Source organism: Narcine bancroftii, chromosome 2 (genome assembly GCF_036971445.1).
Source record: "Narcine bancroftii isolate sNarBan1 chromosome 2, sNarBan1.hap1, whole genome shotgun sequence".
Lineage (NCBI taxonomy): Eukaryota > Metazoa > Chordata > Chondrichthyes > Torpediniformes > Narcinidae > Narcine > Narcine bancroftii.
The window spans coordinates 138,264,629-138,336,717 of NC_091470.1; the positions used below are offsets into that span (position 1 = coordinate 138,264,629).

The following is a 72,089-nucleotide window of genomic DNA, read 5'->3' on the forward strand; positions in this document are numbered from 1 at the left end:
CATTTGAAATAGAGGAAATACAGGATATATTAAAGAAAACTACCGAAAAATAAAACGCCGGGAGAGGATGGACTCCCAATAGAATTCTATCAAACATTTAAAGACTTATTAATTCCTCCTCACCTGGAAGTAATGAACCAGATTGAAGAAACGCAAAACATGCCAGATTCATGCAAAACAGCAATAATTACAGTAATACCAAAGACGGGGATAGATCCACTAACACCAGTATCATATAGACCAATATCTGAAGATAATAGCTAAACTATTAGCAAACAGATTAAGAGATATAGACAAGATAAAGATGATGAGCACAACACAATACACAAACATCAGGCATATTAAATATGTAGAAGCATTAATGAGTAATGATCAATATAAAGTTTGATCTGGTTGTTTGAGAAAATCCCAATATCCTGTGGTTATTGGGTCCTTGAAAATGTTCTCCTCCTCTTCCCAAAGCAGGCCAGAGAGATATCGGCATTTACGATAATTTTAAAGAATCGTCTTCACAGGCTGTTTATCTCCTTGACACCAAGACAATATCGAAATTAACCAAGGCCTCAGCGAATCTAAGATCAACAGAAATAAATCTAAATTTTATTGTGGATGAGTCATTCTCTCATTTTGAAATCACAGGTCATCCAGGAAGAAATTTCTGAACATGAAGATGCTGTCGAAAAGTTACAAGAAGCAGCAAAGTGCCTGCTGTCCTTGAGCAATGACACTGTTCCAAATGTACTTCAGCTTCGAAAGACCACAGGTACCATTTGAACATTTGCTGCTTAGATCAATAGGTGGTTCTCTAATTGCAGCAAATAAAAGTGATGCTTCCTTCTGGTAATTTAGACATTTTCAATATATGCAAATTACCAGTGGGGATACACCCACCTCTTTGAACCATTCTACTATATTTCTTGAAATTGATTGGATTTCAAATATTGAATCAACTTTACCTCGCACGTCATAAATAGGCTATCATTACATAAACTGCTCTGAAAACTCTAAAATAAATGGAATGATCATTGACAAAAGAACTCTGTACACTCGAAAAATGTTTGAATTAAATACAGTATTGAAGAAAGTTCAATAGATTCAGACTCGTATGCCAGAATGGCAATAGTATTGCAAAATGTGTGTTTATTGAATGAAATATCTGCTCGAGTGGTGCATCTTAGAAGTGTTGGGTCTTATACAATTGTTGCATGAGAGATACTGAATTAAGAACCATATTTGGACCATTGGGAATGAAAATGGTGGCAAATGGGAATTCTTGCAGTGAATTCTTTGAAAGTGATGCACTGCCATTAATTTAATCAAGCAGTAAGGCTCCAGTCATGCAATACTTGTCCATTGCTCATCCAATAAAGAGGTGATTGATTGGAAATGAGACAACTTCCAATCATAGAAACAAGACTGGAAATGGGAAACAAATGTTAAAATATGCCAGCAGTACAGTGAAGTCACGAGCTGCATCGAAATGTTAATGATGCTTTTCATTTTTCCAGATGCTCTATCATATAATTTATTTTCTACATTTCTGTTTTCTTTCCTAAATTTCAGAATTTCTATGTTTTCTGATGAGTGCGTTTGCCTTGATGGTCAGTTATTAATAGAAATAGAGGGTATGTAGAAATGGTAGAGGGTTAAGCATCAGTCATTTACCAAGTGTGAACCTCTGGCAAACATGCAGCCAAGGAAGTGTTTAGGGCTGGGATGGCTCAAAGACCCCCAATGAGAGGGGATTTCTCATGCTATGCTGGGAGGGCCCTGAAGATCCATGCATCTGAGCACACGAAGGGCGGGATACGGTTCTGGTGAGAATGGAAGCAGCTCCTCTCAGGGTCTTCTCTGTTCAGCAGAGTTTGCTTTGTTGTTCCTGATCCTCCCCGGCCCCACTTCACCTGATCCTCCCGATGAGGAAAAGGCCTTGAAGTCAACATGTTTTCAACAAAGACTTGCACAACTGTCCCTCTCTTTCTCTCTCCATTTCTTTTTGCAAATGTCCCTTCCTTTTCACTGTTCCTCATTTCACTCATCTGCTACTTCACGCTGATTCCCTCCAAACATTATTTATTCCTTGCCCACACTTTTTCTCCAACTTTTCCTTCGTCATCTTCTGTTCTGCGTTGCTTTACATATTACTAAACCAACATTCGCCTTTCTCCAAAACAAAAAAATGTGTTTGTTTTGATGAAAACACTGGAACCTTGTGGTAAATCTTTGAAGACACTTTTAAATGTATGTATAATAGAATCGTGTGTTCCTTTGAGCTACCATTGAATAGAGACTCTGGCGTTTGCGTCAGGGAGCATCAGAGCAGGAGAGGAAGTTGGAATGGACAATTGTCCAAGAGGAAGATCTCGAAGGTTAACTTTTACCTGGCACATCTCACAACTGAGATTTTGGAAATGTTTTATTTCAGGATTGATGAAGCAGTGTCATTGATATCGTTGAGAAACATGGCTATTTTGCACACATAACAGGTCCCAAATAACAATGCAAGAATAAGCAGATGATGTTGATTGCAAGATACATATTGGCCGGGACAATTACAATCTGAATACAGGCTATATTGGCCCCTCTTGTCCGTACTGATTTAAGTGAGCTCCTCTAGTCCCACTTTCCCGCTCCCTGTCCATAACCCTCCAGTCCCTTCACATGCATGCACCTATCCAAACTGTTCTTAAAAGACACAGGAAATTACATCCCAGATGCTGGCACCAGGGAGGCAAACCACCATCCTGTTTCCTTAATGGTATCCACAGTATCCCAGATCTGTCCTCCTGGCCATCAAATCACCCTCCTCTTCCTTTCCCTACCCTTTTGGGCAACAGAGGCTGACCTTGTGCCAGAGGTACAGCCACTGCTTCTTTCCCCAGCCTGAATGCCCACCCCCCGCCAACAGTACTCAAGGAGGAGTGCCAATTTGTGAGGGCTTCAATCACAGGGGGCCCTCCTGTATCTGTCTCTTCCCTTTTGCCTCTCCTTACTGTAACCCACTGATCCTCCTCTTGTGGCCCTGCTGAGACCATCTGGCTCTAGCTGCTATCTCTGACGGCTGCACTCTCCCTGACCAGAGCGAGGTCATCGAGCTGCAGCTCCAGTTTCCTAACACGGTCCCTGAGACGCTGCAGCTCAGTATACCTCGTGTAATCATGGATGTCCAGGAGGCTTGAAGACTCCAGGACCTCCTACATCTGACACTGAGAAGAGCAAACTGCTCTCACACTCATCCCTTCGCTGTCCCAATCACCTTAGAAAGAGAAAATTTCAAAACTATTATATGTGGCAAACATACAGTCTTGCCTTAATCCAGAGATGCTCAACCTCATCCTCTTCTCAACATCAGCCTCTCAAACCAAAGCCTCGAAGCCCCTCTCTTTCACCACGCCATTCCCTCACTGGGTCACTCTCACTGGCCGCTCCTTTGCCTTAACATCCTTTCATTGGCCCTTGACAAATTAAACCTGTCACTCTCACCTCGCTCCTCCTCCGAACTCTGGTCATCACCCTTTCCGATTTGCTGCTTGAACTGACTAGGCCCGAGTCCTGGTAAAGAACAGAATTTATTGTACAATAGAATCTTGTATGTTCTTTAAGAAACCAGATAGAATGTTGCTTAAGGTCTTATCCAAAGCAATTGCATCCACTCGTGCAATTTGATTTCACTACTTCCCCAAGGTGCCATTTCGAAATGCACAGAATCATGTGGATTGTGGTTCACTTCACAAGCTGAAACAAGCAAATGGGTTATTACTATTTAAGCTTCTCCCTCGCATGTTAGAAGTTTGAAAAAGATAAAAGTTACTACATAGTTTTATGCATCCACAAGTGTATAAAAAATGTGTTGTGGCAAATAAACGGTAATTATCCATGTTTGCTCCATCCAGGCATAATCGAAGATTTGAGCATTTCTGCAACATCATGTCAACTGAGGCGGATTAACTACCACCCCAGGCTGAACTTTAGTAAAGCCCCCCCCCCACTAACATTGCCTCCCTGCCCTACTCTTTGCTGAATCGAATAAAGTGACATTAAGTTATGTTTAATAACATATTAGGGGTCTCCAAAGTGTTCGATATTGACCCCTGGTGGGGGTGTGGGTCTATGGGACGCTCCAAGTGGTTGGTAAATCCTTGGGGGTCGAAAAGGTGTTGATAAAAAGGCGTTTCAATTCACTTTTTGGGTGTGAAAGAATTTTGAGGTCTCTGCTCCTGCTTCTGCCAAGAGCCTGAAGTTTCTCCTCCTTCCTTGGCGGACGACATCCCATCTCCTGCCGGCTCCCCTTCCTTCCGGGCCCCTGGGCTTAAGACAACTCAGCCTAATGGCTCATTGGCCACTGTATATCAAGTTTGACTCTTTCACAAAATGCTTCATCTGTAAAATCATGCACTTGTGTGGGTCTTGTCATGTCTCCACGGGGCCCTGTGTATGTGCTGAGCATTTGTGCTTTCGATTGAATCATCCATGCCCTGTTCTGTCTCCCTTATGATTATTTTGATCCTGTGATGATGAATGGCGGACTGACGTCTGGTGGTGAGGGGAAAGGGGAAACAGAGAAATCTGTTTGTGACATAGTGGCCCATCAAATCAATGCCTGTTGACAAAATACTCCCTTCAGGCCCATAAACCTTCTCTCTCAGAGCATCCTGTGGCTGTATCCCTCAACAAATATTCTGTTTTTGATACTGTGGGGAATGGGGGGACTGAGGTAACGACCTGCCATGGACAAATTGAGGTGGCCATTTTTCCATCATAGTGGTTGGTCCCCCCGGCTCAGATGGGAGGAGTGGGGAGAGGAAGAGACCGATGGTGGGGATTTGTTGGTTAGACAAGTGGGTAGGAGGTTCTCTAAATAAGATAGAGGCTCCCAGATGGAAACTTATCTCCTAGGTGTCCAGGTCAGGGATGATTCGGATCAGGTTCATGGCATTCTGGAGGGGGAGGGCAAGCATCTAGATGTCGTGGTCCACATGGGGACTATTGACATCGATAAGAGTAGGGATGAGGTCCACAAGAGGGAACACAGGTTCAAAATCCTTTCTCCAGACATCCAAAATGCAGAAAGCTCCAAAATCCGGCATTTCCTTCCGGGGGGTGGGGGGGGGGGAAGGAGACAGAGAGAGACAGAGAGAGAGACAGAGAGAGAGACAGAGAGACAGAGAGAGAGACAGAGAGAGACAGAGAGTGGAGGGGCCACAGGGATCTGTTCTGGGACCCCTGCTGTTTGTGATTTTCATCAATAACCTGCATGAAAAGGTGGATGGATTGGTCAGTAAGTTTGCAGATGAGACAGAGGTTCAATTTGAGGAGTTGTGGATGGAGATTAAGGATGTAGAAAGTTACAAAATGATGAAGATGGGATGCAGAGTACGGCAGAAAAGTGGCAAATGGATTTCAATCCAGGTAAGTGAGAGTTGATGCATTTTTGAAGGACAAACTAGAAGGCTGAATCCTGAGTTAAAGGTTAGTTACTTAAGAGTGTGGATGAACAGAGGATCCTTGGGTTTCAAACCTACACATCTCTCAAGGTTGCTGCACAGTTTGATAGGAGAGTTAAGAAGGCCTATGGTGCGCTGAGATTCCTTAATAACGGGTTTGAATTGAGGAGTAGAGAGGTCATGTAACAACTCTACAAATCTTTGGTATGACTCACTTAGTGTATTAGGTTCAGTACTGGTCACCTCATTATAGGAAGGATGTGGAAGCAATGGAGAGGGGAAAGAGGAGAATGACCAGGCTGCTGCCTGTATTGGGAAACAAGTCTTATGAGGAAATGTTCGCAGAGCTGGGACTTTTCTCTTTGGAATGTAGAAGGATAAGAGGAGACGTGATAGAGGTCCAGAAGATTATGAAAGGCACAGATAGGGTGGACATCCAGCTGTTTCAAAGGTTAGCATCAGCAAACACCAGAGGTCATATGTATAATTTTAAGGGAGGGGAGTTTATGGGAGACATTTTTATACAAAGAGTTGTGGGTTTCCTGGACTTGCCAGGAATGGTGGTGGAAGCTGAAACATTGGGAACATTTAAATAGAGGGTGATGGGGTAGGGAGGGTTTTGTACTTTTTTTCGGAAGGAGTGTTTGGGTCGGCCCAACATCGAGGGCTGTAGGGCCTGAACTGTGCTGTAGTGATCTACGGTCTATGTATGTTCTAACTCACCCCAATCGCCAACCTGCCACCAACATCAGAGTAATATACGGTAATCTATTCCCCTTCCATCCAACGTGGGCATGTCTTTGAAGATGAGAGGGACTGGAGGATGGTATCGAATGTGGATCACTGAGACAGTGGCACACTACTGGTTGTGCCATTATGTCACCTGATAGGACTCTATCTCCCCTAGTAGCCGTAGTTTGGAATTACAAGACTGTTGTTCCCATTCATCACAGGAAGAACATTTGACTCACGGACTGAACGGTTTTGACCATGATTCGAAGTCACTGTTCTGGAAATTGAAATGAAATCGAATAGTGTAGCTATCACCAACACCATTATACTGCAGAATATCTCCACTAACCGAATCACAGAATAGACACAGCAGAGAAGAAGGCCATTTGGCCCATTATGCCATTCCAGCTCTGTACATGGAAGGCCATTTATTCTGCACTCTGACCATGTAAATATTTCCTCATTATATATTCATCAAATTTGGTCCTGAAAGTCAGTTCACAGGCATGAATTCAAACTTTGAACCTCAGAGTAAAAAAATCTTTCCCTTTGATCATTTTTAACTCTTTTCCCATTTGTGACTCAGGACTTACTGATCCCTCCACCAGCACGAAGAGGCCCTCATCCATTTTGGTGAAACCCACACTATTTGATGCAAATTTACACATTTTTGCGTCTACTTCCAAATCTCGATTCTATAAAAAAAATCAATGAGTCCAACACTGATTCCTCAAGGAATACAGTATTTCCCATCCTTTCATTCACAAACCCCCTATCTGAAGCCACCTCTCAAGCATGCATGTCGACAGTCATCCAAATATATTGTTTGCAATCTTCTATACTTTGGAAAAAAACAAATCAATTTAAACCTCTTCAATCTAGGCAACTTCCTGGTAACTTCTTCTGAACCCTCAAAAATGCTTCAACATTCTTCCTGAAATTCAGAGACCAGAGCACTATGTCATATTCTAAATGGAGCCGACCCAAAAATTTAGACAGCTGCAACTTAACTCACCAACTTTTACACTCAATGCCCCAAATCATGACATCCAGCAGGCTGGATGCTTTCTGTACTATCCTCTCCACCGTGTTGTCTCTTTCAAGGGGCTATAAATGTTCAGCTCAAAATCTTTCTCTCCATCAATGGGTGTATTGGATACTTTTCTCTTGCATTTGACCCCCAACATCCAGCACTTCACTCGGGGGAGGGGAGGGGAAGTGGGAGGGGGAGGGGGCAGGAGAGGATGAGGGGAAGGAGAGGGAAAGTGGAAGTTCGTGTGTCTTTTTCCTTCCAAAATTGGTTAATTTTCTTACACGACTAAACTAAATGTACAAAAGTACCTTTCTGCTCTCTACATCTAAAACATAAATCTGTTAAACTGAATCCATATCTGTTCAATTTTTCAGGGGTTAAATATAATTGATGCAAAAAATTAGAATTGACCATACGATACCTCACATTGATTAACTTTGTAACACTGTCAACAAACATATTGGACCGTTCCTCCCATGTCAAAATAATATTTAACTCTTTTCCCATTTCTCTTTAACTTTATACATATCTACTTTTTCCGTTTTCTCCTGCAACAACCTATACATATCAGAAATAAAGCCTTTTTCACTTTAATCTGCAATTAATAATTCAAATTTCATTTGACCTGACAAATTTATTTCCTTTCAATAATTCTTCTTTGAAAATCTCAACGTTGATAATAAACAAACAAAGAGTTTGATGCAATACCATTATCTTTCTTGTAATCTTTTAAATGAACAAAACTTCCCTGCTTCGAAATAATCTATAACATTAACAATTTCTTTAATTTCCCAGTCTTTTAAGTAAGGATTATATAATGAAAAGGGAATTAATTTATTCTGATATAATGAAGATCTTATCGAAACTCTCCCTTTAGAATCTAGAATTAAATTACAATTGTACCAAATGTTCATTATATGTCATAAAATGGATAATTTAAATTCTTGTAAAAATAAATGATTCCTTTTATAAATAAAATGATTAATATTATTTATCAAAATCTAATCCATCGCTATCTTTGCCCACCTAGGAGATTGTTCAATATCAAATAACCAATTAATAAACTTCATTTGTGCCGCCTCATAATAATTATAAAAAAAGGTAATTGCCAATCACCCAATTCATAATACGAAGTCAATTTCTGTAAAGAAACTCTCGATAATTTACCTTTCCATAAGAATATCTTGATAGTTATTTATTTCCAATTTTTTTAGAACTACGCAATGAATAGATTGAAAAACGTATTGAACTCGAGGATAAATGTTCATCTTTATGCAATTCACTCTTCCCATTAATGTCAATGGTAAATTTTTCCACTTTTCTAAATCAATTTTAACCTTATTTAATAAAGGTACATAATTCAAATTAAATAATTCATGATCATTTTTATTTACAAGTTCTCCTAAATATTTAATTTTATTTGACCATCTAAATTTTGTAATTTGTCTACAATCCATATAATCTTCTTCCACTATTGGGAACATTTCATTCTTTTCCCAATTAATCTTATATCCCGATAATTAACCATACTTATTCAACAACTCCTGTAATGACTTTAATGAAGTTTTTTGATTAGTTAAATATACCAAAACAACATCTGCAAATAAGCTAATTTTATTTTTATTTTCTCTCACTTTAATTCCCCTAATACGAAAAACTTGTCGACTAGCACCAAAGCAAATAAAGCAGGTGAAAGAGGACAACCCTGTTGTACAATTTTTTGCCGTAGGTCCCGCATGTAAAGCCCTAAACTAACCCCTAATAAAGGACTAAAATTAAACCTTTCCAATACTTTAAATAAAAACAACCACTAAACTTCATCAAAAGCCTTCTCAGCATCTGAAGATACAACCATTGTTTGATTATTTTGTTTTTTGCAGCATTAATTAATGAAATCAATTTAACTATATTATCTGGTGAATATCTATCTTTAGCAAAACCTACCTGATTTATATGTACCAATGTTGGTAAATAGTTCGCTAACCTATTAGCTAAAACTTTCGCCACCAATTTATAATCAACATTTAATTATGATATTGGTTTGTAAGGTTACACTTTTAAAGGGTCTCTATCTTTTTCAGGCATAACTGTAATCAATGGATTTGAGAAAGATTCTGCAAACACATCCATTTCAGATGCTTGTTTCAAAATATCTGTATATTATGGACATAATAAATCATTCAATTCTTTATAAAACTCCACCGTAAATCCATTCTCTCCAGGAGATTTCCTATTAGGCATCGATTGGAAAGCTTTCAATTCTAATTCAGTCAATAAAATATCTTTATCTCAACTTCATTCAACACTGGCCCATTTAAACTAGATAAAAATAAATCAATTTGATCCGTTTCTTGATCACCCTCTGACATATAAATTTTCATAAAATTAAAAAAAAATCATCTTAATATGTCTCATTTATGTAATTTCTCCATTTTTCCAAATAGCATTAATTGTCCTTGATACTTGCTCAGTTTTATGTTGCCATGCCAAAACCTTACGCACTTTCTCCCAATTCATAATAATGTTGTTTAGACAGCAAAATCATTTTCTCATATTTATATGTTTGCAAATTAATATCACTTAATTTCACTTTAAATAATTTTATCTTCTCATCCTCTGAACAATTTTTTTGTAATTTATTTCTCCAAGCCTTCAATTTCATTTTCCAAATTTAAACATTTTACTAAATACTGTTCTTTAATCTTTGTTGTAAAACTAATAATTTGTCCCCTCAAATATGCTTTAAAGTATCCAACAAAATAAATTTACTTTGAACTGAATTTTCATTCATTTGTAAATAAAAAATAATTTGATCTCTCATATACTTAATGAAATCTGGTCTCTTCACTAGCATTTCATGAAACCTCCATCGAGAAGCTGTCTCAGTTAATTCAGTACCTACACATTTAACAAATAATAACGAATGATATGACAAGAATCTACTTCTATATTCTGCAAAATTAAATCGACCTTTGAAAGGCGCAGAAATCAAAACAAAATTTATTCAAGAGAAGGATTTATGCCGAGCTGAATAAAATGAAGAACCTTTCTCAGTTGGGTTTAATTTTCTCCAGTTTTCCAGTAAATTTAAATCCTTCATCATCTCAAAGAATCTTTTTGCCATTTTGGTTCTTTGAACAATTCTTGGAAATTTGTCCAACATGGGATCCAAACAAGGGTGAAAATCTCCTCCGACTAATACATTCCCATTTGCTTCATTTAAAAATCCCTCTGAAATAAATGTCTGATCATCTTCATTTGGTGCATAAACATCCATTAAAGTCCAACTTTCAGAAAAAAAATCGACCAGTTTAAAATCAGCACTCTTCCACTCTTTCAGAAAAAAAATAATCTACAGCCACAGGTATTTTTGATGAACTCATATCCCCACCCCTTGAGCTTGAGAGTTCAATGAAGATGAAATTACATACTTAAACCACACACACACCAAGCCCCACGCACACAACCCCCCACACACAAACCCACACAAACTAACCCCCCACACACAAATCCCCCACGCACAAACCCACACACACACACAAATAACCCCCCACACAAAACCACCACAAACATACAACCACCACACACACAAAACGCCCCCGTACAAACCCACACACACAACCCCCCACACACATACTCACCATACACACAAACCCCCCCACACACAAACCCACACACACACAAAGCCCCCTCACACATAAACACCACCACCACACAAAGCCACACACACACACAAGACACCCCCACACAAACGCCCCCACACACAAACAACCCCACACATGCATACCCCACACACAAACCCTACACAAAAAACCCAAACACATACCCCACACACAAACCCCCACACACACACACCCAACACACAAACCCTACACACAAACACTAGACACAAACCCGACATAGAGACCCCACACAAAACCATCGCACACAAACCCTACACATATACCCAACACACATAAACCATACACATAGAAACCCTACACAAACAAACCCCACAGACAAACCCTACACACACATACCCTACACACAGAATCTCCACACACAACCCCCCCCCCCATATGGAACACACACCAACCCCACTCACACAAACCTCACTCACACAAACCCCACTCACACAAACCCCACTCACACAAACCCCTCTCACACAAACCCCACGCACAAACCACACATACGAATCGCACACACAAATCCCCCACACACAACTCCGACACACACAAAGCCCACATGCGCATCCCCACACACCAGGAGCTTATCTACCCAAAATAGTGCCAATGGGGTAAGTGAGGGAGTTGGGCCAGTTGCTCACCTGGGTGAAGGTGTGGGTGGTGCCATAGCTGATGGGGAAGGAGTGTTGGTGCTAACGCTGATGGAGGGAGGGAGTTGCTGTCATCGCTAATGGAGGGAGGGGAGTTGGTGTTTTTGCTGATGGGTCAATGAGCGCGGGATGGGGGATGGAAGCAGCGCTGACAAGAGGAGTGGGGACACAAGCAATGCCTGCATTGCCCTGGGTACGTTAATGCCCCACCCAGACACAGACACAAACACACATACACACACCACACAACAATCCCCCCAAACACACATCTGCCCACACACACACCCAACACATACCCCTCACACAGACACAGCTTGCACACACCACTCACACACACCCAACACACACAGACACACACCCACACACACTCCACTCCCACAAATCAAAACACTGAATCACACCTACAATGCACCCCCTGCATTCATCCTAACACACAACCATCCACACCCACTCTCACCCACCCACCCGCATATCTAAACACTCAGACACCCCCACACTTCCCCTGCACTCATCCTAACACATACCACACACACCCACACACACACCCCACACACACATCCCCAAAACACACACATCCCCAACACACACATATCCGCCCACACACACAACCTTCATACACCCACTCCACACCAACACACACAACCCCCCCACACACACGCACTCCACACACACCCCACAAACACACCCAACAAACACATCCCACCTACACACACATGCCACACACACCACAAACACACACCACAAACACACATATCCCTCCCACACACACCCCACACGCACACACTACAAACACACGCACACCTCCCACACACACACACACCACACACACATACCCCACACAGCCACACACCCACTCCGCCACACACACCCCACACACCCACCCCCACAAACAAACCAAACACACACACCCCCACACACCCACCCACAAACACTCCCCACACACACACCTCCCACACATGGAAACACTGCATCACGCCCTCACTGCCCCCCTGCACTTATCCTAACACACACACCACACACCCACCCATCTCACACCCACTCTCACCCACCCACCCACATATCTAAACACTCAGACACGCCCACACTGCCCCCCTGCATTCATCCTAACACACACCCCACACTTTCACCCACGCACATACACCCACATGCACAAAACACAACCCAACACACATCCACACCCCACCCCACACACACACACCTTACACACGAACCCCCCCCACACACACACCTCACACACGAACCCCCCCCCACACACACACACACCTCACACACGAACCCCCCCCACACACACACCTCACACACGAACCCCCCCCACACACACACACACACCTCACACATGAACCCCCCCCACACACACATCTCACACCTGAACCCCCCTCACACACACACACACACACACACACACACACACACACACACACACACACACACACACACACACACACACACACACAAAATCTTATGGGTCCCTCCAAGGGGGGCAAGACTGGCAGCTCATTGTTTTGGGTTCCATTGTTTCAGTGGGGAGGGTGGAGCACGAGGGTCGAGTACATTGCAAGTCAAGGAAAATGTCCCAGCTGTTCTCAGTCAGGATAGAGTCGTGGGTGGAGACGAGGAATGGGAACGGGGTGACCACATTCATGTGGTAGGAAGGGAAAACTGGAGGAGCAAATTTGCAGAGAGACAGAGGCATCTGAAGCAAAACAAATTCTGGAAATTGGTGGGTTACATTTTCCCCATATTGACTGTCCTCCCATACTGTAAAAGGACTGGATGAGTTAGTGTTTGTCAGATGAAAGTTTTATAAATCAATAGCGAGAAGTTGGAACTCGAGAAAGTGCAATATTATATCTCGTATGAAGGAATGAGACAGGCTGGCACTTTATAGCAGCCACTCTTTGCGAGGAGCTCTGCTGAGAATAATCAAATATTCCCATTCAGAGCTCCTAAAAATCAAACAAAAACCGAGAAACATAAAATCAGACTGACCCGACAGGACGGAGGGTCTAAGATCGCTTGGAATCAGCAGAAGTGATAGAATCGGCAATCTCCGTCAGATCGAGGGTCCTTGAAACAGTTCACGCAAGTACAACCAAGAGTGGATGAGACGGTCCTTGTGGAGAAATGGATTGGAGTCCATCCACAGGACCATCAGAGCAGCAGATAGGATCACTGGAGTCTCCCTCCTGCCCATGAGCGTGATCTAGCAGGATTCTTGTCTGAAGAGGGTATGTCAAATCCTGGAGACGCCCTTTGTCCCTGCCCACAGCATCTCTCAACTGCTCCTATCAGGGAGGAGAAAGGAGGGTCAGAGCCAGCAGCAGCAGGGTGAGGAACAGCTTCTTTGCAGGAGCTGTGAGAAGGTTGAACCACTAGAGGAACTGCTCCCACTCACCATCCGAGGCTCTCACTGGGACAAAACAAGACTTATTGATTTATTGTTATGGATGAAATCCTTGTCCTGCATATGGGTTGTCCATATGTGCCTTATGTCCAGTTGTGTGTCTGCGGTTATTGTTGTTTGGGTGGGTTACCCTTGTATATTCACATGCCAATCAACGTGACTTTTCTTGGTCATCCTCGGCAGCAGAATCACAGAGGTCTCTCCGATCGATGAGCTTTTCCTGGAGATGCACCTATCCAGAGGCAGACATCCAGAACAGCTGGACAAACCAGTATTTCCGTCTTTAGTCTGCCCGAAAATTGTTGCGTACTTCAGCACCACAAGATGTCAGTGAGGGATCGCTTCCGATTGGCTCATTCCAGGCTGCAGGGGCATGTGCTGAACAATGCACTGTGGCTTAGTTCAGCCAACGCGAGAGGGCCATGTGGAAGGACCGCGGTCACTGGGCATTGAGGGTCTGAGACCAAAGTAAAGTCCCACATAAAACAGAGAGGGAGGATCGACAAGGTGCCAAGGGTTCAAACAGAGACTGCATGTAAAATGTTCAATGATGGGAATATATGGACATGATACTGAGGGTTCAAAGAGACTTAGAATGGGGTTCTTTGTTGTCGATCGTCTATTGTGAATAAAGTCTTACACAAAAGGCCGAGAAGAAGCTAAGGTTCATCTTTCCACACAGATCTACTGTTAAAGTCCTATAATACTATGGGCACTGACGCAGTGTTGTTGGGATAGGGTAACACCAAGTGGTAGTTCCAGGTACTAATGAGGATGCCATCAGGTGGGTCCCACGCCTCCCACACCCCCTCCACCTCCATTATCAGTGCTTTCTCTCACAAATAAAGATGATGGCAACACAGAAGTCTGCAGAAGCTGTGTTTATAGTTAGAAACACACCGACATGCTGAAGGAACTCAGCTGGTCTTTCCAGAATCCAGAGGGGACGATTCAGGCCTGAGCCCTTCTTCAAGGAATAAGCCAGAAGCAGGAAATCTCAGAAAAGCTCAGAATTCTGGCTGGGGCAAGAATCCAGCACAACAAAAGGTATTAATTGAATGTGATAAAGGATAAGGTTTCTCATAGCAGGCCAAATGACCAAGTGGTCATGTGAGCCCAATCGCTGTCCCAATCAGTTGTTACAAGATAGCGCGGGAACCCTCCCTTCTCAGGAGAAGCCTGCGTTGGGTGACACGCATTCCCTGGGAGATGTCGACCCATCTTGTTTGCACGTCGCTGGGCAGGCAAAGACTCCGTAATGCACTGACGTCACTCCCATAGACCAGCACACCCCAGATAGGAATTGGGTTGTCCCTTAAAAGCAGCACAAGAGGTTGACCTAATGTCAGTTGCTGGTTCAGCTCATGTTGTGTGGAAGTGCTTCGTTTCAATAGCACCACCATTAGCAGCTACGACAAGACCATGAACAGGCTGTCAGCAAGAGAATGGGATGGGGAATTGAAGTGTGTGGCAACTGCGAGATCCCCGCTATTGCGGCGGACATGGAGAAGTTTGTGTTTCTAGGATAGCTATAAATCTCCATGAAAATGCAACCAGTACAGGTTTTACTCAATCACAGGCTTCCAGAGAACAGAATGGGAGAGACAATACAAGTCTTTCGGCCACCAAATCTTCCAGACAGGGATCAATGATCAATTCTGCCCAACAGAGTCCCAGGCTCCAGAATCCGTGATGTCTTCCTTGATATTCTTAACACAGTAGCGCTAACTGACATCTGATCTAGTCAATGAGCTGACAAAAGGCAGCCCATTCATAAATTGATTTCCCAGCCAAATGCAGCTGATTGAGTCTATTACCTATCAGATGTGAATTGTCAAAAGCTATAGTAAGCATTCAGTAACCTTAACAGCACCAGCCCAGTGCCAGTTTGACGTTGTTTCTGCCCAGGAGTTTCGCCCACCATTGTTCACTTTAATGACTTAAGATTAGTCGCAGACGAAGGAGAATGCTGCTTGTCAGTCAATTAGCTATGGTGACACATCGATCCGTCTCTCTGGAAGTTGAATCGATCCCAGTGCAATGAGTTTTGAAGTAACGACCTCACCAAATTTGATGATGCTGAGTGGAGGAGACACTTTTGTATGTCCCGTGGCACCATTCACTTCGTGCTAGATCTCTTAGAATCTCATCTGAAGCTGCATAGATCAGACACTGCGACTATTAGAGCTGGGACTTCGATTAGCTGTGGTCCTGGGCTGGTATGCCACCCCTTGTGAGCATCGATCCATCAGTACCATCTTTGGAATAGGCATAAGCAGTAGGTACAATGTGGTGCAGGAGGTGACTGCACCTTGAGGAAGTTCCTCCGTAATCATTTCATTTCCTACTAAGTGGAACACGTCTCAGGGAGACCATTGATGGCTTTGCGCAAAGTGGATACCCACTGTGTGCTGGTGCCATGGATGGGTCACATATTCCCATTATTGCCCCCAGCGTGCATGCTGAAGCCTATGAAAATCACGAAAGGTGGCATTCAGTGGTTCTCCAAGCGGTGCTCGACTACAGATTTTGGTGCGTTAAGCCTTTCTTGATCTTTATCACATTACATCTCAATGTCGATAACTTCACAGTGCTTTCTGTTCATGTTGCAGCTTCTCAGATGTGTTTGTAGGTTGCCAGAGCCGTACGCATGTTCCCAGAGTGCTTGCCAACATTCCTCTGTATAGAGAGGTGGAGGACCAGAGCGGATACGTCTTCCCACGTGACGTGAGTGTTCACTCTACAAAGCTGCGTGTGTCAATGTTATGCATGCTTATTGTGTCAACGTTCAGGTGTATGAGTTAACTACCTTCTGCTGTGTTGTCCCTGCAGGTGTCCAAGGATATTGATGGTGTGGAGGTTCCAGCGCATCTTGAGGGTGATGTGGCATACCCCCTATGAACCTGGCTGATGAAGGGGTTCACGCAGCACCGATGAATGAATCCACATCACTGAAGATTTAACAAAGCCCTTAATTCTGCAAGGATTGTGGTGGAACATGCGTTTGGTCGTCTAAAAGGCAGCTGGCGGTAACTGTCCAAGCGTCTGGATATCTCTACTGCCTTAGTCCCAGATGTTGTGTTTGCTTGCTGTGTACTGCACAATATATGTGTGATTAACAAAGAAGAATTCCCTTCAGAGTGGACATTGGTTGAAGCAGATGGTCCTGCACCCACTAGCGCAGATTGTCATGATCAGCAAGCCCATGGGCATCAGGCCATCCATTCTGCCATTAAGTCCATCCTGTAAGTCAGGAGTTCCCAACCTTTTTGTTCCTCTGTACCCTTTGTGTATTTTTATATGCTCTTCCATACCCGTAAAAATTAAGGATTAAAATAAACCACGACATTGTGCAATCTGACTGTAGATTACAACACCATGCATTGTACAGTGGTGGTTATTCTCTCAGACGCAATGTCCCCCCTGAAAAGTGCAAATGTACCACTGGTGGTACATGTACCCCAGGTTGGGAACCGCTGCTGTACGGGTATGTCACTGCCACCCAGCACCCCAATTTCCACAATTTGTTCGCCCCTCCACGCTCTCCAGCCAATGCAGCGACGTGAGCTGCTGCCTGGGATGTTATGTGTTCTCGTGAAGGGACGGTTGTAGATAAATGAAACATGAGACTTGTTTGCTTGTCAAAAATTTAATAAAAAGCCTTTTTGGAGTAATCGTATTGCTTCATAAATATCTGAGGTAGATAGCGCAACGTAAATATTTCACATTTTGCTTAAACAAGATGTAAACCATGAAATGGACAAATCACAGTACAAATCCACTCCACACTTGAACACCGAACGAACATTAAAACGGTACACACAACAAACTCCTCCACCCGGCACCATAGCATCTCATTGCTGAGAGTTTCCATCCTTAAAGTGTCGCACAGAACATTGCACTGACGGGGGGCTTTATGAACACCAAACGTGAACAGTGAGTTAGCAGCATTAAAGATGTTTAGTTGCACACACACCTCATTCCAGCATTGAGAGGAATGAGGTGGGTGGGTGGTTGAGGAACCTGTTCCGGACACCAGCATCTCAGTCATGCCAGAGTGTCCACTGCCGTGATGCACTGGGGTGGAATAAAATGGCATGCTCGCTGGAGGGGCCAGGGACATTTGATGAGGCTGACCATATGACTGTGGGAATAGGGATGGACAGGCCTCCATTCGCGTGACCAATCTGTTGAAGATGACAGACTGCCTGTCCATTGCGGCGCTCATTTTCCGCAGGGAATCTGACAACTCAGTCACCGACTGGGCCTGCTTTTCCACTTCGGAGCGGCGCTTTGCTTCCTCCTTCTCCCTCAGGTCGGCGAGCGTGGCTCTCTCCTCATCCAGCGCATCCTCTGCACGGTGGCGGCCTCCTCTCTGTCCACCCTGTTAAGTGCCATCATCATCGCCTGCAGCTCCTTCGCGAGAACCTGACCCTTAGTCAATCGCTGGCGCTTGCATCTGCGACGAGAGGCCATGGGTGGAAACAGGAAAAGTGCATCAGTATTGGACTTCGGTGCTGTTCCATAAACGCAACCTCAATGCTACTGTACCTGTGCTCTCTGTTGACACTCCGGCCTCGCCACTCCCAGGGAGAGTGAGCTCTGCACTGCTTCTCTCGGGGGCAACGAAATCCGTGGTTGTGGAGTCCTTGGCGGTGGCCTGCTCCTCCTGGACCGGCATGTCTCCTCAATAGGTAATTTAATTTTCAATGTTCTCATATTGAAAGGGCAGAGGCGATGTCAATGCAGAGAAATGAATGGAGTCCTCCTTGAGGACTCAGTCCTTCCAATTTCTGGGAGTTATCATGTTCAAGAATCTGCTCTAGTGCCTTCATGTCGATTCAATCCCGAAGAAGTCTGAGCAGCGGATAAACCTTGTTAAGTGGTTGAGATGGTTCTGTTTGTCATCAATGATTCGTAAACCGTCGACACGGATAATGTGTCTGGGATGGAGGCGCCAAACCGCAGGACAAGAATCAACTCCAGAGGTTTGTCTACTCGGCATGGACATCACGGGCATCAGACTGAACTCCAGTCAGGGAATTGCCGAAACCATACCACTCAAAAGCTGATAATAGATTTTATATAAACCTTTGCTTCATTGATGGTTTTGCGAGTAATTTTAATGAATTGGGAAGATTATGTTCCACCCAATCACTTTAACTGGTTATATGATGTCAGAAACACAAATTCTCACAAATGAGTCTCTTTAAGATCGGTGACACGACAAGCTTTATTCACAAGTCTGCAGAGTTGGACTCAACCGGCTTCTCGCCCCGATACATACAGTGCGTTGTTTTTTATACAATTTGCTTGTCCTTCGGCATCTCCACTACACTGCTTTAATTGGTTAGTTTTTGCAGAATCATCCTGATTACTGTTAGTCACGCACACCACGATCATTCATGTCCTCTGCTCACACCAAATTCTGTTTTTCACTCTTTATCAATCTTTGGCTCCTGCATGTCTCTCTGTAGTTAAATCTGTTGCAAGTCTGTTGTAACATTTTCCAGCTAAACTCTAGTGGTTAGCCCCCTTTTATGACTAATCATCACATTTTAACTTAAACCCTTTTTAACCCAAATTCTCTATCTATAACAATCCACCCCTTTCTTTCTTTAAAATGTGTGTACTATTGCTGATTGGGGATCTTAACCCAGGGATGAGAACCATCTTCTGATAGATCAATCTCGTGCTGGACTAAAATCCTAACCGAGTCTTCCGGGGCCCCTGGCTGCATGGTCTGCTGGACCATCGAAGTCACGAGGCTGCGCAGACAGGGAATGAGGCAGGGCAAAACAAGCAGGAGGAACAAAACACCCCCGATGACCCACAACAAGCTGCGCCACCAGGTTCCTCCAATCCAATTGTCCAGCCAAGTCAATTTTGTGAGAGGATGCCAGGTCTGGACTGGTACATGGGACAAAGTGCGAATATTATCAGCGATCCTGCGAACGGCCTGGCCATTATCATCAATCTTTAAGCAGCAGTTTGTCAAATTAAGCTTCCCACACACACCCCCTTCTGTGGCCAGCAAATAGTCCAGGGCCAGACGGTTCTGATAGATGGCAGAGCACATCTGACCCTGCTGGGATGCGAACAATTGCAGGGCCAAGGCCGTCTGGTTTGTAACAATCTCAAGGATCGCCTGCAAGCGAATAATGCGATTCAGCATATAAATAGGAGTACGGTAGCCCCAGGATCCATCTTGGGCCCATGTAGCGGGACCGTAATACTCAATTATCCGTTCCGGAGGCCAATCATCTCCCCACTGTCCCAAGTGCACCGTGCTGGTACGGGGCCGACGGTGCAGTGCATCAAAATCCTTCACCCCCAATCTATGACCGTGATCGTGGGGTAGAAGGAAAAACTCTGGGCGGATTATTCCCAGGAAACAAGTTCCACTCCACTGCTGGGGAAGGCGGGTATACGCCTTATCACCACACGTCCAGAATAACCCATTGGGGGAGACTCCATATCCTCGTTCCCAAACCCTTTTAAGGGTGGGGTTTGACTGGTATGGACCTGTGATGGTGGGGCTGCTGCAATTCCAAAGCTGAGAACTGCCATTGGACAGGGGCAGGCAATCGGTTTTAGAAACAGTCGATAGGAACCAGATCAGGGGTTTAGGAAACCAAGTGAAATTACTGGGCGAATGGCGGATCCGTACAGCCTTGCAGGGACTTTTTCCTACTGGGTACTTGCCAGCTCGTGAGAGGCAATAAAAACCAGAGGGGATGTTGGAAAGAGACCAACTCTCCCTTGGCCTTATTTGGTCAGTGGTCCAAATCCGGGAGATCATGGTCCATGAGTCGAGGGACTCACCCCACCAAGGTCATTGCTCGGACATCCGGGGCCCTCCACAGACCCAACAATTGGTTACATTAAAAGTTCCTGCAATTCTAGTTGCAAGATCTACAAAAAGGTTGTCTCCCCCAACTGCGTGGCCGGATATTTCATGGCCAGCTGGATGGACCCAAACCAAGTCCGGAGGCCCCAAACGGGCAGGCACTCCCGAGGGTGGGATGGTACTCTCTGCCGGAACAGTGCGCTGGTGTATGCAGAACCAGAGTCCATCAGGGCATGGTGAGCCGGACTCACCCTCCCAGGGCCAACTGTTAGGAGGGAAAGGAGTGCGATTAGGAATCTGTATATAATAACTCACACTACTTCCCTCGTGCTCCGTACAAGGGGTATATGGATGTTGGGTGGTGTTGTCTGCCCAGCATTTCTTAGAAACTGAGGTATGGGAAATGAAACTACCCTCCTGTCTTTCCCAAGTGCGGTCCTGAAAAAGGACTACTGTGTCTCTGCACCTCTTACACTTCAGACCTGACAAAGACAGAGGCAAACAAAGAAAAACCAAAGCATATAACAATAACATTGTCAATCAAGTCCTCCTGCAAAGTTGCAAAGTAAGAGGACTGTCCCCAGGAACACAAGTCCAATCTGAGTCCGTGTCAGGGACCTGAGGCGCCTCTACAGGTCCCTTAAATCTGGATGCGTGCGTCCACCCCCTCTCTCTTGTTTGCACTGCAGCCTCTGTAGTCAAGAGAACTTGGAATGGACCTTCCCACTGTGGCTGGAGTCTTTCGGTTTTCCAGGTCTTGATGAGGATCCAGTCTCCCGGTTCCACCTTGTGTAGAGAGAAGTCTAAGGGCGGTGTTTGTGTCAATAGTCCCCTCTTCCATAAATCTGTAGGAGAGCGTGACAGTGCCTGTAGATAGTTCCTAACAAAAATATCCCCTTCCCCCAAGGTGGGACACCCCTCAACTTTACTCCAGAAGGGAAGCCCAAACATCATCTCATAAGGGGACACCCCCACATCCCTGCGTGGGGCAGTACGAATTCTCAATAAGGCCAGGGGCGGACACTTTATCCAAGGCATTTTAGTCTCCACCATTAATTTTGTCAATTGCGTCTTTAGGGTTCCATTCATACGCTCAACCCTCCCTGAGCTTTGCAGATGCCAAGGGGTATGCAGTTTCCAAGAGACTTGCAGGGCATCACAAATCAATTGGTGTACTTTGGAGCAAAAGTGTGGACCCCTGTCCGAGTCTATAGAATCCATTATGCCATATCTGGGGATCACATGCTCTAGGAGGAGGCGAGCTACCGTGGAGGCAGTAGCATTCACTGTTGGGAAGACTTCCACCCATCGGGTAAAGTGATCTACCATCACCAACAGATACTTCCACCTTTGGACCTGAGGTAACTCCGTGAAATCGATCTGGATTCTTTGGAAGGGGCGTATTGCCAATGGTTGACCTCCCACGGTGCCCGTCCTCATTACCTTCTTATTAATTCTTGTGCAGATGTGGAAGTTCTGCACCTCCTGTTGGGCCAAAGTGTAGATCCCCTTACACACATAGTCTCGAAGCACTGTGTCGCACAAGGCCTGGGTGCCCCAGTGGCTCTGATGATGCAGGTGTTTTAAAATATTGCGAGTTATTTCCTTATTTAGAACCATTCTTCCATCTGGGGTCTTCCATGTTCCATCCGGCAGTCGGCATGCGCCCAGCTGAGCCATGTCCGTTTCTTCCTTAGCAGTGAAAATGGGAGCCTTTTCTATACCTGGTCTTACTGGGATTAAGGTCAGCAAGCGGACTTCCCGTTGCATGGCCGCCCTTTTGGCCTCTTCATCAGCCCGTCTGTTCCCAATCGCGGTAGGGGTATCTCCTCTTTGATGGCCTGGTATGTAGACCACTGCTATTTCCCGGGGAAATGTCAGGGCTTCCAGGGTCAGAGTAATCATCTGTTCGTGTGCCAACTCCTTCCCTCTTGATGTAATCAGACCGCGCTCCTTCCAGATCTTACCAAAGGTATGCACTACCCCGTATGCGTATTTGGAATCAGTGTAAATTGTCCCAGTTTTCTCTGCCAGTACTCTGAGGGCCATCTGCAAGGCATATAGTTCGCAGGACTGTGCCGACCAGCTTCCGGGTAGCCTCGCAGATTCCACCAATTCCCAAGCATCTCCTTCTATTATGGCATACCCGCTTCTCCTCATTCCGTCAACACATCTGGCAGAGCCGTCAATGTAGAATTCATATCCCTCTCCCAGGGGGGTATCGCGAAGATCCTCTCGGGTCTTGGTCTGGAGATCTGTCAACTCGACACAGTCGTACTCCACTTCTTCCCCTGTTTCACCGCCGTATAAAAACTGAGCTGGGTTGCAACTATTATTCTTAGCAAACTGTAGGTCTTCTCCGACTATTAAAATGGTCTCGTACTTTAATATGCGGGAATCAGTCAGCCATCAATGGGCGGTTTGTGCTAATAGAACACTCACAGAGTGGGGAGTGTACACAGTCATCCTTCCTCCAAAAGTGAGTTTGCGTGCCTCCTCCACCAACAGAGCAGCAGCTGCTACTCCCTGGATGCACATCGGCCATCCACGAGACACTGGGTCCATCATTTTGGACAGGAAGGCCACTGGGTGTCGCTGGCCGCCTTTTTCCTGCGTCAGAACCCCCCACAGCTGTTCCTTGATTATGGGTGACGAATAGCTGGAAGGGTTGCTTCAAAGTGGGCAGAGTGAGTACCGGGGTCCATCAGGCGACGCTTCAGGTCCTCAAACCATCCCTTCTCCTCCTTGGTCCATTTCAATGGATGTTCATCCTCATTTGTCAGCTTTTCATACATAAACTTCACCAACGCCGAGTAGTCCTCTATCCATAACCTGCAGTAACCTAAGATCCCCAGGAATTGTCTTATTTCCTTCTTATTACGGGGTAACGGCATTCTGGTGATTCCCGCAATCCTTTCAGGGGTAATCCGTTTCTGTCCTTTACTTATCTGGTGCCCCAGGTACACCACAGTCCTCTCAACGAACTGTAACTTGTTCCTGGACACTCGCAGACCCTTTTTCCCTAGATAGTTCAAGAGTCTAATTGTATCTCCCCTCATTTCTTGTTCCTTGGGCCCTGATAACAGCAGATCATCCACATACTGCATCAATTGGGAGTCATCAGACCGTGGATAGTCCGCCAAGATCTGTTCTAGCATTTGTCCAAACAGGTTGGGAGATTCAGTGAACCCTTCGGGCAATACGGTCCACCGAAGCTGCCTCCGTCTACCTGTCCATGGATTCTCCCATTCAAACGCGAACATATCTCTACTTCCCTCTTCTAGTGGGCATGTCCAGAAGGCATCCTTCAGGTCAATAACGCTAAACCACTCATGGTACAGGAGAATCCGACTCATGATGGTATAGGGATTGGGCACCACCGGGTGGCGGGTCTGAACAATAGCATTCAAACTTCTCAGAACCTGAACTAGACGATAGGATCCATCCGGTTTCTTCACTGGGAGTATGGGGGTGTTATAGGGTGACATACATTCCTCCAATAGTCCGTCCCATATCAGGGTCTCGATTACCGGCTGTAGCCCTTTCCTCCCTTCCAAAGAAATAGGATACTGACGTTTCCTTACCGGCTGATGACCTGGTATTAATGTGACATGTAAAGGTGGGATGTCCAGACCTCCTCGATTTCCCTCCTTATACCAGACTCTCTCGTCAATCTGCCGTTCGTCTTCCTCCTTCAGAACACAGAGGTGGACCCGCACTTCTCCGTCCACGGGGAGAGCACCCAGACCTAGGAGAGCCTGTATATCTCTTCCTAAGAGGTTAAATCTGGCCGACGGTAACAACAAGAGGTCCTGTACCCCTTCTCTCCCTTCCAGCCTTACTGTCACTTGGGGAATTATCGTTACCATCCTGGGAGCCCCTTCTATCCCAGAAATTTTCAAATTGCTTTTGACAGGCTCGGTCCCAGTTGGCACAGTTATTACACTACTTCGTTCTGCTCCCGTGTCCACCATAAACACCACCTCTTCTCCCTGGGGACCAATTTTCAGTTTTACCAAGGGTTCCCTCTTATACTTGGTCCCCAACACCCGGAACCCCTGAACCCCCTAATCTTCTTCCATGAGTTCGAGGGTCCGCACTTCCCTCCTATATCGGGGGCATTCCCTCTTGAAGTGTCCTTCCTCGTTACAGTAATAGAACTTAGCGGGTCTCCTGGGTCTCCCCTCTCTTGGATTTCTTGGGTTGCTTAAAGGGGGGTTTTGTCTCCTTTCCTCTCTGGACCCGGCATTTACCTGTCGGATAGTCTGTACCATAATCTTCGCTGCCCTCTTTTGACCTTCCTCTTCCCTCCGCACATATACCCTTTGTGCCTTTTTTAACAGGTCGCTCAAGGGTTTTTCATTCCAGTCCTCCTCCTTTTCTAGTTTCTTCGTAATGTCCTGCCATGATTTGGACACAAATTCGATTCGAATAAGCTGTTCACCCATTGGTGTACTAGGGTCCACACCCACATACTGTTGGACATTCTTTCTCACCCTCTCCAAGAAATCAGTAGGGGACTCATCTTTCCCCTGGTGGTTCCCAAATGCCTTGGCGAAATTGTGACCCTTTGGCACAGCCTCCCGTATCCCTTTAATCGTCCACTCTCTGTAGTGTCTCATATTTGTCAATCCCTCGGGTGTTCGTTTGTCCCACCTGGGTTCATTCAGGGGATATTTTTGTTCATGGGGTCTGGGGTCCCCAGGTTGTTCACGTTCCCACATATGGAGGGCAGCCTGTCGAATCATCTGCCTCTCCTGGGGTGAGAATAATGTTCCCATTATTGCGTGCATCTCTTCCCAGGTATATGTGTTTGGTCCCAGGAACTGGTTGAACTGTTCGGCCAGTCCCATGGGATCTTCCACCCCTCTCCTTTTCGTCTTGTCGTGTCACCTTGTCCGGATACCACTCGCTCAAGCCGCCTGAGGTGACGAGCAAGGGACTAGGAGCCGCTGATCTCAGCGGGGTGCACCACCTCCGACATCCCCCTTTTTCGCCTCCCCCCACGGCCAGAGTGTAGATCCCTGACGTGTCCCCAAATTGTCAGAAACACAAATTCTCACAAATGAGTCTCTTTAAGATCGGTGACACGACAAGCTTTATTCACAAGTCTGCAGAGTTGGACTCAACCGGCTTCTCGCCAAGTCAAGCCCCGATACATACAGTGCGTTGTTTTTTATACAATTTGCTTGTCCTTGGGCATCTCCACTACACTGCTTTAATTGGTTAGTTTTTGCAGAATCATCCTGATTACTGTTAGTCACGCACACCACGATCATTCATGACCTCTGCTCACACCAAATTCTGTTTTTCACTCTTTATCAATCTTTGACTCCTGCATGTCTCTCTGTCGTTAAATCTGTTGCAAGTCTGTTGTAACATTTTCCAGCTAAACTCTAGTGGTTAGCCCCCTTTTATGACTAATCATCACATTTTAACTTAAACCCTTTTTAACCCAAATTCTCTATCTATAACATATGATATCATGTTTTAACATTGCAAAATCGATATAATATTAAAGAATAAAGGTTTGAATTTTACTGCCTTCCATTTCATTCCCTCTGATGCTATAGAGAAGAACGAAATTTCATGACTAGTTCATGACCATAAATTCGGAATCCGATTCGGATTACCTGTGTGTGGCTGGGAGGAGATCATTTGCACCTCTCCCATCACGGTGGATATTCACTGAGCTGTTTTCAGCTCTGACAATCCAGTTTCAAATCTTACACTCATACCTAAACCGCGTATCTTTAGTGAATAATGAAGATCGTTTTCGTATTAATAAAAATAGAGACACTTTATATTGCTTTCTCCTGACCCTGACCTAGAGAGTGTGTAGAAATCATACATGCGAACCAGTTCCACCTGGCCATGAAAATGCAGCGATCAGTTCACATTGGGTTTAATACGATAAGCGGTAACGTGGCGCTGCATTGAAGATCGAACAATGGCGTTTCCTTGCCAGTCAACTTAATATTACCACGAGAAACAGGGTCACAGGGTATCCACGCGAAATCCTAACGTAGTTATAGGTCTCTTCAGGTGGATCGATGTGCAGGGTCGCCACCACTGATTATTGAGTCCGTCGACCCATCGGAATTAACCGAGTTGCAATGATAGGGTGAGTGTTATTTCTATATTTTTGCACCATGGCTCTCCTTTGGAATTCACCGTTCAGTGATGCGGAAAATATTGCGTTGTTTGTTTAGTTCAAAAATGATGCAAGGTGTTGTGAAATAAGGCATTCTCTTGTTCTATATAAAGAAGCAACTTGCGATCTGATCTCGACAACGAACTGCACCAGCAGGACGCAAAGAACCCGAAATTGGCAGAATCAGAGAGACGATCGATCAGTTAAACTTTCGATCTGTAGAGAATTCAACAAAACCTTTGATGTTATTTGTTCGTAATTTATTTCTGACATTAAGTTTACTTGTAACAGTCGAAATATTTTCATCTTCTGAATTTTATCCCGTGTGAATCCTCAAGTACGAGACTCAAAGAAAGAATCGTACAAAAGCAAATGGCAAGTGTCGACGACGTGGACATATCTTATACACTTCTCACAGCGATCGGCATCCCTGGTAATTATTTCACGCAACAGGGTCATTGAGAAAAGTCCGAGATCAGAATATCTTTTCGTCCGAGAGCGTCTGATCTCCTTCAGTGTTACATTATTTTAAAACAATCACAGCGCCTGCACTCTTCGTTTTTCGCGAGAATGTCGAATTGTTTCGCCGACATGTGGAATTGTCTCACAATGATCTTGCCCATTAGGCAGAGGTTGGAGCTGCAGTCGGCGTCGATACGGATCCTGATTTACCGGCACCGACTCACGTTCACGAATTGGAGCAGTTTAAGGAATTCGAAGGGCATTCCCACGTTTGCGGTGCGAAACGATGTGATCCACACTAATATCTATTTAAAGTTAAACGAAACCTTCCAGTGTTTTGGCAATGCGTCAAGTCAGCGCATCCCGTCCATATTCGCATCACCCTCCAAGACCTTTCCGCATCTTTGCAGAATTATTTCGTTGCTGGTAACGAAAACAGATAATTCGGTGCCACATGACAGTTACCGAATGCAAGCTTCGACTTCCTTTCTTTTCCCGATTTGTTGAAGCCAATCTCACTATCTCTCTATTGAGGATTCATTTACCCAGCAGTATCCTTATTACACTTCCCAGAATTTCATTAACACGGCGTCCCGATACGATCTTTATTCAAGACCATGGCTGCAATGAAGTCTCAGTGGTTTGGGATCTTGATTTGGACGTCAAGAGTTCAACAGGCCGACCCGTCTAATCTGTCACACTGAACGGTGTGCTCCCGTCACTTCCTCTCCATGAACTGTTTGCCAGCACACTCCGGATGAATCCACGATGATTTCCTTATCCTGCAATTGAGTACATTAAAGAATCGTAGATGCACCAAGTTGGGGAGATTTCAATGATGTATCAATGTATTAATAATCATTTATTTCATACGTTTGAATGCTGGATCCGCTAAGAAAGATCAATTCATAACACGTTTCCGTGTTTGCTTCGATGATTAACACAATCTTACTGTAATTTGTCTCCTCAGTGAACTTGGTGGCCATCGTCATTTTCATCCGAGGAAACTGTGGTCTCTCCAAATGTATCACTCGCTACCTGCTGGCCATGGCTGTCGCTGACTTAATGGTGGTGATTCTCGAGGTTCTGCTCTTTCACTTGGTCACAGGCTACCGATTCGCTTGGGAAACAAATGAATCAATTTTGTTCAACATGGCCATCTTCTTGAATAAAGTTCCGTTCTGCCTTGTTCACTATTTCCTGTGTCACGTCGCTGTTGATTGTTCCGTGTGGTTCACTGTCGCTTTCACTTTCGATCGCTTTGTGGCTATTTGTTGTCGGAAGATCAAAGAAAAATACTGCACTCCAAAATATGCGTTTAGTATAATTGGCACAATATCTATCGCATTCTGTTTAAAGAACATTCCCTTTTATCTCATGTATTTAGATTTAACAGATGGTAATGATAAGTGTGTACGGAGACGTGTTCTTCCATTTTTAAAATCCTTTGAGGAGTTTTACTGGGTCGACCGCCTGTTGAACCCGCTGCTTCCTTTCTTCCTCATTTTAACCCTCAATGCTCTGACCGTCAGACAGATACTGGCAGCGAGCCGTGTCCGCAGGAAACTGAGGGGGCAGCGAGATGCCGAGAAACAACGCGACCCGGAGATGGAGAGCCGGAGACAATCCATCATTCTGCTCTTCACACTGTCGGCGAGTTTTCTTCTCTGCTGGGCGACCACCACCATGGTCTTCATTCTCATGCGGTGCCTTCGGACAGACCTGGAGACTTCCATCCGCCTTTATTTTGCAAATATGGCGGGGTCAGTGATTCAGCTTTTTAGCTGTTGCACCAACACCTTCATTTACGGAGTGACCCAGAGAAAATTCAGAGAGCAGCTGATCGCTCCCGTTCAAAAACTTGTTGAAAAGTTCAGGCAGCGCGATACGCGTAGGTGAATGTATCTAATCATTTTCGCTTTTCACCCTGAATACGATACCAGTTCAGAATCACGGAAGGAAAACTGTCAGGAAACACTATTAGATTTATCCACAGATTCGAAGGTTTTCTTCTTTACTGAGAAGCAATTTTGTTCCATGTTCCTGATTTACTCATCAGCGATCAGCTGCGTTACTCTGCATGTGGCAATGGGTGGATGGTGTGTACTGAGCAGGAGAATGTTTGGATTGTAGGTAGAGATTTACAAGATAACACAGGTGTTCGACTACTTGAGTGAACACGATGACAATCACCGTTTCCTCTCCAACCTCTCATGAACAAACGTTGAGGGACCTATCCTGGACATGCATGTTATTTCATTGACCAGGACACAACTTATTTCGAAACACAGTCCATTAGAAGTAACGGCAGTGCAACAGGAATGTCATATTGTCAAGATATTTTGTTGGTCTTTCATGGAGTGAATGTCTTCGACCCCAACCCCCCACTTTGTTTCTCATCTAATCACTTTGCGTTGAACTCGGGAGACTTTAATCATTTAACACCAAGTCATTTTACAATATTTTCCTGTGTTCACATTAATAGGCTGGACGTCATTTATAGATAATGTTGATAAAACTTGTCTCCACGTTCCACATTCAATATCATTTGTCACGCGTGTCCTCCCTAACGGAGTAGTACAACTTCAATTGGAATGTGACGTTCTGAGTCAAAGCAGGTGGCTGTGAACTTCAGAGATGCTACTCACATTCCTATATACCAAGGACAAATCATCTTACAACTTTCCAAACCTCCAACGGAAATATTATTACTCGTTTAACATTTATCGCAACATTTATTCTCCAATGCAGCAACATTCTGTACTCTGTACTCATCATATCGTCCAAACCCGGATATCCATGCCAGATAAATTAACGCCAGGGTATGTTTAATTATCCTGCATAACAGAAGTGCCTTAACCCTTTTGGATGTTGGTCACATACAGCAAAATGAAAAGTAGTCACGGTAAAGCACTATTAAGGATGGCAGTTTTCTTCAAGTAGATCAGAAAAACCGACCTGAAATTTTAGCTGTTGATATTATGTTTGAGCTGTTGATCTTGTTCACAAATTTCGGACAGAATTTCTGTATTTCCTGCTCTTAAATGTAATTTAACTGAAAACAATAAAAATTTAAAATCTCATTTACAGTCTGTATACATTCGGAACCTCGCTGTTTGGATGAAATGTTGATACAAGAGTCGCCTTTTTGTTGTTTAAATTGCAGCACCGTCCAATATGAATCTCAGAAATGAAATGCACGAACTCCACAATTTATTGAGGGAGATTTATTCGGTTTCTGTTAGGCCTCTCCACTCTCTCTACAATACTTCTGCCAATTTGTCCAGTTCTGCACACTTCCCTTCTGTATTCAAAGCCTCGTTCGGGCAGCGCAATGGACGTTGGGAAGACGTGTGGCCTTAAGTGGCGTAAATTGAAATGCTTGGCCACGAGTTGATCTTGGCCATTACTACGAAGAGAGAGACAGTTCTAAGCAAAACACGATCACATTCACCCCGCTGTCAAGGAGGCAACGTCAGCAAGACTGGGTAGAGTGTCTGGCACCGGAGATTTACAGGTCAATGGCTACTCCACTTGGAAGGATGCTTTATGACATAGAATTGTCATTTTACAATATTTTCCAGTGTTCATATTAATAGCCTGGACATCATTTATAGATAATGGTGATAAAAATTGTCTCCACGTTCCACATTCAACATCATTTCTCACGCGTGTTCTCCCTAACGGAGTAGTACAACTTCAATTGGAATGTGATGTTCTGAGTCAACGCAGTTGGTTGTGAACTTCAGAGATGCTACTCACATTCCTATATATCAAGGACAAATCATCTTACAACTTTTCAAACTTCCAACGGAAATGTTATTACTTGTTTAACATTTATCGCAACATATATTCTCCAATGCAGCAACATTCTGTTAAATCGCCTCTGTTCTCATCACATCGTCCAAACCCGGATATCCATGCCCAGATAAATTAACGCAGGGTATGTTTAATTATCCTGCATACCAGAAGTGCCTAAACCCTTTTGGATGTTGGTCACATGTAGCAAAATGAAAAGGAGACACGGTAAAGCACTATTCTTTTCACAATGTATCTCTTCCTTTGGTCATATGGAACCAAGGGGAACCAAGGGTTGATTAGTGGGAGGGATGAGCCACGGAATTTGTCATAGCAGGATGTGAACATGACTCTGCAAAGAAGCAAAGAGAGCAAATGTGATTTTGGTTGGATAATGATTTAGTTGGATAATGATTTAGTTAACAGAAAGTAAGTTGGATCTCATGTTGATTACAATGCAAATATATATTGTAACAATGGAAGACGAGTTAGAGTGCAGAATTGAACGTCCAGTTATGACATTTAGAACATTGGTAAAACTTGGGTGCAGGAGGGGAACTATTGGCACCCTATTTTTTTCTGGATTCAGTTATTTGATGCGTGTTAGAATGCGGGAGATAAAAAGTGAATGAATCACATTTCCCTTGGGGCAAAACATCACAACTTTGCACAGACACGATAGACCATAAGGTTCGTCCATTGATGCCATGTGGATGGAGTTTAGGTAAATCAATGTATGACCTCATATATGGGGTATTAAAATAGATTGTAGAATAGAGAGAATTGCAGGAACAAAGTCAGCACTCAACTACATTGAACTCAAGTTAGTGACAGCATGGTGGGCGTGGTGAGGTGGCGTAGAATGAAGACGTGCAGTTCAACCTTTCCCCAGTTAGATAATATACCTGATTTAAAAACCTGTAAAAGTGGTTAAAATAGTATTTACAAACTTTGGAATAGTGGAAGTTTGTAATTGCTACAAATGTGAAGAAATCAAAGACTCATTTACAAAAGGAATTACCTTATAAAAGTGTTGAAGAATTGAGGCCTACCTACCACATTGAAGCCACTTAGTCATCGATTCGTGTTCCCAGGCCTCGAAGGACTCCTGATCAGCTGAATATTACACTGGCGCCGATCACGTGTCCGAAAGATGGCGCAGGTTCTGTGACCAGCTCAGTCGGCCATGACCCACACTCCTTTGAGCCCAGGTGTGCAGGTGGATCAGCCGAACAGGGACAGACTTGTGAGCCTGCAGTCATACCTGGTGGTCCAGGGCACGCAGTGTAGCATCAGCAGACGCACCTGCGTGGTTGGTGACTCTTGTGGGCATGCACGGTGCATCGCGGGTCCGAGAACGATTAGAAAAGATGTGAGCTGTGGGGGAGTCCAAAAGATGGTGGGCTAATGAGGTCGGCACGCTGTGGACAGGTATCCAGATCCACAGCCGCATGAGACAAGGAAGCACTGTTTCAGTGTGATAGTACAGATCTATCACCAATGTACATAGTGTATATAGTTACTGTATCTAGATTGTGCTTACAGTGATTGGCTGAGAGCTAAGCCACGCCTATTGTCTGGGCCTTAAAGGGTTGTGTCCCTCGCCAGGTCGGATCATTCTGGGCTGGTCGGCCACCTGTGAAGAGCTCCTGTCTTTTGCTAATAAAAGCCTTGGTTTGGATCAACAAGTCTTTGATTCTTTCGACGAGCTCTACAATTTTATTAGAAAAAGAATATTTTTTGAAAGGGATGGAGCATTTAACTCGGCCAGAAAAACTTGATATCGACCCACAGTCAGCTACAGCCTTTAAAGCCTTTAAGTTCTGGCTGCTGAACTTTGAAAACATCCTGAGATTCATTGAGGTGGAAGAGGATAACCAGCGTCTAACAGCATTGCTGTCTATGGTGTCCTTGAGAGTCTACGAGAACATCCAGGATGAGACCACTTACACCGTAGCCATAAAGGTACTGAAAGAACTGTATGATCAGCCAGTGAACAGAGTTCATGCTCGGCTTGTGCTTGCGTCGAGAAAGCACAGCCCGGCGAGTCCAGCAGGGCATATTTACAAGTATTAAAGGCATTGGGCAAGGACTGTAACTGTGTGGACAAAACTGCTGCCAAGATCACAAACGATTTCGTCCGGGATGCCTATGTGGCCGGGCTCCAATCGAATGAAGTGAGGCTGTGCTTGCTCGAGCAAGGGGTAGAAAAACTAGAGGACGTGGCCCGGATTGCAATCACAATGGAGGATGCAGCCTTAAAGTCAAAAGAGTTCTCTAGGGATGGTCCACCTCGTTCTGATGTGAGTAGAGTGCCCTTCTACCCTACCACCCCCCGAGATACTGACGGCCTGTCGGCTGCTGCTACCCTGCCCCGTGCGAACCCAAAATGTTATTTCAGCGGGAGGGACAAGCACAACAGGTCCCAGTGCCCAGCAAGAAAAGCCAGGTGCCAGAAGTGCCTTAAAAAGGGCCACTTTTCTGCAGTTTGTAGGTCTAAAATGGCCACCAGCAAACACAGTGCCTCGTGTGAAGCCCAATCGCCACTATCCCATTCAAACTCTTCTTCCCCAGAGCTCTCATGCAATGAGAGCGAGGGCTCCCCTGCACGGCAACGCCTGACGTCACAGAGATGCCGAACCCGGAAGGGGCAGCCCACCCTCGCAACCATGGTGTTGGCTCGCCTCTCGCCCCCGTGCGGAACACTCGACCCGGCCTCAGTCCCGACTGTGGCAACCGCTGCTGCCGCCGACATCACAGACAGCACCGGGGCCAACCAGGTACTCACCCTTGCATCCATCGCTGATGACCGCTGGGGCCCGACCTTCGCGACCGACGACCTACCCACCACCAACCGTGAGCAACTACAAACTACTTACCTTTCATCCGCCGACGCCGCCACAACAGCACTTCCAGGAGGTCCTCCAACCTGCTCCTCCAGCGTTGACTACGTCTATTACATCATCCCGTTGCGTGACGTCATCCCGTTGCGTGACGTCATCACGCGAAACTCCTCTGTCAATTACTTCAATAACACAAAACCAGCAATGCTCTCATTCCCTCACCAGAGCAATGGAACTGATTAAAGTGCATGGACACTACACCAATTGCTTATTTGACTCTGGGTCAACTGACAGTTTTATCCAGCCAGATCTGGCCCTCCGTTGGGGACTTGACATTATCCCCACTACCCAGAGGATCTCATTAGCGATGAGGTCGCACTCGACCAGGATAATGGGGTATTGCATCGCCACGCTGGAAGTACAGGGCTTAATGATCACCCACTTCAAATTATTCATCCTTCCCCAATTGTGCGCCCCAGTGTTGCTGGGATTAGACTTTCAGTGTCAGTTCCGAACGGTGTCCCTACACTTTGGGGGACCCCACGCCCCCCCATACCCAGAAAGTGCTCAAACGCTGCCTGTGCCTTTTCTCGTATTACACCCAATGGGTTCCACACTACACCGACAAGGTGTGTCCTGTTATCAAGACCACCTCCTTTCCCCTCTTGACAGAAGTCAGAGCAGCTTTCGATCAAATCAAATCCGACATCGCCACTGCGACGCTGCACGCGATCAATGAGTCTGTCCCGTTTCAAGTCGAGAGCGATGCATCCGACTTCGCCCTGGCAGCCACCTTGAACCAGTCCGGTCGGCCTGTAGCCTTCTTCTCCAGAACCCTCCAGGGTCCAGAGAGTAGACATTCCTTGATCGAGAAGGACGCCCAGGCCATAGTTGAAGCGGTGCGTCGTTGGAGATATTACCTCGCTGGGAGGCGCTTTACACTGTTGACTGATCAACGCGCGGTCTCCTTCATGTTCAGCAACACCCAGCATACTAAGATAAAAAACGACAAAATCGCCAGATGGAGAATCGAACTCTCCACCTTTAACTATGACATCCTGTACCGACCTGGTAAGCTCAACGACCCGCCTGACATCCAGGGGGACATGCGCCAGCATACAGATGGACAGACTACAGAAACTCCATGAGGCGCTCTGTCATCCAGGGGTCACTAGGTTTGCCCACTTTGTGAAGGCGCGCAACCTACCCTACACAGTCGAGGAGATCCGCTCCATGACCCAGCCTGTTCGGTGTGCGCTGAATGCAAGCCCCACATCTTCCGTCCGGATAACTCCCATGTTATCAAAGCCACCCACCCCTTCGAGCATCTTAGCGTGGACTTTAAGGGGCCCCTACCATCGACCAACCGAAATACCTACATCCTTATGGCCATTGACGAGTACTCCCGCTTCCTGTTCGCTGTGCCCTGCCCAGACACCACTGCCACCTCAGTGATACAGGCCCTTCACAGTATTTTCGCCATCTTCGGGTACCCCAATTCCATCCACAGTGATAGGGGGTCCTCATTCATGAGCGCAGAGCTGCAACAGTACCTTCTGGAGTGTGGTATCGCTTCAAGCAGGACCACCAGCTATAACCCACGCGGTAACGGCCAGGTCGAGAGGGAGAATGCCACCATATGGAGAGCGGTTACACTGGCTCTCCGGTCTAAAGGTCTCCCCACCTCTCACTGGCAGGAGGTTCTCACTAGTGTCTTACACTCCATCCGCTCCCTCCTATGTACCCCAACTCTTTATACCCCAGGCCCCGTGCCACAACAGAAGGACGAACAGCACCCCAACGACCCGGGCCACCCTGCCGACAACACGACTGGGGAATTGAGCGACAGAGCGGTCGTACCCGACGAGCCCACTGGCGACACCACTCCAGGGACCCCAATCCCGGCACCACGGCGGTCACGCCGGATGGTCAGACCCCCTGACCGCTACAGTCCTTGACCTACCCCTTCCTTTTATTCTCTCCCACGTTTTTTGTTTTTTTTCCAGGGTAAGTTCTCCAAGAAGGGGTGAATGTGATAGTACAGATCTATCACCAATGTACATAGTGTATATAGTTACTGTATCTAGACTGTGCTTACAGCGATTGGCTGAGAGCTAAGCCATGCCTATTGTCTGGGCCTTAAAGGGTTGTGTCCTTAGCCAGGTCGGATCATTCCAGACTGGTCAGCCACCTGTGAAGAGCTCCTGTCTTTTGCTAATAAAAGCCTTGGTTTGGATCAACAAGTCTTTGATTCTTTCGACAAGCTCTACAATCAGAAGAGAAAGACAGTACAGCATTACTGGAATCAACACAGGAAGAATATATGGGGACTGGGAATAGAGAAGATAGGCCTCAAGAGGAGGTGATAGAACCTGAACGAGATTCTGCTTTTACAATATTGGAAGGGATTTCTCAAAACATGTAAATGAAGATGCCTTCTTAGATAAACCAAGGATTTATGGAAGTGAAAACTAAAATTAATAATATGTGTGAAGAGAAGACTTCTATGAAGAAAGATATGACTGTAGTTAAAAGTGATGTTAGTAAATGTGTAAAAACAGTGGAAAGTGTACACGACAATTTTTTAAAAATTAAAGAAGCTTTTTGAATGTAAGAATCAAGTGGATCATAATAGAGAAAAATGGAAAAACTGGAGGATTCTTTTGTGGATTGGAGGATTCAGAAGAAGGAATTACTGAAGAAGATTGATTCATTAGAGAATCAAGGTCGAAGAAATAATGTAAAAATTGTAGGTCTCCTGGAAGATATGGAATGTTCAGATCCATTAAAGTTCCTTAATAAATGGATTCCTAAGCTACTGGGCCATGAATTATTTCTGGATGGTTTGGAGCTAGACCAGGCACATAGAGCGCTGAGGAAAAAAACATTTCCAGGTCAACCACCGTGAGCAGTTTTGATTTGTTGTTTGAAATATCAGGATATAGAAATGATATTATGAGTTGTGGTGCAGAAGGCACAGCAAAATCAAACTCAAATGATGTTTCAAAATAACAAAGTGTTTTTTTTTGCTGATCTGAATCAATAAATTATTAGAAGGCACCAAGAATTTAATTCAGCTAAAGAAGTATTGTGGCGAAAGGGCTATAAATTTACTTTTCATTATCCGGCTGTGTTGAAATTTTTTATAGGAAATTTAAATCTCAATTCTTTGAAAAATCACCATGATGTATTAAGTTTTGCTAATTCATTGCCAGATCTGTGAGGAAATGGATGATCATCATAATTGTCACCTAAAAGGAGGGTAAATGGGAATGAAAATGGGAAGAATGGAAAACATGGAAAGAATGGAAAGAAAGTTGAATTGACCCAAAGTCTTCTTGACATTGAAGACCTGGAACAATCATTGGGACTGGTATCATTGGGTTGAATAGATTTAATTATGTATTTTGTGAAAGTCTGACTGCGGGGATAGATGACACTGAGACCTTATACCCATCTGCCACTAGGAGTTCTTAACCGCACCCAGACTTTTCGGGAGCCACTACTTTTTAGTCATTTGTTTCTGGTAGCATATTATTTCTATTTTTTTTTTACTTTGTGGAATTTTTATACAGGGGTGGATTTAGAATATTAAGGGAATTAGAAAGGAGAGCAATTTTATATCAGTGTAGTTTATTACTAACGAAATGTCTAATTTGAGTTTTGCAACTTTTAACATTAAGCATAAACGAGTATTGGCTTACATAAAGAAAATGAAAGTTGATATTGTTTTTTTGCAAGAGACACATATGACTGAAAAAGAACATTTGAAATGAAAGAGAGAGTGGGTTGGTCATGTGTTCTCTTCTTTTAATTCTAAGGCAAGGAGGTAGCTATTTTAATTCATAAGAAATTACCATTTGAATTGGAATTATTTGAAGGAAATGCTGGGAGCGTTTTGATGGTGAACTGTAAAATCTTTGCTGAATCATTGACTTTGTTAAATATTTACCTACCTAATGTAGATGATGAATGATTCATGTTGGAGGGTTATTTATTGTTAAATCAAGATAATGAAAATATTTTGATTGGTGGAGATTTTAAATGTGTTTTAGATCCTTCATTGGATAGATCTCCAAAAAGTCTAAGGAAATCAAAGATTTCAATACAAATGGGAGCTCTGATAATGATTTGAATTTAATTGATGTTTGGAGGAGAGTAAATCCTACAGAGAAAGATTTTTATTTTCATTCACCTAGACATGATTTATTTTCTGGAATAGATACTTTTGGTATCAGCATATTTACAAGGTAGAATATTACAGTCTGAATATAAAAGCTAGGTTATATCAGATCATACTATGTTGTTCTCTTCTTGTGCAAGTCCAGAAGTGGTGCAATTGTCTTATAGATGGAGGTTTAATACAATGCTACTGAAGAAACCAGAGTTTATTACTTTTTGTTAAGGAACAGATTGCTTCATTCTCGACTGAGAATATTAATTCAGTGCATAGTAATTTTGTATTGTGGGATGCTTTGAAAGCATATTGCATGGGCAAATTTTTAGTTATACTACGAAAGTTTAAAAAAAAATATGTGGGAGAAAGATGAACTTTGGTGAAGCAAATTACTGAGTTGGAAAATTAATTTCATAAAGATGTTAAAGAAAATTTAAAAAATCTGCTTCAAAGAAGTTAAAAGTACGTTATAATAAATTACAATCTTACCAGTATCTGCGTGTAATACACTGATCTAAGCAACATTATTATGAACTGGATGAGAGAGCTCATAAGGTATTAGAATGGCAATAAAAAAAGGAACAGACGTCACAAATTATTAATGCTGTTAAAAAGAATTCAATAGTTACCTATAAACCTTAGGAAATTAATGCTGAGGGAAAGCAGGATGTTGGTCTTATTGAATCTTATTTATCCAAATTAAAATTACCTGTTTTTGGGCAGGAAGAGTTTAAGGAATTGGAAGCCATATTTACAGATTTTGAGATTAATGAACCTATACAGAAGATGCCGAATGGAAAGTCACCAGGGTATGATGGATGTTCAGTTGAATTTTATAACGTATTTTATGAAGATTTATCCTTTGTATTTGGAGAGGTATTGCATCAAATAACTGAGGATCAGTTGTTATTGGAATCTTTTTCGGGTGCTATAATTACTGTGATTCCAAAGAAAGATAGGGACCTGTTGAAAGTATATTCATATAGACAAATTTCTTTATTAAATATAGATTATAAAATTATAGCGAAAGTGTTAGTGAATAGATTTGAAAAATATTTACCCCAGTTGATAGATATAGATCAAACAGGCTTTATTAAGAATAGAAATGTGTCTAATAACATCGTTAGATTGACAACATTGGTCAATGCATCTCGACAGCAACCCAACCACGCAATGGTTGGGTTGCACTGGAATTGGAAAAAGCTTTTGATAGGGTTGAATGGAATTTTCTATTTAAGGTGTTAGAGAAGTTTAACTTTTGCCCTTACTTTATTGATTGGGTAAAGGCTCTATATACAAATAGAAATAATTTCCAGGGTGGCGACAAATGGTCAAACTTCTTTACCATTTAAATTGACACAACTGACCCGGCACTGTAGCCATCATCACCAGCCGTGTTTGCATTAGCTGTCGAACTGTTAGCTCAGACAATACGACAGGATGATAAGATTAAAGGGATGATGAATATAAGATTAATTTATTTGCAGACAATGTGTTGGTGTATATGACACAACTGGAGCAATCTTTGAAATATTTACAAGATTGTTTGCTGAAATTTGGGGAGTTATCTGGATAAAAAGTAAATTGGGATAAGAATGAAATATTGCCAGTTGGGCAAGGAGATTATTCAGAATATAAAAATATTATAAAATTAAAATTGTCAGATAGAATTAAATATTTAGGAGAAAATGCAGATGATCAATTTTTATATCAATTAAATTAAGTTCCTTTATTAAAATGATTACAATTGATTTGATTAAATGGAAAGATATTCTGTTAATGTTAATTGGTTGAATAAATTTTATGAAAATCAATATTCTTTCTCAAATCCAATATTTGTTTTGGTCGATACCATGTTTACTTTCAAGGTTTTTTTTCAGGATTTGAATAGAGCAGCGCGGGAGTTTTTATGAAAGGGAAAATTAGCACGAGTAGCTTTACACAAACGTACATTAGGTGGACTTCAGTGACCTCATATACAAAATTATTATGAAGCAGCTCATTTGAGAATTGTTAGTAGATTGATGGATAGGGACCAACCCCTGAGTTTGGCGAAGGTGGAAATGGCTTGTATTTCTGAAGTTGAGGTACACATTTTATATTTATGTGGAATAAGAACTTATTGTGGGAATGTAATATGCTGGTATTAAGACATTTGCTGAAGATATGGATTAAAAGAAATATGGTTTTAAGATCAAAGGATAAATTATCAATTCAAAACCCATTATATCATAATCAGTTTATTCCTTTTTCAATGTTCAATAATCATTTAAAAAGATGGAATTCTAAAGGTATAATGATAGTGAAGGACTGTTTCAAAGAAGGTCAGTTTCTTTATTTTAACCAATTGAGTGAGAAATTTGATATATCTGTAAATTATTTATATGTGTATTATCAACTCAGATCACTGATAAAAGATAATTATGGTAGAGAGATGAATTTACCTATGTTGATGAAATATGAATCTTTGATTTTCCCTATACCAAAGAAAGGTTATATTTCAGATATATATTAATTGTTACAAGAAGGTATGGATAAACCGGAATGGGAGAAATCAAGGGTTAAATGGGAAAGTGATTTAACTCATTTTATCCCTCAAGCGAATTGAGATGTTCTGTGTTATGAAAGTGTAACTAAACTGATGAATATAAGATATGCAATGTTTAAGTATATTGTTTTTACATCAGTTATATTTGACTCCAGAGAAACTGAAAAAAACATGGGTTTAGTAATTCAGATTCTTCTGGATTATGTATTGGAACTTTTTTAAATGCCGTTTGGTCTTGTGTTAAAGTACAACCATTTTGGGAAGGCATTAGGTTGGTTCAGGAAACATTACTCAAAATTAAATTACCATTAGACCCATCGATCTTTCTGTTGGGCTATATGGTCTCTTTGAAGCGATTAAGGTTAGATAAGTTTCAGATTGCAATTGTACGTTTAATGTTGGCTGGAGCATGAAAATGTGTATCTAGTACTTGGAAAGATAATGTAGAGATTAATATAGCACGTTGGGATAATGAATTGAGAGCTTGTATTATGGAAAAATTACATGTATCTTGCTTGATAATTATTTTTTTTTGTTAAAACGTGGTCTTCTTATTTGGAATATATGAATTTGGAAATACTTTGAAATAATTTATATATTCTGTTTTGCTTCATTAGTTGGCTCCCCTTAAGGGAGCTGTCTGAAGAAGAGGAGGGTGGGAGGGTATATTTTGTTTTTATATATATGTATAAAATTTTTTTTCTTTCGGTTATTTGATAGTATACTGTTCAAACGTCATTGAAATAAAGTTTTTTTTAATAAAGTTAGTGTCAGCATGAGATTTAAACTTTCCAGATCTTCACCTGTAAAAAGGACTTGTGTCGAGTAGTTGGTACAATATAATCGGGACAGTGGAAGAAATCCAGGTATAAACTTTGTTGACCAGTGAACGTCCCCCTAAGAATACTACTGTCACCTAAGGAATATTATGGGTTCTGTGACTATAATTCCATTTGTTTAAATTGATTATGGAGAAAAATTCTTGGGTTGAGATTCTTAACTGGAGAAGCGCCAATATTCAGGAAATGAATATGCATATAGAAAGAGGTGGTGGAGGGTTGATGTCTGAAACTGAATAAGGGTAAATAATTTCCCAAAGACTTACAGATGAATTGTATATAAATAATTGTTGAAAACATTATGATTCTATTGATTTCCACTCCACCTTTCTTCAAAAGTGTCGATCGCTGAGCCGTTAAATCAGGGAAATGGGCTGTTTCTAAACTCCTGTTTGGTTCTTCTGAAGAAGAAATATTCCTGTTCCTGAGGCCATGTTCTTATTACTATTAACACTCTCATTACATTAGCTGCAGCAAAGGTTATCAAATATCGAAGTAACCCCACGGCTTGAAGCAGATCTTGGAAACACTCAGTGGTTGCGAGGGCAGATGACTTCAAGAAATTTGAATGCATTAAAATTGCACATGACGAATCAATAAAGAAAATAATCTCTTGTCAATACATGAGTTAAAGGACAACAAAAATAACTGCTACATGAAACTAAAACCATGTTCACATTGTTCTGATTACTGTTCCTGAAACCGGTCATTATCCACGATTCCTGACTTCCTTCCCCTCACATTCACCATCATGATGCTATTTTTGATCCATGAAGCCTCTTCAGTCCATCGCTCAGTGATAGAATTTATTATATCACAATTATCACCTTCATTTCTTGTTATAGAAACATGCTTCTTTTTAAATTGTCACCTATTTCCTTTCGCCCCCAGTTTCATATCACGTGACCCGACAGCCTCTATCTATATTTTCGTTAGTTACCTCTTCATAGGGAACCTACCCATCAAATACTGGACTCTTCACTCAGTCTGTCACCCTCCCATTTGTCCATTAAGTTTCATCCCTCTCTAAATGTTACTCAACCCCCAAAAACATCTTGTCCAAATTCTTCGATTTTTTCCACTTTGGAGTAGCTATTTCACCTCTGTATTTGCAGTCAGTTGGAATGGTGTTGGTACGAATCATAAATAAAAATGTGTTCTTTTCCTCATGGTGTTCGTTACAGAGATTACATCCAGCAGTTTGTAATTTGTTATTCTTTCTCAGTAGTGATTTTTATCAATGATGTTAAATGCTGCATATTTAATTCAAATAATTTTACTGCCATCATCGAGCAAATATGTGACAGGTATCCAAGTATCGTGGCACATTTTGAATGATATATGACAAAACGTTTTACAATATTTATTTGAACGTTTCAATGCCATGGGCATTTACTTAAAAAGTTACACATCTAATGTCATCAAATATTTCACACCATTCTCAAGACACTCCATGAATGCTCTCATATCCTGCTCCAATTACTGAGATTTTGTTGGAGGATATTCAAGTATCTGTCTTGATAATAGAAATGCTGAACTGATCATTTCAAGTGAAGTACCTTGGAAAGGGACCACAAAGCAATAACATTGACGGATGGAGCCAACAACAAAAATCTTATTTTGCTCTCTCCGGATGTGCACCTCCAGATGCCATTATCATTTCAGAGTATTCTTTGCACTTTATTTACACAATAATGTCACAGATTCTGAAAGCATTGACGAATAAAAGTTGACAGACAGTCGGTTTGATATCAGTGGTGGGTAAACGAATGGAAATTATACTTAGGGATATTATGTATATATTTAGAGGAGTAGGGATTGATCAGTTAAAGGTCATTTTTGACAGACTCTGTTGATTTTTTGAGGAAATGACTAGAACGTCTGGTGAAGGTGGAGAAGTAGATGTGGTCTATTTGGATTTCAATAAGGCTTTCGATAAGTTTTCATATGGAAGGCTTCTGAGTCACTAGGGATTACTTTTGAGGTGGTCAGATAGGTTCAATGGTGGCTAGAGAAGGTTCAGTCACTAGAGATTAATTTTAAGTTGATCAGATAGGTTCAATGGTGGCTAGAATATAGGAAGCAGAGAGTCATGGTGGACAATTGTCTTTTAAGGTGTGCCTCAGAGACCGGTGTTGGGTCCTTTGTTGTTCATTATTTACATTAATGGTTTGGATGATGGGGTGTTAAATAGGGTGAGTAAATATGCGGATGATACAAAATAGGGGAGTTGTGGATAGTGAGGAGAATTTTTGTGAACTTCAGAAGGATGGAGACAGCTAAGAAGAGAGGGCTGAAAGGTAACAGACGGTGTTTAATGTAGATAAGTTGGAAGTGCTTCATTTTAGAAAGAATAACCAAAATAGGAAATATACAGTGAAGAGGAGGGAATTGCAGAATGCAGAGGAACAGAGAAACATTGAAATAACGGTTCAGCGTTCTTTAAAGTCGATTCTCACGTTGATAGGGTGGGAAAGAAGGCTTTTGGTATACTGGGGTTTATAAATCATGGCATAAAATATAAGAGTTGGACGAGAATATTGAGTCTATTCAAGTCATTGGTGAGGCCACATTTGGAATATTGAGTGCACTTCTTGACTCCAAATTATCGGAAGCACATCAATACGGTAGAGACGGTGCAGAGATTTGCTGATATGTTGCCAGGATTGCAGTATCTAGAATATGGCAAAAGACTGAATAGATTGGGCCTTTATTCATATAGAGATGTATAAAATTATGAGCGGGCAGGGGAGCTGGCAGGCAGATAGAGGTGGAGAGGTTTCTGCGAGTTCAGCTTACTCGAATTGTTACTTTTCATTTATAACGAGGATGCCCTCATTCATCCGAATCCTGACGCTCAGTTCGCTGATTCATAACGTGGCCGACTGTCTCTTAATCTCCATCGCAACATTTCCTGCAGAAAATAATATATAAAATTAACAAAATAATGCACGGTATTGAATCGTTGTTGTTTCTGAATCGGGCAATGTTGTACAGTCAAAAAACTGTGGCACATTTATGGATTATGAAATCTGAATTTACTGCAGTCTACGCCAATATGCCTATCTAATTTTTACTGTTCAATAACGGAACATTATGTGGCAAAAGAATATAAACGAATTATTCTCTTTGCTGGTCAGGATATGTGAGGTGTGAAGTTGTTGAATGCAGAGAATGCATTGATATCATAAATATGTTGGATAATGATTTATCTCACAATCCACGTAAAGCCAATTCATTTTTAACGAATTCTCGCATCAGACTATGTAAATTAGATTTTTTTCCTCCTTTTCAAATTTTGGATCCATTTGTTTTAATTTTTGTTAACTTCACATCATAGAATGACCTCATCTGAAGTCCAGTCGGAACAAATCTTACTTAGTCCCAAATAAGTTTTTGTTTCTTTGATTTATCATTGATTTAAGCTCATACAAACAAATGCACAAACAACTAAATCTTGTTGCCGAGAACAATCAGATAGTGGGAATGAAATACGACCAAATTTAACGATGTGAACATCTCTCTGTCGGCAATCAGAAAGCAGTCAGAGAACGAAACAGAGAGGAAACTAGTGGTGTATTTCAGTTCAGGAAACTCTTTCGATCGAGGCACCAAAACCAGGAGATGCAGTGCAATGTATGAAGAGGCACCAACAGGTATACGATCTTGTGATCATTGTCGAGTCAGAGGCGGTAATGCTGAGAAAATTTAAATTACTGTGAGTTTATATCTCGGTGGATTCATCCTGGACCAAAAACTCAAATATAATCATGATGAAAGCTCGTCGGAGCCTATCCTTCATGAGGCGAGTTCCGAGGTTTGGAAAACTTTCCAAACGGTTGCAGACGTGTCACGGATCATGGATGGATGAGCTGGGTCAAGGCCCAGTGCGGAGGCTCCATTAATTCAGAGAACACGTCCTTGGACAAGGCAGTGGACGCAGCCCAAAATATGACAGACCAAATTCACACCGGCATCTTGATCCTGCACATGGAAAGCTGCCACTGGAGCGCAATTGCAATAATCATGTATTCTCGACACAGAAGACACGCTCCGTTGTCGATCCTGAGATGGGAAAATAGGTACAGATATCTGAGCCTCAGGTGTCACACCAATAGTTTGAGAATCAGTTGCTACCTACCACATCAGAGTCCAAAACATTAAATACACTGAGAAACGTGGTTAAAATTCAGTAATAACTACATTTCAGTAATAACTAAACTGTCTTTAAAACCACAAAAAATAACAATTTACAAAATATACATGTTATTATAAAGTAACAATGTTGAGAGCATTTTATACATGATCAATTTAAACATCTTAACAGACAATCCGCTATAATATTATTTGAACTTCTGATATGAATAATTTGCAGATTATATTCTTGAAATATCAAACTCCAGTTTAACAATCTTCTGTTCTTGGTCTTCATTGTATTCAAAAACACTAACGGATTGTAATCAGTAAATACCACAATTGGTTCTTGAGATGTACTGAGATACGCATCAAAATTCTCCAGAGATAACACAATAGACAATAGTTCTTTCTCAATAGTGGAATGGTTTTTGATGAACATTGAATTTCTTTGAAATGTAGGTAGCTGGATGGTCAATTTCATTATATTTTCTGCAATAAAACTGACCCTGCTGCTCCCTCACTCGCGTCCACTGCTGCAGAAAAATGTTTATCAAGATCGGGAGATTTTAACACAGGATAATGGCATAACCTATTCTTTAAATTTTGTAAAGCTGTCTCACATTCTTTACTCCACACAACTTTCTCCTCTTTCTTCAAATGTTTTTTAAAGGAAGGGCAAAGACAAACTCAGCAAGATTTCTGCAAAACTTCCTATAATATCCTGCCATACCTAAAAACCTTCTCACTCCCGTCTTGCCATTGGGAATAGGAAGCTCAGAAATTGCATTCACTTTTGCTTGAATAGGTGCAGCCTTGCCATGACCAACTCCATGACCCAAGTCTGTCACGGTGGCATTTGCAAATTCACTCTTCGCTAAGTTAGCAGTTAAGTTGGCTTTAGTTAATCTTTCAAACAATTTGTCCAATTCATTCAAATGTTCTTCCCATGTGTCATACTTAGTGAACAAGTAATGAAAATATACATCTGCATGTGTTAACCCCTGGATTACCGAATTAATCATCCTTTCAAATGTTGCAGGGACATTTATCTTGTCAAAAGGCAAAACATTATACTCATATAAACCGGATGCAGTAACAAAAGCTGAAATATTCCTTCCTCTCTCAATTAAAGGCACACACCAGTCACCCTTCAACCAATCCAATTTAGTAAGAAATTTAGATTTTGCAATTTTATCAATGCAATCATCTATTCTTGGATTAGGTTAAGTATCTCATTTAGTTACTGAATTACCATTCCTGTAATCTGGACAAAACCTAACAGTTCCGTCTGGTTTCGGTACCAGAATACAAGGAGAACTCCACTCTGAATTTTAAGGTCTAATAAAACCATTTCTCAACATGCTGCAAATAAAAATAAATGAATACATTCATCCCAATCTTTACCATTCTCTAAAAAATAAATTCTCATCATACTTTTAAGAGTAGAATGAAATCTACCCAAACCTCCTGGGGTTCAGGCTGATACGCAAATGAAGTGATCTCTTTTATTTTGAAGTCATAAATTAATTGTTGAAATAGCCTAGACAAAAGATTAGATTGTAATTATTCTGATTTTCTTTGGGGAATCAAGAAACTGTGAAAAATAACTGATAAATGTATTTTTTGCTCCCCATGAGGTATTTTGTAGGTGGGGGTGGGAGGAGGGGTAGGGTGGTTCTGTTTATATATTTTTTAGACTTTCATATATGTGTATTTTCAAATTATTAAATACATTTTCAAAATAATGGTTATTTTATGTAGCATGTTAATTATTTATTGAACCTTAGTGATTATTTAGTGATTTTAAAGACAGTTTAGTTATAATGAATTTCAACTCAAGGGTTAAATTTCTTTCAATGGAGAAGGAGTGACAGACTATTTTGGAATATATTTGGGAGATAAATTGTGAAAGGTTAGAGTAGGTTGCATACATACAACCTTTAAAACAGATCTTATTTGAAATTCTGGAGAATTCATATCCAGAGTGGCTTTACAAAACCTGTCAAGAATGCCTATGGACACTTCACCAAAAGTTGTTAATTGTATTGTAAAGCAAAAAAATTATCCTGACAACTCTGTAGAGTTTTGAAGAAGCTTCACAGAAAGGCCACTGATGCATTATTGTTTACCTGAAAACAACGGATGAACGAAAAGACCAACTTCTATAGTTTGCTTGAGAAGGTCATGTAGTTTTGCAAGCACAAGCGGTCAGTCCAGAAATCTGGCAGTTTATGACTGTGTGAGTCAGAGGGAGAAAGAGAGAGAGAGAGAGAGAGACAGACAGACAGACAGACAGACAGACAGACAGACAGACAGACAGACAGACAGACATCAGGTGGAAAGCTGTCTGTGACTGATTGACAAGCAGAAGGTTTGTTGGAACTGAAATAAAAGCTCCATAATGGAAGATGGATATAGGACTGGCTGTCTAAATGTTTCACTTCAAATACGGTAAACAGAAAGGAACTCTGTGGTAACCTAAAAGAGAGAGAGGTTATTATCTGGAGAACCCCAATGGGGCAAGTGTAATCGGCAAGACACTGAGATGACTGAGGGAAGTACCATAATTGTGGAAATCCTCGAACAACATATCTCTCCCTGCAAACCCTACAGGATAGTTCCTGAGCAGTACACATTTACCTTTCCAGCACCAAAACCTGGCGAACTTTACAGACGCCAAATTCTGTGCATAATATAAGAATTGGGTCCAACCAGTGAACTTGAAAGAATGAGAAGTGAGATTAGACTGTGAACCAATGACCTTTTCTTAAATTATATATACACATTACATACGCGTGCGCTGCGAATTAGAAGGGGCTTAATATGGGTTACGAAAGAAAGCTCTTGGTGCCTGCTACATTGACCACCGCCAGTGGACTGATATCGCCTCAAACCGAGCATCTTTGCGCCTCACAGTTCGGCGGGCAGCAACCTCCTTTGAAGAAGACCGCAGAGCCCACCTCACTGTCAAAAGACAAAGGAGGAAAAACCCAACACCCAACCCCAACCAACCAATTTTCCATTCCAACTGCTGCAACCGTGTCTGCATGTCCCGCATCGGACTTGTCATCCACAAACGAGCCTGTAGCTGATGTGGACATTACCCCTCCATAAATCATCGCCCGCGAAGTCAAGCCAAATAAATTATATGGGTTAAGTTAAGTAAGTTAAAAATAGAGTTAAGTTAAAGTTTGACTCTATTTTCATGTTTAAAGGTAATTAAAGGAAACCTTTGTTTAAGTAACCATTTTTCTGGTGAATATTTTGTAGTCTATGTGGCTTGTAACACAGCCAAATGAAGAACACAAATATATTAATTTTCTCCCCTAAAACCATACCCTCTCCACACCTACATCCCACCCCCACACATAACATCCAAAAGAAAAGAAAGAAACAGGACTTTACACATATAATGATAAAATTGTCACCATGATGTGTCCCGCCTCAATTCAGGTAAAAGGATTTACTATAGTTTTAAGCCCATATATTTAATATACATGTTCCACATCTTAACAAAAAAAAAGTATAATTAATACATTAATTTTAACGTTTTATTTTCCAATGGGATACATGATCTCATTTCCATATGCCAACGTTGAATATTCAACTCGTTCTCATTCTTCCAGGTTACAGCTAAGCATGTTCTCAAAACAGTTAACGCTAATACAAATGCGATTTGAAACTTATCCAATTTTATTCAAAACTCAGATGTTTAAGATAACCCAATAGAAATCTGAAAAGAACAATTGAAAGATTATATATAAATAACAGTTTGGAAAATTCCTTAATTCATCTCCAAAAGGGTTTCACTGTCTCACACTTCCATACCGAATGTAAAAAAGAACCAACTTACTTACCACATCAAACACACAATTCTCAAGAACTAAACCTTTACTTCCTCAATTTCTCAGGAGTTAATTTTGATTATTTAATTAAACACAATAGAATATAGTGATATATATTAATCCCAATGATTCCAAGCTGAACGACTGCTCCAGATCTTCAACATCAAGAAGAATTTGTGTCAACTCTTCTTTCTTTCCATTTCCATTTACCCACCTCTTAGGAGACAACGTAGGAGAACACCCATTTCTTCGCAATTCTGGCAATAAATTAGCAAAAACCAAACCATCATTATCATTCTCAAAAAGTTGAGCTTGAAAATTTCTATTAAACACCTTCAAAATTGCAAGATAATGAAAATCAAACTTGTAGCCTTTTAGCCACAAAAAAATCTTTGGCTGTATTAAATTCTCATCGTCTTCTAATAACCTCTTGGCTTAAATCGGCATTAAAAACAAACTTATTTTGAACCATTAATGGAGATCAATTCTGCCGTGCATTCTGCACTGCCGTACGTAAAATCATTTCTCTATCTTGATATTTTAAACAATGAACCAAGGCTGCTCTCGGTGTTTGTCCTGGAAGTGGTTTTCTTCTCAGAGCTCTGTGAGCCCTATCCAGTTCCAAACCTTCAGGGAAAAGTTCTTTATCCAGCACCTCTGGGTTCCAGCGCTTAATTTTTATTATAGTGTCAGTACCTTCAATGTCATCTGCGAGACCAACTATTTTCACATTATTCCTTCGACTTTCATTTTCCAACGAATCAATCTTGATTAAATCACTTTTTAAAATCCCCCAGTCTACAAAAGAATCTTCCACTTTTTCCATTTTTTCTCTATTATGTTCTACCTGAGTTTGACACTCAGAGAAGGCTGCTTCAATTTTCTTAAAATTATCTTGCACAGTATCAACTGATTTTATACATCTATTAATATCACTTTTAACTACAGTCATTTCCTGTTTCACAGTTGATATTTCATCACACAGGGTATTCATTTTTATTTTCATCTCCATAAATCCTTGATTCATTTGAGTTGGTATTTGTTTTGACAGACATTTGCTGTATTTGACAAGCAATCCCTTCCAAAACAGTGAACACTGAATCCAGTCCAGATACCACTTCCACATTTTGAGATCCACCTCCTTTAACTGCAAGCTCCTCTTCATGGACGAATTCCAATAAGGTAAGTTGCTCTTCTTCCTCAGTCATTGTAGGTCCTTTGGCTGAATGTCTGCGGGTCTGGACACCCATTGCCGGCACACCGACCTCTTTGGGACACCGGCGTTTGGGCTCCGCCACAGCCCACGCTTTATCCAGCAGTTCTCGGACCCACGATGCCCCACGCAGGCCAGGTAAAGCTGTCAAATGTACAGGAGCGTCCTTTGACACTGCACGCCACTGGGCCACCCAGCGAGGTCACAGGTGCCCTTATCAGCCAGGCCACCCATGTGCACAACTTCACCAGAACACAGGTCAGCAATGGCTGAGCTCACCAATGTGTCGGCACCATCTTGAGGAGGCAGGATCGGCGCCGGAGTCAGACTCGACCGGGCTCGAGTCCTCTGATGCTGGGAGATTCCCAACGATGACTTCATGGATTCAGCTATGCAGATAGGCATCAATTCTTCCGCACTTTCATATGGTATTTGTTTCTGAAGCTGAGGTTTAAATTTTATCACATTGGATGCCATCATAAATCACTGTTATTTAAACAACTGTAAATCTTATTTTTACCACTTTTATGCTTTTTAAAAACCGGGTATTTAATGATTCAGCTGGGGAAAGGTGGAATACATGTCTTTCTTCTTGCAACGCACCCGCTTTCTCTATCTTGTGTTTTGATCGAGCATCGCGAAGAGATTGATACAAGTGTCCGTCAGCTCTGGTATCACAACTGACTTTATTTGAATCTCACGCTGCAGCCTTTTGGCCGTGTTCCGTTCCACCACCAACAACCCTACACTTGTGTCCGAATGATGCAAGCTCCTACACTACCATCCGGCTTGGATTGGATTAGATGTTTATTTCCGGAGTGAGACAAACCAAATTCAGGAACAGTTGAAGAGTGTTCTGCTCTCTGTCGCTCATTGGCTTTTCCAAATATATTGGTCCAGCTCATCGGGCAGGTGAATGTTTCAAACTATTTTCTCGTTTGTCCCTTAATATGAAGTTAACTTAATTTCTAGGATAGGAAAGTTTTTCTGAGATTATTATTCATGCTTTACATTCTTCCGATTGATTTGATGCTTCTGTCACACCAGCAAGTTATCCTTCTCCATGTCCATGAAGTGCTCAGATTTATTGTTCATTATTGTATTCCTGTAGTAGCAAAAGTGAGATTTTATACCATCATGTAAGAGATAGAAATATCAATGATCAGAAGATAATCAAACTACATTACCGTGCGTTAATTTGCTCCCCTTTGCAAGAGCAGGTTAATTAATGCCAACTCATTTTCAGAAACAGTATTTCACATGTTCCGACTATTCAATACTGCATCGGCTACTGTTCTGCAAATGTAGTAATAGCATGTCCATCCTTGCTGTCTATGACTACCTGTAAATACTTCATTCTTTCCAATGTATCACGCTGCTCTCTATGCCTGATGTCGAATAAATGTTTTTTTTCTCTCCTGTTTTTCCCATTTGAATGAGTAATGAAGTTCATGAGCACGATATCTCCCTACATTTCCAGATTATGTGCATAGACACCATGACTGATATCGTGCAATAGCAATCTTCAGCGCCCTGCGGTATGTCCGGCATCACTTTATATCCCCAAATGTCAGTGATAAAAATATATATAGACATATTTCTTTATTGAATGTCGATGATAAAATTATAGCAAAAGTGTTAACAAATCGATTTGCCAAGTATTTACCTAAATTGGTACATGTTGGTCAAACAGGTTTTATTAAAAATAGAAATGCTTCAGATAATATTCTTTGATTGATTAGTCTGGTCAATGCATATCGACAGCAGCCCAACAATACAATGGTGGTTGCACTAGACGCGGAGAAAACCTGGGATTTTTTTATTTAAAGTATTGGAGAAGTTTAAATTTGGCCCTTTTTTATTGGTTGGGTTAAAGCTTTATATACCGAACCAGACTGCTAGGGTGGTGACAAATGGTCAAGTCTCATCATCATTTAAATTGACGCGTTCAATTCAACAAAGCTGTCCATTGTCACCAGCTCTGTTTGCATTGGCTATTTAACCTTTAGCTCAAATAATAAGACAGAATGAACAGATAAGAGAGTTATGGATGAAGAGTATAAGATTAATTTATTTGCAGATGATGTTTTGAAATATTTAACAAACTCAGATCAATCATTGCCACATTTGCGGGAATGTTTATTACAAGATGGTACATTATCTGGATATAAAGTTAACTGGGACAAGAGTGACATTTTGCCAGTCGGAGAACAAGACAATTCAGAGTATAAAAACATTATAAAATAGAAATGGTCTGATAAAATTAAATATTGAGGATTAATTGTAAAAACTGATTATCAATCTTTATCTAAGTTAAATTATGTTCCTTTATTAAAAATATTTATGCAGATTTAATTAAGTGGAAAGATCTTCCATTAACTTTAATTGGTTGAGTTAATTGTATTAAGATGAATATATTTCCTCGTATTTAATATTTTTTTTCAATCAATACCGTGTTCCCTTTCAAAGGGTTTTTTTAAGGATTTAAACAAAGGCACGAGAGAATTTTTATGGAGAGGTAAATTATCGTGGGTAGCATTATGTAAACGTTCTTGGAAGTATGCGTTAGGTGGGCTTCAATTACCCCATTTTCAAAATTATTATGAAGCAGCTCAGTTGAAATTTATTAGCGGACAGATGGATTTGGACTAACCCCCGAGTTGGGCTAAAGTTGGGATGGCTTGATTTTCTGAAGTCGAGGTGTATCAATTTATATTTCTATGGAATGTAAACTTGTTGAGGGAATATAATATGCCGATATTAAAACATCTATTAAAGCTAAAGGTAGGATCAAAAGTAAATTGTCAAAAGATTTACCTATTAATTTAATGGGTAGGATGAATACAATTAAGATGAATAACTTTATGCATATACAATATGTGTTTCAATCTATTTCATATTTACATGATATTTTTTTTCGAGATTTGAATAAAATGGTTAGGGAGTTTTTATGGAGAGGTAAATTTTCAAAAGTGGCTTTGAATAAATTAACTTGGAAATATGAGTTAGGGGGATTACATTTACCACAGTTTCAAAATTATTATGAAGCAGCCCAACTTAAATTTATTAGTTGATTGATGGATTTGGTATGGCCTCCTAGTTGGGCCAAAATTGAGATGGCAAATATTTCTGAATTTTAAATACTTCAATTTTTGATCAGATGGAATATAAATTTGTTGCGACAATATAATGTTCCTATATTAAAACATTTAATGAAGTTATGGATAAATAAAAATAAAATGACAGGATCTAGGGGTAAATTATCAGCTTTGACTCCATTATATAATAATCATTTATTCCTTTTTCAATACTTAATTGAAGTTTATTGCATTGGAGATTTAAAGGTGTGAAAAATTTGGGAGATTGTTTTAAAGAGGGTAATTTTTTATCTTTTAATTAGATGAGGGAAGGTTTTGGTATTGATGAGAATTCTTTGTTTTTATATTATCAAATTCGATCTTTCGTAAGATGTATGTTTGGTAGAGATATGATTTTAGCTGAAATGACTAAATTTGAGACTTTTCTTATGAAGGTACCAGATAAGGGTTATATTTCATCTATGTATCAAATATTACAGGATGGTATGGATAAAAAGGGTTGGGATAGACCTAAAAGTAAATGGGAAGCGGATACTGGTTTTATTTTTTCTGAAGATGATTTGTTAGATATTTGTTGTGATAGTGTAACTAGATTGATAAATGCCCATGCAATGATGAACTATAATTTTTTACATCAATTATATTTAACACCTGAAAAATTAAAAAAAGTATGCTTTTCTCGAATCAGACTTGTGTTTTGGATGTGGTGATAAGGTTGGAACTTTTTTTCATGCCGTTTGGTCATGTATACATATGCAATCTTTTTGGAAGAAAATTCAATCGTTTTTAGAATATCTGTATAAGATTAAAATAGTTTTAGATCCAACAGTATTTTTATTGGGTAGTTTGTAACCTTTGAAACGCTTGGGATTAGATAAGTTTCAGCTTGCTTTTGTATATTTAGCTTTATCCGTAGCGAGAAAATGTATTGCTCATACTTGGAAAGATATAAATATGATTGATATTAATAGATGGCATAATGAGATGAACTATTGTTTAATAATGGAAATAATTACGCATGTTTCACATGATAATTATAATTTCTTATTAATAAGTGGTCATTATACTCAGAATATTTACATTTCAATTTACATTGCTTAGATCTTAATATGTATATTTAATTTTTCTTTATTATTTTTTCTTTTTTCTTTCTTTATGGAGCTCCTTAGGAGATTTGGCTGAAAGGGCAGGGGGGGTTCTTTACTTTTCTTTTCTCTATTTTTTAAATATATAAAAAATAACATTCATGTTTATGGTTAATTATTGTATATGTCGTATTATCTGTTTTTTGAATGAATAAATAAAGTTTAAAAAAAGTAAATTGTCAATTTTAATTCCATTGAATAACAATCAGCTTATTTCTTTTTAAATGCTTAATAGTTATTTAAAGAGCTGGGATTCTAAGAGTATAAAAACGTTACAGGATTGTTTTGTAGAAGGACAGTTTCTTTCTTTTAATCAATTGAAGGAGCATTTTGATATTGCTGAAAATTCTTTATTTGTTTATTATCAACTTCGAGTTTTGGTGAAAAGTATGTATGGTAGGGAGATGATTTTACCTGCATTGATGGAATTCGAGTCTTTGATTTCTTCCAAACCAAAAAGGGGTTATATCTTTGTTATGCACCAAGTATTACAAGACAATATGGATAAACCGGAAAGGGGGAAGTCTAAGCTTAAATGGGAAAAATATTGAGCTTTTATTTTTCCTGAAGACTACTAGGCAGATATGGGTCGTGATAGTGTAACTAAATTGACGAATGTGCGGTATGGAATGGTTAATTATAACTTTCTACATCAGTTGTATTTAACCCCAGAGAAATTGACAAAATACGGTTTTAGTATTTTGAATTCTGGTTTTAGATGTGGTGTATGTATTGGAATTCTTTTACATGGTGTTTGGTTTTTTGTGCATGTACAATGATTCTGGGAAGAAATTAAGTTTATTTTGGAAACATGATATAAATTTAAGTTACCATAAGATCCATCCATTTATTTTAATGGGTTATATGATTCTTTTAAAGGGATTAGTGCTGGATAAATTTCAAATTGCATTTGTATATTTAGCATTGTCTCTATCTCGAAAATGTGTAGCAAGTACATGGAAAGATAACATAGTGATTAATATAATACGATGGAATAATGAATTGAAAGCTTGTATTGTTATGGAAAAAATTACATGTACGCTGCATGATAATTATTCTTTTATTGTCAATATTTTTACATTGGAATTTTTAAAAAAGCAGACATTCCATTTGCAGGCTAATCAATCAAACCTGTTTTTAATCCAGCACGCAAATTGATAATTATTTGGAAGAGTTGCCCAACTGTTCAAAGTCCTGTTGTGTTTTAGTCAATAGGTAATGATACATCTCCAAATTCCTGAGCTATGAAATCCAAGTGATGCCCTGGGAGTCAGTGCTGTGATTTGATATGTGCAATCTTGTGGAAATAAAACAAAGCCAAATTCTCCTGGATTGAGACATTTTATGGCAGTATTTTGGGGAGGAAATGCTTATATTTAGTCCTTAAATATTGCAGGCACTAAGCTCCCCCGCTAATTTTTTTGGCTGTTGATGGGAGCTTGGTTTGTTTAAATCAGTTGCTGCATTTACCACGTCCCAACAATGACCACACCACTTAACTTTGCTGCAAAGAAATCTGGGCTCGAGAAGCTCCTAGATATTTTCAAAGATTGTGAAAAATTTTACAGTGTGGACGAAAATTTCCTTTTTATCTCCTCACAAAGCCTATGGGTCAGGAAATGTTTTTGGAGCTAAGAATGGCACATTAAGCATATGACCAATATGTGCTTTTGATGAGTTCCTGTTGTAACAAGTGAACTGGATGAAAGTAATGTTGCTTTATTTAGCAGGTTTTCAGTTTAAATTTAGACATACAGCACGGTAACAGGCCATTTTAGTCCATGACGCCCAATTACGCCCAGTTGGCCTACAACCCCTGTACATTTTGAACAGTGGGAGGAAACCGGAGGACCCAGTGGAAGCCCAGGAGGACCCAGGGAGAACATACAAACTCCTTACAGACAGCGCGTGATACAAACCCCAGTCCCGATCGCTGTAACAGTGTTCCACAAACCACTATACTAACCGTGCGGCCCCATGTTTTCATGTTACTTCCTCCACAATGCCCTTCACATTTTGGGGAATCATGATTCTCCTGTTTCAAAGCGAACAGTATGTTCATGTATGGACATTGTTTTCACTAACCTGTTAAAGAAAGCACGGTTAATTTTGTTTTTTAGCAAACTGCATTATTTAAAAGAAATGTTATTTCATAATTGAGAGCCACCTCCCATATCATTTAATGGAATGGTCATCAAAGAATACGACACAATCCAAATTCTGGGGATCATAAATGACCAGAAACTCACCTGCACCAGTAAATACTGTGTGTGGAGAAGCTGACGAAGTTATTGCTTTGTCTACTCCTATAATACCTCCTGAAACTACAAACCCTACCGGATAGTGCAACTATTCTCGACATGTGTCATGCGGATGTACGGTACCATAACACCTTTACGGGTGGGACACAGACAGAAATCATAAGATTTGCTATGTTTTTTTATGTAGTTGATTGGAGAGAAATCACGTGAAGAATGGTTGACTGCCAAAGGACATCGTCTATGAAGAACTAGCCACAGGAAAGACCCCGGCTTCACTTCAAGGACCTCAACAAGCGGGACTTTCAAAACAGATGCCAGGAGGATATAGCAGATGACCACAACAAATGGGGAGGTACTCTTCATCAACACCTAGAGAAGGCGAAAGAGGGGTCTGGAGTCAATTTGTGGAGCGGAGAGTTAAGCAAAGAGCACAGCGGACACCAGACAACATTCAACGATGCACTATATTTGCAGCACCTGTGTTAGTGTCTATCATTCCAGGATCAGTCTCCATAGCCACAGTCAACGCTGCTGAACAAACCCGTGACTACGAGAGTTTCAATAAACATGGTCGATCATGGCCGACGGAGGCCAAGAGAGGAGAAGGAGGAGGAGAGAAAAAAAATGACTGCTTCACAGGGAAAGGGGCCTATGAAAATTGAGCAGAGTTATAAGGGGGCCATAGCCAAAAAAGGGTTGAGATGGTTGGTCCAGAGGTGGGAGGACAACGCATTTATGAGAGAACACTGCCTGAAAGTTCTGCTCTATCTCATGGGCATTGGGACCTGGAAATATGTCACTGGTCCCTGAAGTTGCTGGGTCAGAATTCCTGGAAGTTCCTTCAACAGAAGGAGTGCAGTGTTTTAGGATGTCAGCTCACGGCTGGTTCTTCTCCCTTTCTCCATTCCACTCTCTCAGTTACACTTGGTGGGAATGAGCTCAACCCAATTTGCAATCAATTTTCCATCTGTTCTGCTGCTGTTTACGCTGCAGTGCTTACTTTATGGAATACTCTTCACATTTTAATGGGAAATTTGCCCATGTCTCATTCATATGGGAGACAATTCTTGTCGGAATTCCTGCTTCTGGTCCGTTTGACAACTCTGACAGTTGGTTGAGCCACTTCATTGGATTCCAGGAGATGGAATGTGTATTTGACACCATTATTTCTCCCAAAATCATTAAACTGCTCTGGGAGGGAAAAATAATTGTCATCGGAGATGATTTACTCCGGGAGAGCATGGCACCATACGAGTGACCCAACTTATCTAAGGTTTGTTTCATGGAGCTAGGATCCCAGAAGTTTAATTCACAATACTTCGACTGACTACCAACAGCGGTTAGGAAATGGCCTTGCTGTTGTCACATTATGAAGGTTCCAAACCCCAGAAGATTCCACTCTTTGCAACAGTGCATTGAAAACGTTTCTTTTTACCATGTCCAGACTTGTAAAACATTTGAGATTTCAGATTTCGGATTTCAGATTTATTGTCAGAGTTCATACATGACATCACATAGATCCCTAAGATTCTTTTTGGTTTGGGCGATGCAGAATTACCCCTTCAATGCCATATAAAACAGACACAACGTTGAGATGTAAACAAATAAGGAAATGTAAACAAATCGACCGTCCAATACAGAGAGAAAAACATCAATAAAATGTAAAAGTTAGCCTCCTTACATCAGACCCTGATTGAGTATATTGTTGAGGAGTCTGATGATAGCAGCTGTTCCTGAACCTAATGGTGCATCTCTTGTGCCACCGATACCTCTTTCCTGATGGTAGCAGTGGGAACAGAGCATGTGCTGGGTGTTGTGGGTTCTTGACGATTGCTGCTGCCCTCCGATGTCAGCGTTCCAGATGTTCTCGTTGGTGAGGAGAGTTTTGCCTGTGATGTCCTGGGCTGTGTCCACTTCCTTTCAGAGGGCTTTACACTCAAGGGTATTGATGTGCCCATACTAGACGGGGATGCAGCCAATCAGCACACTTTCTACCACATCTCTGTTGAAATTTGCCAGGGTTTCCCATGTCATAGCAAACCTCAGCCAATCCCTGAGGAACTACAGGTGCTTACGTGCTTTCTTCACAATGCCATTTGTGTGTTGGGTCAAAGAAAGATCGTCTATGATAATGATTCTCAAGATATCAAATTTACTCACCCTCTCCACCACTAATCCCCTGATGATCACTGAACCATACACCTCTGGTTTTCGATTCCTGACGACCACAATCATCTCCTTGGTTTTTGTGGCATTCAGTGGGAGCTGGTTGTTAGTGCACCATTCAACCAAGTTTTCAATCTCCCTCCTGGATGCTGTCTCATCGCACCATTATATACAATCCATTACCATGGCTACGCAGTCATAAATTTATAACGAGCAGAGCAGGGGCTAAGAACACAACTCTCTGGTACTGGTGGAGATTGTAGAGGAGATGTTCTTACCGATCCTCACTGATTGTGGACAGGTGGAGAGGAAATTCAGCATCCAATTACACAGTGGTGTCTTGAGTCCCAAGGTCTTGGAGTTTGCTGATCAATTTTGAGGGGATGATGGTGCTTAATGTCGAACTGTCATCGATAAAAAGCATCCTGAAGTATGTATCTTTGCTGTCCAGGTGTTCCAGGGATTTGTGCAGAGCAAGTGAGATGGCATCCACCATAGACCTACTGCTATGATTGCAAATGGGAACGGATCTATTTCGCCACTCAGACAGGAGTTGATAGGTTTCAGCACCAGCCTTTCAAAACACCTCCTCAATTCTGACTGAGGTCCACTGGTCAATGGGTCGAGGTTCGAGGTTCAAGACTCCTTTTATTTTCATGTAATAATGCTATAAAAATATTACAAACATGATAAATGTAACTTTTGTCTGCCGTAAGGCAAAGGAAGAGTCAGTCGCTATGAGCCCAGCTCCCCACAGTAAGGTAAAGGTTGCATTATTGGCATGTAACACTACATTTAGAATGTAATGGACATGGAATTCTTTAACTTTGTTTACCGTAAGGAAGACAGAGAGTTGCCACTTTGTCCAGCGCCCCTCGCAGAAATGAGGCCGCACCAAGGAATGAACTCATGATCCCTGGTTTACAAGGCCAGTGCTCTAACCACTGATCTACTGGAGTGGAAAAAGAATCAAAAGAGCACATGTTCAGAGCCACAGTCTGTGGAGTCGCCTCTTGTGCTCCTCAGCCTCTGTAGCTGCACAGACTCCTGTTCAATTCATTGGCAATATCATGGCCCATCCCTTCATGAGCAAAGATGAACATGGTGCCTTGTAGCTCTTCTGACCTCACAGAACTTTTTGTAGTTGTTGGCACAGTGTGATGTGCCATTGCAAATCTCAGAATGCCGTGCAGTGCGATTTTTTGCGAGGTCCTCCCAGTCAGTATTGTTGACATGGAAAGACTGGAGACTGCTCTTGATTATGTCTTTGTAGCGAAGACGTGGGCAGCCAACAGCGTGGGGAGCATCAGGTAGCCCACCATAGAGGAAATCTTTGGGCAATCAGCCGTCCTCCATATGGACAATGTGGCCAGCCCACCGCAGATGGTGCACGCAGATGATTGAGTAGAGGTCTGTACTTCCAGTCTTCTGCAGGATTGGATGTTTGTGACTCTGTCGAGCCATCTAATTGGACAGTGGCCTGCATGTTGCTATGAAAGTGGACAATGAAGGACAGTAGTGTGTCAGGGCAGCCAAGACATTTTAAGACATGGAATAGGCCTGAGTGGCTAACATAGTCAAAGGTCTTGGTGATGGTAAAATCAGCATCTTGCTCCGCTAGGACTGGTACTTGCGGCAGGGTGTTGTTGATGATTTCAGGGTCCACATCAGTTGGTGTTGAGTAATACAAGCTCCAAATCCAAATCATCCACATGGTCAGGAAGCCTTTAGCATCCGAGACCCTTCAGAAGCCCTTCCTTGCCCTCAGCACCCTCTTGAATCCCATTTCCAACAGGGATTCCCATGAGCCAGTCTCCAGCAGCCCGCGGCTCGAGCGGGTCCCCTGAATGTAACGCATACGCATCCTGTGTGGCTCCTTCAGCCGCTGAGCCCATTTCTGATCCACTGTCATGGTCACTGAGCTGTGGAGTCATCTCCTATGCTTCACCTTCTCAACAGGCATGTTATCTCCATTTCTGGTTCCCTGCACAGATACGCTGCTCTCTTGGGTTGCAATGCTAGTGGCCACTGCTACGCACAGGTGCCACCATCCTGGGTCCAGATCTCAACAGGTGTAGGGTTTTACTTACTAATAACTTTGTCTCATTTAGCATGTGGTTAAAAGCCTGTATGGAGCCACTGGCATTAGGATCGTGTGGTTGAATCCTTTTGCCAGGTGCTGTGGCTCTCCTCTCCGCTCTTCTGGGTCTGCACGAGCGGCAGTGGTGCTATTACAGCCCATTTGGCAGTGCCACCATTTATTGACCTATGGCACAATGGCTTTATAACACCTCCAGAATCAAATTCCAACCTGGCCAGCATGTGTTCAATGCGGAATTTGGTCCAAACGTTTTGCTTTAAAGCAATAGGAATTACCTCATGCAAGCCCCATTTTCGCACCTTTGATTGAAATGATGATCCAGTTTGGTCTTGCTTATCTATTTGCCCATTTTCCCAACTCTAGCCAAACTCTGAGAATATGCTCCAAGGCATAAATTCACATCTCTAACTTTCCACGTTGGCACCATAATTTCTGAAATATGGACAAAACCCAAAATTACCTCTTACAAGCAGGATACAAAGGGTACTTTCACGTCCCACATTTGATGGTGTGGTCCCAATGACGGACCTTCCACTACATTTTGCATTGTGATCCATGATTCCATTTCGTACTCTCACTAGGATGGGTGAATTCCATCATGAACATTGGAGGTTCAGCTGATTTGGGAGTCAAAATGGCCAGCGATGTTTTCTGATGCGTTGCACTGCTGCTAGACTGTCTTGATGAGAATGTAATAGTGAGTGTTTCCCTTTCTATTTGGGTGTCACCTCATTCCCTTTTGGTCAAAGTGTGGGCTGCAAAAGCAACTTACTTTCCTGCTGGTCACTTTGAACAAAGCTGTCCATTGCACCAAGCTCAGAGCCTGAAGTAGTGCTCCCTAACACGGATGGTGTTGGAATGTTCTAGAAATTGAAGACCTAACTCCAGCTTACCATTATTGTAAATACTTGATCACGTCCATCCTTCTTCGATAAGTGATGATAGGAGTCCAACGTTACTAAGAACGGCAGACAATGTACCTCCCAAGAATGAGAACAGTTTTCAGGCCTTCTCTTAAAGTCTTGTACACTTTCTTTCATGGATTAAAATTCCATGTGCCTTTCCTCATAACCCAAGTTTAACTGCTTTAACGTGTAGAAAAAAAGCACAATTGTTTTGATTTAATTTCACATTATATCTGGGTAATTTCTCAAGCACCTTTACATAATTTGAAGATGTTCTTTTTCAGTGCAGTGGCAATCAGAATATAAGTGGTGGCGGAGGAGGGAGGAAGGGGCAGAGAGAGGTGTGCATGATGACAGATAGTCATAGAGCTTGAGAGCAGCAGGGAGCACAGAGTGGGAGGAAGGTAGGAATCCCCTTCCCTTTTTATGGATGCTGCATGTACTGCTGAGTTTCTCCAGCTTGTTTATGTGTTGCACATGACCCCAGCCTCTGCAGATTTTCTTGCTTATTTCCAATGTTTCCCCGTTAGTTCAGGGACAACGTCTGGTGGCTCCTCACAATGACCCAGTAAGACAGGGTGGCTGAAACCAATTCCCGGATGAAGCCTTGAAACTGTTCAACTGCTGAGTGCAACGGCCAATAACGCACCTCCAAAGCTTAGAGTGGCCACTGGGGGGATGCGGTGGGGGCCCATGGAGACCAAGTGGTGTAATAGCATATCAGCACATACAACTCCACTTCAAGGATTTTGACCTCCCCACACCTGTGTTCATATGTCCAGTATCTGAAGGGCTTTCCTTTTTCTCTCGCACCTTCGGGGTACTGGGGTAGGGGAAGTGGAGGATATTGACATTGGGTGGGTGTATGCTGTGGGGGTGTAGGGCTTCCCGTTAGTTGCAGGGTGGGAGTATTGCTGAGGAGGTGTAGGGGGTTCCCGTTGATTGCAGGTTTGGAGTATGCTGAGAGGGTGTAGGGCTTCGCGTCGGTTAGAGTGTGGGAGTATGCTGAGTGGGTGTAAGGCTTCCCGTCGGTTGCAGGATGGGAGTATGCTGAGGGGGTGTAGGGCTGCCCGTCAGTTAAAGGGGGCGAGGATCCTGAGGTGGTTTAGGGCTTCCCTTCAGTTCCAGGGTGGGAGGATGCTGAGGTGGTGTAGGGCTTCGCGTCGGTTGCAGGGTGGGAGTATGTAGTGGGAGTGTAGGCCTTCCCGTCAGTTGCAGGTTTGGAGGATGCTGAGGGTGTGTAGTGCTTTCTGTCGGTTGCAGGGTGGATGTATGCTGAGGGGATGTAGGGCATCCCGTCAGTTGCAGGGTGGGAGGATGCTGAGGGGGTGTAGGGCTTCCTGTCAGTTGTAGGGTGGGAGTATGCTGTGGGGTTGTAGGTCTTCCCGTCAGTTGCAGGTTTGGAGGATGCTGAGGGGGTTTAGGACTTCCCGTCGCTAAATAGTTGGGAGTATGCTGAGTGGGTGTAGGGCTTCCCGTCGGTTTCAGGGTGGGAGTATTCTAAGTGGGTGCAAGGCTTTCCTTACGAGCACTGATTATTGGGAGTGTATTGTTCGGCGGTGCCCTTTGGGGTGATGTGATGTTCGGCTGTCCTAGTGTTTGTCTTCCTTTGTGCTGTTCCATAGAGGACTGTGACTCTCTCGCGTCGTCCATGATGCTGGCAGGTGCGAGTTCCCTGGTGGCCACCGAGTCTTCCTGTCCATCCCTGAATGTGACTAATGCTAGTGGGGGCTTCGCGTGCGTCAGTCTATTTTGTGGATCCTGCAATGCTTGCAGACGAGCGCTCGTCGCAGTATCATCAACCATGCAGGCAGTACTGTGCCTGTCATGGCTTTCCCCGTAAAAGAAAACATATGGTCATGTGGTGTCGTGTTAGTGGCGGTACATCACAACGAGAGGAAAGAATGTAAAGCCTCCATTAATACATCTTCTCATCTTGACACTGGCAGGTCTTTTGCCTTGAAGGTCAACAGAACGTTTTTCCAGAGAGTGGCATTTTCCCTTTCTACTTGCCCATTACCCATGGGCTTGTGGTGGGGCTGGTGGCAATATCTCTAACCGGTAGATACTGCTGGACTTGGCACTCATCAAGGCAGCACCCCTGTCTATGTGTTTATAGCTGTGGTACTCACACATGCTGAAAATGGATTGCAGGCACTTTATTACCGTGGCTGCCGATACGTCTGGACAAAGGGAAGCGGGAGTATTCGTCTCTGGCTTTAAGGAAATAGATATTCCTGTCGTAGGAAGGGACCAGGTCTTTAAAGGTGAGGCTGAGGTGCTCGTAAGGTCTAGTAGCTTTCATAAGTGTAGCTTTATCCAGCAGGTAAAATTGTGGTTTCCTGTCTGCACAGATGGGACAGCCCTTGTTTACTGTCCTTGCATCCTCTACCGAGAACGGGAGATTTTGGGTCCTTATGAAGTGGAACAATCTCGCGACTCCCGGGTGGCCCAGCTCATTGTGCAATCTCTGCAGTTGGGACATGTGGTTCAGGGCCGCACAGATGTCCCTGGACAGCGTGTCTGGGGCTCATTGAGCCTCCCTGGACGGTAAAGAATGTCGTAATTATAGGTAGAAAATTCTATCCTCCAGCGCAAGATTTTATTGGTTTTTTTTATTTTCCTCCTGTTCTGGTTGTCGAAAATAATAGCCATCGATCATTGGTCCGTGAGGAGGGTGAAACATTCACAAGCCAGATAATGTCTCCAGTGCCTTAGTTCTTCCACAATGGCTTGAGCCTGCTTCTCCACTGCCGATGTTCTCAACTCTGACTACTTTAGGGTCCACTAAAAAAAGACTAACGGTCGCCACTCCTGGGTCAGTGTTACAACAACTCGCACTACATCTGAGGCATCGGTCTCCACTTAAAATGGGATCGTCTCATCTATGGACCACAGGGTTGCTTTTGCAACCGTGAAGGATTTGATAGCTGCGGGGCAGAGGGGGAACGCTGAGGCTTTTATGAGTGGGCTGTTGTCGGGGGAAACGGCGGGTCTTATCACACGCCCTCATAGAGGAGGGCATGAATCACTTCCCCGATCTCCTCATAGCCCCCGGCACCCGATCCAGGTGGGTGCAGACTACCTGGGAGGGACGGGCAATGTCAAGAGGAGTCCACTTGGCTGCCCCGACAACAATGGTTGGCGGGAGACCCTCAAATATAAACTACCCCTTGAGTACATACATTTCCAGAATGTGGGGGTTGGAGTCTCATTGTGACATCAGAGCGACCGAGTAAATATTGTGAGGTTGCCATCGTTTCACTGTTCTTTCTGTATTATTGCGTAACAATGAACCCGTTGATGACATCACGCAGCCATAAACCCAGTTGCTGAGACTGCAGTCGTGTTCATTGTGCGGGTTGAACGTGGTGCGAGTGCATGGCACAGACTTTGCTGAATAGCAGGTTTTTTTTGGCCACGTGAGGCTCATGGTGGTGACATATTTGAATTAATACATTGTATGTCACTGAAGAAACCTCGCGTGTGCCTTGCAGGAGAATGGACCATGCCTTGGGCTGTCTACGAAAGCCACGAGTGGCTGGGGTGAGGAGCAGAGTAGAAGATCCCTCACTCCTCGGAGAAGAATGACGTGTAATTGCTGCAATAAGATCAGTGGCAGATGGTTACATTCCCGAATTGCTGCGGAGGAATCGTCAGACTTCAATGTCGACCACAGGGAAGAGAACACGCAGCAGGTACTCTGGGTCTCGTGTGAAATTAAACCAACCTTTTATGAAGCAATGTAGAAATGAACCTAGAAATGAACAGAAGTTGTACTGTGTGGAACAGCACAAGGTTCATACTCACATAAACATCAGACACTCAGAAGGAAAGTTTTGTGTTTCTCAGCCAATGATCTCCAATTCAGTGTTGGTAAATCATTTATGCTTTTCCTTATCTTTTTCCAAAGCATGTAAAGCATGTGTGCTTCATTTATTCTGAAACTTAAACAAGGTCATCAACAAGTGAATCCGACTTGGAAATTATACATTCCTACTTTATAAATGGGTCCAGTTAGTCTTATTTTTGTAAATTAAAATGAAAAGCATTCTATTTCTTTTCACAGGCCAAAGGAACCCAAAGGTTTAAAGTGTAAATGGTTAAACTGGAATTACTGGATATTTCAATAAAAACAGAAAAGGCTGTAAACTCCCAGCAAGTCAGTATGTGTCCAACCTGCTGATCTAAATATATGTGGGGATTGACCCTGTGTTCAGTTGCAATGCCTTCAGCAACCCTCGAACCAATGTTCATTGGACCAATCCTGAAAGATGTTTTGCTTTGCTTTTTCCAGATACTTTTGTTCTATTTACTGCCATGGTTCACATGATGAAGATAATGCTTTGCCGTGGATTTGAAAATAGTCATTAAGTGTTAACTGTGATTTTTACCTGCAAGACTATGCATGCATGCTTGTTCTTTGTAAAATCTTTTTATTGCCTTAAACATATAAGCATGCATACAGAAATCTGAAAACCACGTAACAATTCATTCATTTACGAGTAAGGACACACGAATAGAAAACAAAGTAAATGAAACTACATTGAGGATGACTTGTTAACCTCCAAAACAATTAAACCCCAACTCCAATCATCCAAAATCAGAATCTGATTCTGTAGAGTGGTATCCTTTGTATCCGACTTTATTGCTTTGGTTATTGAACCGTTAGCGCAAATGATTAGACAAGATGGTGATATTAAAGATATTAAGGCAAATGAAGAGTATAAAATGAATTTATTTGCCGATGATGTTTTCATATATTTATCAAGTCCTATGCAGTCATTAGGAAGTTTACATGCAAGGTTAGAACAGTATAGTGCGTTATCAGGATATAAGGTTAATTGGAATAAGAGTGAAATGGTGCCTTTGACAAGCATGGATTATGCAATGGAGAGATATGGTCAAATTTAAAGGTTTGGATAAAATTAAGTGTTTAGGGATAAATGTAGAATATAATTATAATCATTTATATGATTGAATTATATACTATTATTGCATAAAATTAAAGTAGATTTAAATAGGTGGAAAGATTTCCCAATAACTTTCATAAGGCGTTGTAGCACTGCACTCTCTCATGGCGAAGCAGTCCCGCATGTGACGCCACATGGTGGGGCAACCATGGGAAGCTGGTGCTGTCAAGGTTTTCTCCATGTCTCAAGTCTCCTGCCCAGTGCGTGCCTGGGGCAGCAATTATGATGTCACAATGCACGAGGTGACTGAGCTCATGCCGCCCTTAAAAGGGCCCGGTCTGAATTTGAATAAAAACAGTCATTAACGGCTTTCAATGTGGCTGAGTCTCTCTTGGTTGTGTCCAGCACGACAGCATTTTATAATGAATGTTCCCCCCCTCCCCCCCCCCCCCCCATATTTAGTATTTAATTCAATCGATTCCATGCAGGATTCCTAGAAAGTTATTTAAGCATATACATGCTCTGGTAAGATCCTTTTTGTGGAAAGATAAATTGGCAAGAGTGTCTGGACAAAAATTGACCTGGAGTTTTATAATTCCTACATTTAATGAATTATTATGAAGTGGTACAATTAAAGTTTATTACTTGAATGGTTGAATCCCAACAATCTTTATGTTGGGCTAAAATTGAAAGGGATCAGATTCATGAACAAAGAATGAAGCAGTTTATTTATCATTGGAATCCTCAACTTTTCCAAAATTATAACTTACTGGTGTTAAAACATTTGCTGGAATTATGGTAAAGGACAAATGTTGCTATTGGTACTTTAGGTAGAATTTTGGCTCAAACCTCTTTGTATTATAATAAGCTCTTTTTTGTTTTCAATAAACAATGTATTCCTGAAAATTTGGGAAAAGAATGGTATTATGTTGGTCGGATATTGTTATGAAGCTGGATATTTTGTTTCATTTCAAAGATTGAAGGAAAATGTGGAATTTCTTCAAATATATTGTTTACTTACTATCAGGTCCATGCTTTGTTACTGGATAATTTTGGACACAGTTTGAGATTACCTAGAAGGACTAGATTTGAATGTTTAATTATTGAAGGAGGGGAAAAGGGATTGATTACAGAAATGGATGCTTTATTACAAAATAAGATGCCTAAGTCGGATATTTCTCAAGCGAGAAGTAAGATGGAGGCGGATTTGTCTGTTTCAATTTTTCAGGATGGTTGGATGACAATATGTGAGGGCAGTGTGACTAAGCAAGTAAACGTAAGATATAGGTTCGTTGATTATAATTTTATTCATCAACTTTACTTAACTCCCTAGAAGTTGAAGAGATATGGATTTATCTCTTCGGATATGTCTTTTCAATGTGGGGAAGAGATAGGGTCTGTTTTACATTCAGTATGGTTATATGAGAAGGTGACACCCTTTTGGAATGGAACCATGGAATATTTGCAGCTGTTGTTTAAATTTAAGCTTTCATTAGACCCGTTACTATTTTTATTTGGACATTATAAAAAAATGGAGTTTGGAAATGAAATTGGATAAATTTCAAATTGAATTTATTTGGTTGGCATCGGCTGTCACGCAAAAATGTAAAGCTATAACCTTGAAGGATGAAATTGAATTAAGTATTCAGAGATGGTGGACTGTTTAGGGAGGAGTCTCGTGATGGAGTAGTGGCTGGTAGGAGAACACCAGCCCTCTCCAGAAAAGAAGGAAAAATGTAAAGAAAAAGCAAAGCCACAGACACACAAACCACAACAAATAAAAAAATTAAGGTATGGAGAAAATGGCACCAAAGAAAGAAAAGCCACAAACAATGGGAAGAGAAGAAGAAGGAAAGACATCGGAAGAGAAAGGTGAAGGCCTTACCTATATGAAGAAGCAGGGACCTGCCTTGGAGAGAGGAGCCCACTCCCTGAGGTCAGTGGAAACCCCGAAGGGCCACGACCCACCGAGCGCAGGATTACAAGGATGGCTCACGGAGCCAAATAGAGATGTGCAACCGCACATGACAAACACAACACCGATGGGAGGGGGGAACCAGCTGAGTAAGACCCTACAGCAGGGCTCCCAGCGGGAAGATACAGAAAACAATGGGAACGAGAAGGAGGAGAATGATAAAAGGAAATTGGAGACTCAACAGATGACCAGCGCAGATGAAGAGGACCAACATCAAGACACCATTAATAAAAGAAATATCCAGCAAACTGAGACAAACAGCCCAACAAGAAAGTCAGAAGAGACACAGATACAAGAAAGAGTGGTAGAGGACACAGGTCCTGGAGTGGACTCAGGGGAAGATTAGGGAGAACATCAAGCTCTGCACAGAGAAATAGATGATAAAAGGAATGGACTGTACATAGATAGGAAGTTTTTTCAAGTATATATGGAAGCATTAAAAGAATAGCAGACATGAGAATTTAATGAAATAAAAAGAAGAATAAAAGGTACAGAAGAAAAAGTGAGTAGATTAGAGATGGTAATGACAGAAATAGGGAAAAGAGTAGACAAGGTGGAAGAACGATAAACAGCAATAGAAATGGAAGTGGACGACTTAAAAAGGAAATTAGAAGAATCTGATAAAAAAGTTAAAGAAACACAGGAGTTGTTAGCTCAGAAGATGAATATAATGGAAAACTATAATAGGAGAAACAATATAAAGATAGTGGGTCTTAAGGAAGATGAAGAAGGCAAAAATATGAAAAAAATTATAAAAGAATGGATCCCCAGGGTCCTAGGAATGCCAGATTTACAGGAAGGAATGGAAATAGAAAGGGCACACAGAATATTATCCCCGAAACCACAGCCACAACAAAAACCAAGATCCATTCTGGTAAAATTCCTGAGACATACAACAAGAGACAATATATTGGAGAAGGCAATGAAAAAAATAAGAGAAGACAAAAAGCCACTGGAATGCAAAAGTCAAAAAAATTTCTACGCAGACATTCTGTGAAAGGGCTGGATGGGTTTGTGAAATGTGTGCAAGATAGTTTTTTACAACAATATGTAGATGTGCCTACCAGAGAAGGAGCAGTGTTAGATCTACTGTTGGCAAATGGGATGGGTCAAGTGACGGAGGTTAATGTTGGCGAGCACTTCTGGTCCAGTGATCATAATGCCATCAACTTCAATGTCATTATGGAAAGAGATAAGTCAGGGCCAAGGGTTGAGGTTTTTGATTGGGGAAAAGCTAGATTTGAGGAGATGCGAAAGCACTTACAGGGTGTGCATTGGGACAATTTGTTTTATAGGCAGGATGTAGTAGAGAGATGGAAGTCTTTTAAAGATCAGATTTTGAGAGTGCAAAAGCTTTATGTTCCTGTTAGGTTACAAGGAGGGGCAAAAGGTTTGAGAGAGCCGTGGTTTTCAAGGAATATTGGAAACTTGGTTCGAAGAAAAAGGGAGGCGTATAAGAAGGTATAAGAAGCATGGAATTAAGGAGATGTTTGAAAAAAACATTGAATGTAAGAGGAATCTTAAGAGGAATTAGGAAAGCTAAAAGAAGGTACGAGGAGACAATAGCAAGCAGGGTGAAAATTAATCCAAAAGGGTTCTACAGATATGTTAATGGTAAAAGGAAAGTGAGGGACAAAATTGGTCCCTTAGAGAATCAGAGCAGAAAACTGTGTGTGGTGCCTAGAGAAATGGGGGAGATATTGAACAGTTTCTTTTCTTCGGTATTCACCAAGGAGAAGGGTATTGGGATATGTGAGATAAAAAAAAGCAAATTGGGTAAATATGGAGAATATAGTGATTATGAAAGATGTTGTGTTAGGGCTTTTGAGGAATATAAAGGTGGATAAGTCTCTGGGACCAGACACTATCTTCCCCAGGACATTGAGAGAAGTAAAGGAGGAAATAGCAGAGGCTCTGACAGTAATTTTCCAAATGTCATTAGAGTTGGGAATAGTGCCGGAGGATTGGCGTATTGCGCATGTGGTTCCGTTATTTAAAAAGGGTTCAAGGAGGAAGCCTGGCAATTATCGGCCTGTAAGTTTGATGTCTGTGGTAGGTAAATTAATGGAGAAAGTTCTTAGAGGTAGTACTTACAAATATCTGGATAGACAGGGTCTGATCAGGAGCACTCAACACGGATTTGTGGGCAGAAGGTCCTGTTTGACCAATCTGATTGAATTTTTTGAAGAGGTGACAAGGAATGTGGATGAGGGTAGCACGGTGGATGTTGTCTATATGGACTTCAGTAAGGCCTTCGATAAGGTACCACATGGAAGGTTAGTTAGGAAGGTGCAGTCTTTAGGTATAAATTTTGAGATAGTCAAATGGATTGAACATTGGCTGAAAGGGAGAGGCCAGAGAGTGGTAGAGGAAAATTGTCTGTCAGGTTAGAAGCCGATGACCAGTGGTGTGCCTCAGGGATCTGTATTGGGCCCATTGTTGTTCGTTATATACATTAATGATCTCGATGATGGGGTGGTGAATTGGATTAGTAAATATGCAGACGATACTAAGATAGGCGGCATAGTGGATAATGAAGAAGGTTTTCAAGGATTACAGAGGGATTTGGGCTGCTTAGAAAAGTGGGCTGAAAAATGGCAGATGGAATTTAATGCTGATAAGTGTGAGGTGCTTCTTTTTGGTAAAAAGAATCAGAACAGGACATACATAGTAAATGGGAGAGCATTGATGAATACAGGAGAGCAGAAGGATTTAGGAGTAATGGTACATC

The 72,089-nt window shown here is 42.0% G+C and overlaps 1 long non-coding RNA gene across 1 annotated transcript; it reads left to right on the forward strand.

Moving 5' to 3' along the window:
- Positions 1–28,135: 28,135 nt before the first annotated feature.
- Positions 28,136–28,590, forward strand: LOC138752456 (uncharacterized). Its single transcript, XR_011350659.1, has 2 exons — positions 28,136–28,242; positions 28,365–28,590. It is a non-coding gene; the product is annotated as an uncharacterized lncRNA (long non-coding RNA).
- Positions 28,591–72,089: the final 43,499 nt, after the last annotated feature.